Source organism: Hyaena hyaena, unplaced genomic scaffold (assembly GCF_003009895.1).
Source record: "Hyaena hyaena isolate Hyena2069 unplaced genomic scaffold, ASM300989v1 scaffold_1602, whole genome shotgun sequence".
Lineage (NCBI taxonomy): Eukaryota > Metazoa > Chordata > Mammalia > Carnivora > Hyaenidae > Hyaena > Hyaena hyaena.
Genome location: NW_024082234.1, coordinates 199,045 through 271,133, shown reverse-complemented (window position 1 = coordinate 271,133; position 72,089 = coordinate 199,045).

Here is a 72,089-nt window from a genome sequence, read left to right as displayed (position 1 = left end):
AGAGTGGGCCCTAATCCCACAGCTAACTGGTGTCCTTATAAGAAATGGAAATGATACAAAGGTATGTGAACAGAGAAAAGAACATGCCAGGGAATAGTGAAAAGGCGTCCATCTGCAAGCCAGTGAGAGAGGCCTCAGGAGAAATTAACCCCACTAAACCCCTTGACTTTAGACCTCCACCCTCCAGAATTATGGCAAAATAAATGTATATTGTTGAAGACATCCAGACTATGGTATCTTCTTATGGCAGCCTTAGCAAACAGATACACCTGGGAACTTGTTAGAAATGCAAATCCTGGGGTCCACACAAAGCCTATTGAATCATAAATTCTGGAGATGGGGCCCAGCAATTTTATTTTACCAAGATGTCCAGATGATGCTGATACATACTAAGGCTTGAGACCAGTGATTTATTCTATGTTGTTGAAAACTGAATTAATATGTTATGATCCCCAACTGAATTCATGGCAATAAAATTCATAAAGGTCTCATTTATTTATTCTCAATATCACCACTTATTTCTCTGTGCTTATACATCAATAAATGTTCATAGGGGATCAAGTACTTATTGACACCACGATGTTTATGGAGAATAAAAAAATATTAAAAACACCTCAACATCTGAGTGCATAGATTTACTAATACAAAAAAAGAAGAAAGAAGGAGAACATATCATAAACACTAATGCAACACCTACACTGTAGGGGGTTATTTTATATTAGTTTCCTTTGTATTTGGAGACTGACACAGGAGAGGGGAGGCTGGGGGTTGGAGGTGGTTTAATACTGTAGGTAATCTAAACTTTTTTTACATTACACAAAACTAAGGAGGATCAATAGTAAACTCATAGAAGGATTGAATAATGTACCTTTTGCAAGCAGGTGAAAACAGAAAAGAGAAAAGAAAGCCAACTCTAAGAGCTCCCAATGTTCAAAGTGGAGTTCAAATATGGACTATAATCCATATCAGTTCATTTTTTCACTCAAATCACTGAGAGTGAAATGGAGCCCTGCATTGAGCTCCGCACTGAAAGCACAGAGCCTGCTTCAGATTCTCTCCCTCTCTCTCTGCCTCTGCCCTATATACACACTCTCTCTCTCAAAATAAAACAAATTTACAAAAAGGGGAAGTCTCAAAAACTATAACTGCCAAAAGGAGTTCAAAGAGAAATGAATACCAAATGTCTCATACTTTCTTGGATTGGATTGTGGAACTGAAAAAAGACATTAGGTTAAAATCAAAGGAATTTATTTTAAAGCAGAGAAATTTGAGTAAACCATAGCTTTAGTGAATAATAACATACTGATATTGGTTCAATTATTTTAAAACCTGTACCATATTAGTAAAAGATATTAATAATAAAGAGAACTGGGTGTGGTACATATGGGAACTCTCTATGTTGTCTGCAAGTTTCTGTAAGTATAAAACTCTTAATATAAATATGTATTTAAAAGAGAAATGAGAATTTAGCATGAGAAAATTGTTTTGCAAACAGAAAGCATGATATGAAATATAAAGGATTCTTATTATCAAGTGCCATAAATATGAAAAACAAAATGCTATAATCATTGGGAAGACAGAGCTCTGGAGAGAGACGTCATGGTGAGGGGTGGGAAAACTAGAGAAATGTCCATTTGATGGTTCTATGACATTGTACAGGAAACTTAATTTCTCTGAGATGTAGCATCATGTGAGTATTGTTCATGATATCTTTCATGACTATTTTGGAAAGTTATATTTTTGAGAAAGCATTTGGGAATTGCATATAAAATTTGAAGTGGTGTTATTATTGTGATTTTTTAAAATATTTATTTACTTTTGAGAGAGAGTGAGTGAGAGCAGAGGAAGGGCAGAGAGAGAGAGAGAGACAAAAGATCCAAATTGGGCTCCATGTTGAAGGCAAAGAGCCCAATGTGGATCTCAAACTCAAAACTGTGAGATCAAGACCTAAGCCAAAGTCAGATGCTTAACCTACTGAGCCATGCAGGACCCCCACTATAACTGTGTTTCTTAAAATCTTGTGGTTAATATTACTAAAAACCCAATGGAACACAGAGTATTTGAGTAATCTTGGAGAAAAAGGTTTCAGTAGGGAAAATTGAACAAGTGTGAAGGAAGGATGGCTTAAAGGTCAATGATAAGTCCATTCTGACTATTTTGGGTGAATATTATACAGTCATGCTTAACTTTATTCACTAATTTAGTTGTTGAAATTTTACATTCCATATTTAATATTTCTGAAGTTAACTTATGCATATGTTGGAACACAGGTGTTCCTGGACCTCATCATAGCTGTTGTGTGAAGAAGGATTGGGGAGGGGCAAGATTGAAGGCAGAGGGACCAAGCTAAGAGTCACTACAGTCACCAATATAAGAGGAATAGAGCCTTGTATACATTTGTGGCAGAGGGATCAGAGAAACATTAATGGATTTGGAACATACTTTGGAGATTAATTGGTGAGATTTGGTAATGCATTGGACTGGAAAGTGGGGAAAAATCAAAAGTCAAGAGCAAATACTAGGTGGTATCATTTACTAAAATACGAAAGGAAAGAGGAGAAAAAATACACAGGGAAATACAGAAAAAATATACAGGATACACACTGTATTTATATATATATATACACATATATATATATGATATGTTGGTTTGAAATATTTATAGGACATTCTGATGTAACTGTCTCCTATGTACTTTTACCTATAGATACAAGTATTAACAGAATGGTACCAGCCAGAGATATACACGTGGAAAGATAACTTACAATTAACTTTGTGCAATAGAGGGCATCCTCAGAATAGATTTGTAGTGGGAGATGAAAGAAAACCAGAGTATGAGGGACAAAATCATTCCACACATAAGCCTTAGCTCCTGTTTAAAGCTTCATCTATTCAGCATCCCCAGTATTGTCCTATTCAGTGTTTTCAATCTCATCTCACTAATTCTCACATTAAGATACAACATAAGTCAGACTAATATGTCTCAAACAAAAATGCCGTGTTCTTAACCCCTGCCCCAGCATTCTGCTCTCTCCTCTTGGAATTTTAACACTCTTCCAGGCAGCAATTCCTTTATTTATTCACATTTTCATTAAGACAACTATTTAGTAAGTGAAACCTCATTGAAGCTATTCCATAGAGTTGTCACTGGGCTCTTCAAAACCCATTTTATACAGCCACTTCCAGCTGCCTTAAACTCAGTAATGCCTCTTTCAAGCTCATGGTCACTTGTGCCGTAGGGTTACCATTGACTCTCAACTCACCTATATTGCTATAAAACTCAGATAACATTTAACTCCATTCTGCTTTTTTAAAAAAGTTTTTATATATTTATTCTGAGAAAGAAAGAGAGAGAGAGAGAGAGAGAGAGAGAGAGCATGCACACGGGTGGGGGAGGGGCAGAGAGAGGGGAAGAGAGAATCCCAAGCAGAGCCTGGCCTCAGACTCACTACCCGTGAACCAAAACAAGTCCAAGGCTCAACTGACTAAGCCACTCAACTTCATTCTGCTTTTCAATGTTCCTTACTTTTATGAGTACATGTATGTCTTATCTTTAGGTAGATTATAAATAACTAGGCAGCTGGGATCACTCCCATTTTTCACATCACCTGGCAAACCGTCTTGCCATTAAGTATTTGTTGATTCACTGATTAATTTACTGACTACAACAAAGAGCAACAAAAAACAAGCTTTGCTTGGGGTGCCTGGGTGGCTCGGTTGGTTAAGCAACTGATTCAGCTCAGGTCATGATCTCATAGCCAGTGAGTCTGAGCCCTGCATAGGGCTCTGTGCTGTCAGCTCAGAGCCTGGAGCCTGCTTTGGATTCTGTGTCTCCTTCTGTCTCTTTCCCTCTCCCACTCACGCTCTATCTCTCTCTGTCTCTCAAAAAATGAATAAACGTAAAAAAAAAAAAAAGAAAAAGAAAACAATCTTTGCTTACTGAGGAAAAGGGAGAACCATGTGGAAACTTGAAAGGACTATTTGTAAGAAACAAGGTACTTATGTTTTATTATTTTCTATGCTGATTGAAATGGTGATTCTGCTGTGGGCATTTTCCTTTGTTTCCTTTGTTAATGAGTAATGGAAATAAAGTTCGTTTTTACATGACAAAATATATTTTCTATTTTTAGCTCATAGCAATTAAAATAGTTATAGAGTTAGATATTTTAAAACATTTTTAAAAATTTTTATTCCAAAAACCATATGTATAATACCTTTTGGTCTTATACTTTAAGAAGATTTTCTATGTCTGACTTAATTGCAAGATGTCCTTTCCTTGCCATCAACAAGTACAGAGATACATGGCCATCAACTACTAACTTCAATCAGTCACTGCATACTCAAGAAATTCAAACTCTCATATATGAGTCTGACCTCCAGAAACACCCTATAAACCCTGACTTGGTCCAAGAAATGGCTGGCCATAGAAACCCAACCCCTCCAACAAAAATTAACATTCTCTCTTTTAAATGTCTCCAAACTGCTCTCTTGCTGACAACCTATCACTACCTAAGATACCTGAATACTAGTATGAAATCTCTCCAGTGCCTCCTTTCCCTAGTCCTGTCTTAATGGAATAATTGCTACAATTAGACGTACTTTATCAATATTTCCCTTTTTTTTTTATATAAAACATACTCTCCTTGCTACTACATCTGAACTACTACAGCCAGATGGATTCCCTTGCCAAACTTATTTGTGAAAAAGCATCCATTGCTAGTTTTATGTCAAAATTATGTTGTCTTTGACACAAATGTAATAAGAAAAGTAAGTATGTTGTACTGCATTTTAATATATCATTTTAAATTATCAAACTTAACATTAATATAGATTGTTAAGAAATTACGATTCTCTCTAGGAAAGATTTTGATGACCCTTTAGGTAGAGAACATCTTGTTATACATTCGTTGAGGTCTATTCAATGTGTCTATTACATTTTGGATTAGGACCAAGTTCATAGTTCTCTAATCATTTGCAACACAGACAAAATACCATGGTGACATTTTCCTTATACTGTATCTTGATGTACCTGAGAATATCTCTGGAGCATTTTCAGCCTTTTGATGAGCCTTGTTACAGCCTCAGATAATGGTTTTCTTTTTGTCTAGAGATAGGTTTCCAGGCTAAACCTTTAATTTTATAGCAATTGGAAGGTGAACACCTTCTGTTAAGCAACAGGAGGACTGTATTGTGGTAATAAGAATCCATTGCACCTCCACTGGGTAATGTCTAAATAGAAGGAGCTTGACATGTCAGTTACCTGGTGTAGAAGTTAATATGAAAGAGTTTAACACACATTTATTCTTTTTGTTTTCTCTAGCTTTTCAATTGTATCCCAAACAGCAAACTTAACCTTTCAAGGCCTAATCTAGAATTCGTTTTCTGGCCAATAGCTGATTTACCTGACTGAAAGTTGTGCTGATTTGGAGAGCAAAGGATCAGGCATTTAATAGATACCTAACAAAAAGCTCAACTCCATGAATTTAAATCCATTTTATATTAGAAGAACTCATGATAAGTTTGTGGCAATAAAATGTCAAGATGTTAATAAGAGTCAGCATATTTCCATGTGATTAAGTGACAGAAGACAGCCAAAATGCCATCTTTTTGTTGGAAATGTAAGAAACACACTGAACAGATACATTCAGAAAGATAATCATTGTACAGACATCTGTCTACACTCTATAAATTATTCCTTATAAAGTCAATGGTAATTTCTTTACAATGAATCTTAGGCCACTTTGAAAATATGGCATCAGAAGAGATTAGAATCTTGAAACAGGCTTCCTCAGTTGCTGTAAATGATGCTCCCACCTGAGAAAATGGACAATCTTTTTCAGATACGAACATACTCTATTTGTTTTTAATTAAAACTTTTAAGAAGTAAACTGTAGATACCCCTTATGTATCTTTCAATGGGGACAGACTGATTTTAAAGGTATAGTCCCTGCTAATTTAAGTCAAAGAGATTATTATCTTGATTCTTCAGTGACTCCACAAATCTGCCCTCTGCCTTCATTGTTAGAAGTTTGTGTGTTCAGCATTTACTGCTTTTAGCTCCTTATTACTTCGTTAGAGTATAAGTTTTAGAAAGTCAGAAATCTTGATTTACCCTCTACTTTGTCTTATAGAATGCACCAGAGAAGTTAACACAGAGTTATTTTTTAAATTAGATTGAATAAGTAATTAGATAAACAAAATTGGAAAATATAAGTCTTTCTGCATTGTAATGGTGTACATGTGTTCTTGTTTATATGCTTATATATGAGGCTCCATATTATTCATTTATTCGGTTTTACATTTTAAGATGTTACTTTTTGAAGAGGATACTTCCATTCTGAACACATCTCTGTTTCCTTGATTTTCAGCCAATTAATATATTGAAAAAGAGTCAAAGTGCTTATTATGCTATGCATACAACATATGTAAATGTTTAATTTTTCCCACTACTTTTCAACTGACAAATGTAGATTTGTATGGACACAATCTGACTCACCCCATCAGGTTAACAGAGCCATCAAAAGAGGCCTACTTAGGACCCAGAATCCTCCTAGGTCATTGTCAGATGATTAGCACAAAACAGTGTGTTGCTGATATTGTCAAGAGTCCTCTCCACTCCCTCAACTCAATTTCTCGCTTCATTGCTTTGAACCCCTGTGGGGCAGCAGCAGTTTAAAGGATGTCAACAAGAATACTCTTGTTCTCCCAGGATTTCAGTACAAAAGGATAAACAGCTACACAGCTGGCCAAACTAATAGGTAGAGAAGTGTGTAACTTCGTGTTTAATAAATGCATGAGCATTTTACAAGACCTGGCGGACCTTGCTCTGTATTATTGAATTTGATTGATATACGTATAGTTTACTTGAGGTAATTTTTGCTTAAACACACAGTTGTAGATTTTTTTTTATTAGATGTTACGAACATCAGGTTGAGTTCATTAAGAGCCCAGATAGAAGGCCATATTTTGTCTGATATTTCTGTAAAGAGCAAAGAAAGAAAAAAATTTCTAAAAGAAATTTCAGAGAAATCCCTCAACTTCATTCTATTCTGTATATTTGTAACAGGCAGTGTGTATGAGTAGTTTAGAGTCCACAAAGACACAGAGAGCAGTACATGTATTTTCGGTACTCCTCTTAATATTTATTTGTGCAAATACTGAGTGCTATCTTAGGGGCTCCTCATCCTTTAAATAAGGATGGCAGAACAGCAAACAACCTATGACCTGAGGAGTGGAGATTTATGGAATGCAAATTTGCTATTTCCACACTACAGCATAACTAACTACAATTTATCTGGCTGGAGCACGCAGCTATTATAACCAGTCACTGAATGTATATTATTTTAATGTCACAGAAATTTTTATTTGAACCTATAAGAGGCTCCAGCAGTTTAAATGAAAATTAGCATGGTTGACTACTTCTTCTGCAACATACCTGCAAAGAGCTGATCACGGCTGTACGGTTAGGGTTGGGCTTGGAGCTGTGAATTGTGGCATGAGACCCACACCACGACTTTTAGATAAGAATTCATTATTCCAGTTTCAACCATCATTATTTCTTTCTTTTTACTTGTAACACTAGGAAAACTTAGCCTGAAACTTGCAGGATATATGACTAATTGAAAAACAAGTATTATGTGTCAAAATCTCCTTAGGAAGATCTGCCTGGAAGAACAACATTGAAACCAAAAGAAAAAAAAATGAGTGACAGCATTTTGCCACCACCACTTAAACTGCTAAAATCCTCTTTCAAAAATGTAATAAAACAGGAGTGTTGGTTCAAAAATGTGAAAAAAGCATCTATTTTATCAATTCAAAAATATTTTTCAAACTACAGCTGGTGAATATTATGTGAATATTATTTTATACTAATTAAACCCACAGGCAGAAACAGATTCCTTTTCTCTGGAATCATTGCTAAAGCCTATTTAAAGTATTGGAACATTTTATGAGGTCGGGAAGAATTACACTGTATATTTTTAGTTTCCTCACTCCACACACGCTATTACCATTACTGATAAAATCACATAGACTATGTCTAAAATACTTAGGGCAACTTACTTATGACTTTTGTTTACTAGTGTGTAGAAAAAAAAATCCTTTAAGCTTCTTACACTATGGTATCCTCCTTGTTTTTAAAACAGTCTTGAATTGGGTCAAGTCCTGAAATTAGGAAATCGCCAAGGACCAGCCTTAAGCAAAATTTTTGATAAACGGAAAGCTTTTCTCTTGCTCTCCTTTCTCTTTTTCTGATGCATCATTCAATAAGTAGTCATTTCTTTTTTACACAGCTTTTGGCTTTTCCAAACCCAGGCCTAATTTCTTGTGATATGCTCCATTTTCTGAAAATACGGCTCCTTCATTCTTTTAACTACTCGTGACCTTCATTAAAATGTTCATGTTTTGAAAAAATGTTTCAGTGAATCAGGAGAAAAGTAGTTGGATTGAAAAGTAAATAAATAATCTCTTGAAGTGTCTGCTTCTTTTTTTTAAAATCAGGTCAGTTTTGTTTTTTGTTTTGTTTTGGTTTTTGCACAAATGATCTCCTAACAGCATGGGTAAGAACTCTTTTGACACAGAGTTGAACTAAATTAGTTTTTAGTGTCTCTTCCTCCACAAGATACCAGTAAAAAAAAAGTGAACTATTGAAGAGTTTGTGAACATAGATTTGCATTGAAGATCAGATATATATTTTTTAATTTTTTTACGTTTACTTATTTGTTTTTGAAAGGCTGAGACATTGCAAGTGGGGGAAGATGGGCAGAGAGAGAGAGAGAATACCAAGCAGGCTCTGCACCATCAGCACAGAGCCCAGTGCAGGGCTGAACTCACAGACCATGAGATCATGTCCTGAACCGATATCAAGAGTTGGATTCATTTTTTTCCTCATTTTTTCTTCATTTTTTCTAAATATTTGAGTGGCAAGTTAGATTCTTTATTTAAATTTTTTTTTGTTGTTTATTTATTTTTGAGACAGAGACAGACCACAAGTGTTGGAGGGACAGAGAGAGAGAGGGAGACCCAGAATCTGAAACAGGCTTCAGGCTCTGAGCTGTCAGCATAGAACCCATTGCATAGCTCGAATTCATGAACCAGGAGGTCATGACCTGAGCTGAAGTTGGACGCTTAACCGACTAAGCCACCTAGGTACCCCCAGAGTTGGATTCTTAACTGACTGAGCCATCCATGCACCCCAAAGAATAGATACATCTTACCAGGCATCGATTATAATACTTAGACCAAAAAAAAAAAAAAATTGGACATGAAATAGGAAGTAGTCAGACTCTGAACTAGAAAATGAAAGTGAGTATTAAAACTTACTAAAACTTCATATGAACAGAAATGGTCCTCAGAGAAACACAAAGCATCCCAGCCTTGAATTATTAGGCTTTATTTTGTCTAGGTTCTGAATTTGCATTCCAAAGATATGATTTATGTTAAAAAATATTGAAATGCTTCCTAAAAATGTTAATATATCTATCCTATATTTTCTACAGTGTGTTCAAGGTGTAGAGAGTGATCCAGTTTAACTTGATATTAATAATAGCTTATTCTTATTAATGAAAGGTGTTCATAGTAAGGGAGCATAAATCCAGGGGTAAAAAATAAATATTGCTGTTTGTAAGCTTATTCTGTAACTTTGCAGCTGCTGTAACACTATCGATGAGGAATAGTGTTACAAGGGAATAGTAAAATTTTTTACTAGTAAATCTGCCAGGGATCCGTGATACAAACCATACATTATAGCTTTTTAGACATGTGAAAGAACAAACCTTTCACATTACTGATGAATTTTGTAACCAGAGCATCATATCTCATATAAAATCCACAGTTGAATTGCTTCATTTACATATTTTAGAATCTTCCTACCTCACCCCTGCCCATGCTGGCCAGCTAGGCACAACAAACACAGACATACTTGAATTTTCTGGGAGAAAAGGAAATTTGCAATTTGGAATCATGATTTGCTTTGAATTTTCTATCAAACATTGGAGTTCAAAACGGTTCCCTATAGGTATGGGTAAACATATGGTTTGTTACTTAGCTTCTGGTTTTTGGTTTTGGAGAAAACCAAGAAGTCTATAAATCAGATTTTTTGTGTCCTAAACAATAACTCTGTCAGGCATAAAAATAGTTAGTAATATATGAAAGTTATTATTTGACTCTATCTTGGTATTAGTTCAAAGTTGCTTTTACAAATACTGTTGATAACAACTTCCCAGAAGAATTTAACATTTTATTTGTTTGGGAATACTATCACACATTGCATTAGTTATTAAACCAATGACTTAATTGCTCGATCATATTTTCACATCTGTTTTATTGTCGTAAATGGTTTGCCCTGTGCAATGCATTGAGTCTTTGTCCATTATAAAATAGAAACTAAAACCCGTTAAAGCTGAAGAGTCCTAAAATCATATCACATGTGAAGGAACACAGCTCTTGAGTTAGACCACTTGGATTGAATTCTAGTTCTGAATCTTTTGACTATTTACATGTCTTCTTTTTCAACTGCTAAATGACAAAAGTGACACTTATCTTAGGTGTTTAGTGTTGTTGGAGATTTTAAAAATATAATATATGAAAAGTTTTTGGGAAGTGCTAACAGATATTAGCATCAATAGTGTCCCATTGGAAATATGGGACAAGTATAACAAGAAGTCACTATCAGTCAGCCCTCAATATCATTCTAGCACTTACAGTAGACAAGGCACAGTTTCCGTAGTCGGAAACACAGCAATGACCCAAGGACACAAAGCCTTCCATCAAGAAGCTTACACTTGGGGTGCCTGGGTGGCTCAGTTGGTTAAGCGTCTGACTTCAGCTCAGGTCATGATCTCACAGTTTGTAGGTTCAAGCCCCATGTTGGACTCTGTGCTGACTGCCAGCTCAGGGCCTGGAGCCTGTTTCAGATTCTGTATCTCCCTCTCTTTCTGACCCTCCCTGCTCATGCTGTCTCTCTGTCAGAAATAAATAAAACATTTTTAAAAAATTTAAAAAAAGAAGCTTACACTAAACTGAAAATGACAGACACTAAACATAAAGGTAAAATGTATTCTGTTGAATAATAAATGTTACATAATAATTAAATAGAGTAATGTGGCTGTTTATTAATGCATATAAATATATTACTGGTTTGGACAATGCCAGTCCAGATATATCACTTTGTGTTTTGGTTGCCTGAAATTAAATGCTGCTTATTTCATCTATTCCGTGCATACTCTGACATAAAGAAACAAGTGATTTGAAATTGCATATCTATGAGTGTCGTGTTGCCTTTTTTCTGTGTTTTATTATTGAAGACATATGACTTCTGACTCATTGTGTCTAATCCCCCAAGGTAACACATGATTACCACTTTGGTAAATTTCTAGCATGATTAAAATTTTGAGGGGGTTTGTTTATTTAATTTTGAGAGAGACAGAGACTGAGTGTGAGCAGGGGAGGGGCAGAGAGAGATGGAAACACAGAATCCAAAGCCAATCCCAGGCTGTGAGCTTTCAGCACAGAGCCAACCTGGGGCTCAAACCCACAAACCTCAAGATCATGACCTGAGCTGAAGTTGGATGCTTAACCGACTAAACCACCCAGGTGTTCCTAAAATATTTTCTTAAGTTTAATCTTCATTTATTTTTTTCCAGATAACAGTTTTTCTTCAGTATTTAAGGACTTAGCTCCTTACATGAGCCTTAAAACAAAATACATGTGGAGGTCTTAGGGGCAGCACCCTTGGGTGTAAATCAAGCTGGGGTGTTCAGACCTTCCATGCTCCACCAACCTGAGTGATGCCTGACCACCTTGTTGTGAATAGCACCACTCACACAGTAATGTAGTTTCGCATACAGCTTGGGGAGCAATTCAGCCTCAAAGACTCTCACTTTGGAAATATCTCTTGTGGCTGAGGGTCTCCACTATGTTCCAAATAAGGAACTTAATGATCTTGTCCTTGCAACAGACTCAGTTGGTGCAATGAATAGACTGCAGGTGGCTGGGGCTTATTTTGGCACAACCATTATTTCTCTTATCTTGGTCATCTTGGAAGTAAGGACCAGAGAGAGTGATAAAATTTTAAATAAAGATTGTAAGTGCACCTGGGTGGCTCAGTTGGTTAAACATCCAACTTCACCTCAGGTCATGATCTCACAGTTCATGGGTTCCAGCCCCATGTTGGGCTCTGTGCTGACATCTCAGAGCCTGGAGCCTGCTTCAGATTCTGTGTCTCCCTCTCTTTGCCCCTCCCCTACTCACACTCTGTCTCTGTCTTTCTCTCAAAAATAAACACTAAATTTTTTTAAAAGTCTCCCTAACTTGTAATGTTTATAATATTTTTAGAGTAACAGCTGAATAATTAGCATTAATCCTCTCTACATCTTTGTCCAGAGGATGTTGGAAGACTTTTCCCAGAGTCATTCATTCACACAGTTATATGTGTAAAAGGCCTCCTAACTAATAACACCCGAGCCAGAATGAAAAGTGAGGGCCAGATACAGACATTTGGTATGGTTTTTTTAGCACCTAAGAAACAGAGACTATAAGAATTCCAGTAAGAAAATTATGATTTAAGTTGGCCAGAAATGAGACCACCTGCTTTCTGAGAAGATTCATGGCCTGCTGCTATACCTAAAGTATATGCAGTGGGGATGTAATCAGTTATCCTGGATAATTCATGCAAAATAAATGAATAAAAAAAGGAAAATAAAACTTTATCCTGTGTCAATTGATAAGTTGTTCAACAGTCCATCTGGAAAAGTGGCATACATATAAATCAATTGGAATTAGTTACACCTTGTCTTTGAATATGACTTTATAATATATACAGAGTAAATTAAGTGATATTAAATATGATCCATTTGTAAAATATTTGTGTTAACTTGAAAAATAAATCTAATGTTATCTGGATTCTTTTACAATTTTTATTTGAATAATAACATTTGGTGTATAGACCAAAATATACAGCATTTTTCTTAAATTTTTCATTTTGTTATATTTATTCATTCTTGCCTCATACAACTTGTATTGGTCATTCAATTCTTATTTGTAAAGGGACCTTCCCTATTAGGATTTTAGAAGCTAATATAAAAAAAATCATCTGTCTAAAATTTGCCATTCCTCATATGTGTTCTCAAAAGCCATTTTTGCAGGTTCAGCCCTCCACTTGCCAAAAGAGTTGTACCCTAATAAATCTTATTTTGTGATTATAATATGACAGAAGTTCAATACAAAGAAATTTGAGCCTCATAAAAATCAAATCTGTAGTGAGGAGATGAAGATAGCCTTGTAAATAGCTATACACACCAAAAAAATGTAGAGTTGGCACACTTGGACAGCCTTCTGACTCTTACTTTTCAAAAGTAACATCTTTGCCAAACAGTTTCCTCAGCAAAAAAAGAAATGCATATTGTAGGATTGGGTCTCTTTTTTTCTCATTAATCTAAAATCAATGATTTAAATGATTTGCCCCACTTTGTCCTCCTCCTTACCCATTTTAAAGACAAAGATTTTCATTTTTCCTTGTTTAATAATAATGCAGTGAACACAGATTTTTAAAAAATCAATTCTTTCTGGCAAATGAAAACAAAAGATAAATAACAAATAACTCTAGTTGGAACCCAAAGCTTAGTAATGGGTGGTAAAATCAACTATGGTGGTTTAATTAGAAAACCCCATTTTTATTCTTCAACCCTTCAATATTTTTAAGTTTATTTATTTATTTTTGAAAGAGAGAGAAAGAGAGTGAGAGAAAATAAGTGGGTGAGGGGCAGAGAGAGAGGAGACAGAGAGTCCCAAGCAGTCTCCTCATGCCACGCTCTCTGCTAAGACTGACACAGAGTTCAATCTCATTAACTATGAGGTCATGACCTAAGCTGAAGTCAAGAATCAGATGTTTACAGACTGAACCACCCAGGCACCCCTCAACCTGTCAATTTTTCACTGTCTTTGCAATAAGAATATCCAATGGTCAACAAATGCATAATAGACTAGAGATCTAATTTTTCATATAATACATCTATCTCTCCAAAAGGTTTAAAGTGGATACCTTTAAATTTTGGAATATCCCCAAAGGAAAAATTGAGAATTTTGAGGACACAAAAAAATTAATGCCATTTGAATAAATTTGTATTTATGTTCATTGGGGAAAACCCATAATTATGCCGCAGTTAATCTATGGGGTGAAGTTGAATTTTCACATAAACCATTTATTTAATGCAATGCTGTATATGTACTCAGTGAAGATCCTGAAGTTGAAATGTCTATTTAACTGATGTGCCAGAGAGATGCTATAAGATACATTCCTCTTCCTTTAGGGAATATTCTGCATACTGATACGATTGAGATATCTCATTCAAAATTAATATTGTTTGCCATCAAATAATATACTTGGGACTTTAACTACCACCACAAGATATGATGATATGTCCCAAAAAGAACAGATCAGAGAATATTCTCTACTTCAAACACCCTTGAAGGGGGAAGAGGATGGTGACAAGGACCATGTGGGTGGCTCAATCAGTTGAGCATCTTATTTCATGGGTTTGTGAGTTCAAGCCCCACATCAGGCTTGCTATTGTCAGCGCAGAACTCACTTCTGATCCTCTGTCCCTCTCTCTCTGTCCCTCCCATGATGTGCTCTCTCAAAAATAAAGAAAACATCAAAAAAAGAAAGGCTATTGATAAGAAAATAAACTTGAGGCACCTGTTCTACACTCTGTGAGTTACTGCAAAATATCAGGGATAATATAAATAGTTTGAGTCAACTTATTTGCCTTTCATAAAATAATAGAAGCTTCATATAGTATAGTGCAGCTTTATAAATTATACTAATGGAGTGACATGCTTACAGAATGTTGATGTCAGAGGAAAAAAAAACAATTAAGAAACAGCATATTAAAGTGGAAGTTTTTAGCAATTATCTCATCCAACCTGTTCATCTGAAAGATGCAGAACCTGAAACCAACAAAGAAAAATGGAATCTCATCGTTGCCTCAAGAATAGTTACTATTTTGTTGACCATTTTTATGTATTAACCACTTGCTGAACACTAAACACAGTCCTGTAAAATAGGAATTTGCAGAGGAGAAAACCAAGGCTCATCAAAGTAAATGTAAGCTGCCCAAGGTCATATAACTCTATGGTTGCACTTAAGACTCAAATATGGCCCTGCTTGACTCCAAGTCTTATAGTCATTTAACTTCTGTAGCATTATAATCACATAATTTCATTGCCACATGCTCAATGACACATGTGGGTTAATGTGTGACAGAGCCTCCTGACTCATACTTGGGCTTGTGGACTAATATGAGTAATTCTCCTCAAAAGCGAAAGTCAGGTGGGGGATATTAAACAAAACAAAACAAAACAAAAACAAAAACAAGAAAAAGAAAAGAAGAAATTGAAGATAGACATTCAGGTAGTAAGTAGAAATTGTGTCACTTATTGCGAACATGTTTTAAACAAAATTGCCATTATGTACTAATTTTAGCATTATATCCATGTAGAAATCAAATACAGTGACATTTCCAACTCCTCTATATTTTGTCTTACTGATGGATGTTTAGGTAAAACTACTCTCTACTAAAACTAGGAGTTTTACCTTTCATTTGTTTGTTTTGTAATTTTTCTGTAGAAATTTTAACAGAAGTAAAATACATTTAGAAAAAAAAAACTCTATTTCATTCCCATAGGTAAAAATAGTTATTTTTTTTTATCAACTTTGAATGGGATCCAGCCAGATTAATTCCCATTTGCTGACAAGAAAAGTGACGTACTGAAATTCAAAGAATAGCTCTCAGAGGTTTTAAAGGTTATTTAATCAACCATGTTATTTTTCAGATGAAGAAAGAGGTTCAGAGTGATTAACAAATTATTCTCAATTATTTTTACTCATAGTTAGTGATAAAGTATGTGAGTGTCCAATTCTTAACACAGTCTCATCATGTTTTCACTGAGCCATAGTCCTCTCCATAACTATAATTTCTACAAAACACTCTTTTTTTAATATTTATTTATTTTTGAGAGACAGAGAGAGACAGAGGACGTGTGGAGGAGGGAGATACAGAACTTGAAGAGGGCTCCAGGCTCCCTGCTGTCAACACAGAGCCCAACACGGGGCTCAAATTCATGAACTTCAAGATGACCTGAACTGTAGTCAGATGCTCAACTGACTGAGCCACCCAGGTGGCCCTAAAACACTCTTAAATAATAGGAGCTTAAATCATGAAGTAAATAATATAGATGATCAGAATCCAAAGAATCAGGACATTCAGCCAACAAGCAATATCATTTTTGCAAAGTTTAGAATGTGGCTAATGAGTGGCTTTGTAGGCAGCACTCTCAGGGTGAAATGGAGAACTCTAGGTGGAAGTAAAATGAATGTTTGCAATACCATGCTCTGATTCTGACACTGATCACCCAAAGTTAGCACAGACTCCACATTAAGGACATGGTCCCCAATAAGACTGCCTTTATGTCAGCTGAAAGTTTGGGGATCTCCTGTCTACCTGCATTTCTGAGTAACTGGTTACAAATTTGAGACATGATTGACTGAATTTTTGACCACATGACTGAACTCAATCCCCAGTCCCTCTCTCCTTCTCAGCTATCAGAATATCAGGCTGATACATGAAGCTCAAAACCTCAAATCTCTAAACACATGGTTAGTTTTGTTGGTATGACCAGTCCCTATCCCTGAGTCAACATTGGCATAGATTCATGTATGGTCCAAAGGCCCATCACAATAACAAAGACATTCTCATATCTTGAGAGATTCCGAGGGTTTAGAAGCTTCCTCCCAGAAACCATGAACAGAGACTAGATAAATTCTTAGTCTACAACAAAGCTTATATATTGAATTGAGGGAATATGTTTTTCTTGCCCCCAAAACCCACTACGGTGATAAGACAAACTTATCTTCCCCATGGTCGCCTTAATAAAGTGTGAATACTGCTCTGTAGACCATGTGTAATTATACACATAATAAGTACTTTTTTATTATTGCTGGTCCAATATTGCAAAAACCTCAGTAAATTTCTTGAGTTTCAATCTATTTTTTAAAAAATGAGATATTAAGGAATGGATAAATAGTGTTTAGTAACAGTCAGACACATCACTGAAATAACCAAGCACTTAGTTCAAACACACAAAAAGCCCTTCAACCACAAACAATGCTAAAGCCTGAATCTGACAAAATCCATTAACTGAGAATATTGTAATAATCCTACTAATTAATGGACTGCAAAAGCCTTCCAGATGGCATAGACAAATACACTTAATTATAGTCCATCATTCTTGCTTGTACTTAGAACCTCCAGCATTGTAGGACAATTCTGAAATTTATATAGTTATGAATTATTGTTGTGCCCATATGGCAATGCAATTTTGATAGAACTGCTCATTTAAAAATCTACTTATTCAACAAACATATAACTTTTAAAATTTTTGTGCTTATAAAAATTTTAAGTCATAAACTTCTAAACCAGAATGTTAATGGACTTTTTAATATTCTTGCACAAATTACTTATTCAAGAATCATGTCATACTTAGTAAATAAAGAGCAAACAGCAGATTCATTTATCAAACTCTAGTGAGCTCACAAAACAAAAAGAAAGGAAAGAAAAAAAGAAAGAATAGTAAAAGCCAAAGGATTTCTTTGAATTTGATTAGAGTGATCAAGTAAATGTATTTTTTTCTTTAATAACCTGCTTCTCATATTATATTAATTATCACAGTTATTAACATAACAAAATGATTCTTCTCACAAAAGAGCTGTGGATTTCTTTTAGGGCCAATAATCTTTTAAGTATATTTTTAGGTCATTAGTAGTATCTGTGAAAACAAAATATGGTGAAAAGAAGTTTATGACTTTTTGATATTTTCTAGTTAATCTCTTATAAAACCAATCTGTAATACTTCATTGGAATAATACATGAGGAATGACAGAGTTCATTATAATTATTTAGAAACACCATTTATACTATTGTTATTGGACCATGTGATTAGAATAAAACAAATGACACTTAGTGGATCCTCCTGTCATATCTGATTCTACCTCCATTGGTAGACACTGACACAGGCAAAAGGCCTGTAGAGAAGTCATAAGTAGGAATAAGCCATCAAAAGAATCCTGAATCTACAGATACTCTCCCATCTGCATTTTGATATTGTTCATTATTGCTCAATCTCAATATTTTAAATGATGTTTGAGATAAATTCAACATCCATTTAATACAAGGCACTTTGTAAGTTATGCCAGGCATGCAGTACAATTTGAGATCATTAAAAACATGAGATGGCCATCAGGGAAATGCAAATTAAAACCATTTCACACCCTCTAGGATGAATATAATAAAAAAGGCAGACAAAAACAAGCATTGAAGAGTATGTAGAGAAATTGGAAGTCCCATACAATGCTATTAGAGATATAAAATGGTGCAAAGAAATACTTTGGAAAATAGTAGAGGAGTTCCACAAAACCTTACACAAAGAATTATCATATGACTCAGTGATTCTACTCCTAGATATGTATCCAAAACTGAAAACATATGTCCACATAAAAACTTGTGAACAAATGTTCATTATACTTAACAATTGCCAAAAAGTGACAAACTCAAGAGTTCATCAACTGAGTAAATAAAATGTGCTATACTAAACAATGGAATTTTAGTAATTAGAAAGTGAAGTATTGATATGGGTTATAATATGGACAAACCTTTAAAACACGTGGTAAAAGAAACAAAACACAAAAGGACACATATTATATGATTCCATTATGTGAAATGTTCAGAATAGGACAGTTTGTAGAGAGAGATGGAGATTGCCCAGAGCTGGAGGAAGGTTGGAGGAGTAAGATAATTACCAATGTGTATAGAGTATCTTTTGAGGTGATAAAAATGTTCTAACATTGGTTGTGGTGATGATGTTGTACAACACTGTGAATATGCTAAAAACCACTGGATTGACACATTGAATTAAATGATTTGTATGGTATGTGAATTGTATGGTATGTGAATTATGGTATGTGTTATTTTAAAAGCTTATAAATCTTATAAATATTTCAATAATTTTCTCTTGGAATTAATGTGCTTAGAATTAATTGGTAGTAAGTTCAATGTCATCTTCTCTCAGAATATTGTAAGAGGCAAAGCATATAATGAATCAAAAATAAGAGACCAGTGATGTTAAGGTGGCATTAAATAATTATATCCTAAAATAGTATAAATAATAATAATACTAATATTGGATAAAAAATCTTTTCAAATGAAAAAGTGTCATTGTGTAGAGGTTGATGGGAATAAAGGCTGAAGCTGCAAGAGTATGCAAACAGATTAAAACGAATCCATTTTTGGACTGGAGACAGAGTGTGGGGAGTTAGCATATACTCCAGAGCTCTTCCATTTATTTAGAAAAGTTAGTTTTTAAAACATTTTCTTGATATTGTTTCCTTTCATAAGTTAAAGCTTTAATCAAAATGTTATCTCTTTTCAAGTTTTCTCAACTACACACTTTCTTTTACTCACTAATATTACTGAGGTGACTACTAACAACCTTATGAGAAAATGAGTGTTTTGTATATAAGTATTTATGCATCATTGTGCATTGCTCAGGTTAAGTGAAGAGACTCTTTCAAGATCCAAACATAGAGAAAGGGACTAACAAAAGTAAGGCAGGGAGATTCAGGGAGGGATTATCTTGTGAGATAAAGGAAAGGAACAATTGATATAAGAAAATTAATAGGAAATGAAAATGAGAAAGGTTAAATGAACAAAAATAATAGGCTGGATCAACACCAGAAGAGAAAGAAGTATAGAGTTTTGATGCATGTTGGTCCCTTAAATCCACAATATGTGTTCCTGAGTTACTCATTTCCAGATGTGATTGGCAGCTAAGAAAATTGTGGAGTGGGGAGTAGACAAGAGGCTCTAGTTACCACATCAGGGAGCATGAAAAACTATGTCTCTTCGAGAAGTGTTTTGTTTTGTTTTGTTTTTAATGGCTTATTTATTTCTGAGAGGGAGAGACAGCGTGAGCAGGGGAGGGTCAGAGAAAGAGGGAGACACAGAATCTGAAGCAGACTCCAGGCTCCGAGCTATCAGCACAGAGCCCAACGTGGGGCTCCAACTCACAAACTGTGAGATCATGACCTGAGTGGAAGTTGGATGCTTAACTGACTGAGCCACCCAGGCGCCCCTTGGAGAATTTTTTAAATTGTACTAGGGGCCATTCATAATTTTAAAGATTTGGAAAACAAAGAACCAGAGTGAAAAATGGAGAGAATATCTGATACAAATTTGTGCTCATCTATTTTGTACAAGATTATGTATTTTTATCATAAAGCATAAAATGTTGTGTGTTTTATAAATGTTTAGCAACATTGAGTTGGAAATCCATTTAATGATTAATATCAGGGAGACACTAAATCTTTTCCTAGATCTTCAGTCTCCAAATCATGACTAGGCTAGACCCTTTGATTTTCTACACTTTTTTATATTTATTTTTGGCCTAGGAAAAGAGTTAGAGAGTAATGTTCTAATTATTTAACCCAAAATCAAAGAAATTAATTTGGTTTTAGTTATTATTCATAGAGCAGTGTGTAAAACATGATATATTAATTAATGGTGTTTTTATTATTGGATAAAAATGAGTTTTAAATAGCTTTGGGTAATTTTTTAAAATGGATAAAATTAAAAGCAATTCTTATAGTATTTCCAATAGATTTAACCCTTAAGTGTTTTTAGGATAAAACTTAATGCCTTAATTTTACCATTTTTATTTTAAAGACAGATAAAAGATTTAAACAGATATATGAAACATATATATGACACTTAACAGAAAATAGCACCCAACCTCATATTTTCTTATAATTTCTTATATATTATATTATATGATTAGCTTGCTCTAGTCTTTACCATTAGTGGTAAAAATAGCATAGTAATTTTATTTTGTAATCAATAATAGCGTATAATCACATATATTTGTGGTTAGGGCCTATGAACAGGTTTTGTTTGTTTTCTTCTAAGTTTACTTATTTATTTTGATGGGGGAGAGGGACAGAGAGAGAGAGGAAAAAAGAGAGAGAGAGAGAGAGAGAAAACAAGCAAGGCAAGGGCAGAGAGAGAGGGAGAGAGAGAATCCCAAGCAGGCCCTGCACTGTCAGTGCAGAGCCCAACATGGGGCTTAATCTCACAAACTGTGAGATCATGACCTGAGCTGAAACCAAGAGTCAGACTCTTAACTGGCTGAGCTACCCAGGTGCCCTTTGTTTTGTTTTTAAGAAACATAAAAAAGAGTGAATATTGAGAAATTGTCTTTAAGATCTCTGACTTTTTAAAGATATTATTTTTTTGTTTAAATATTTAAATATAACAAGCAGCACTTTAATATTTTCAAGCCCTTTTTGCATTTTATTTCATATAATAAATATATATTATACTCTGTCCAGGAACAAAACACTTTTATGAATGTTAAAAACCTGAAAATATACTAGTCAATAAATCTAATACAAAGCATATTTTCCAAAGTGTTTTTATTTTCTCAGCCACAAACTTAATTCCTTCAACTTTCAAATTATGAAATATTGAATACCCTCAGTATTTCCTGGGGGTTCTACTTTCAAAATATAGCCAGAAGCTAGACATTTCTTACCACCTAACACAAGCTGCCATTATACCTAGTTTGGATTACTGAATTCACCTTCTACAGTTTATATAATCTTTATCCACATAGTAATAGTTTCTTTATATTTAAATACAGGTCACATAATACCATTTTTCTTAAAATCTCCCAACTACTTCCCATCTTTCAATCTTCTCACTATTTTTGAAGGGAACATGGTCAAATTAAGGCATTGAATATTGCTCTAACAATTCTTAAAGGTCAAATCTGCTGGAAGTATCAGGAGAATTCCTCTTAATTTTGCACATGTTTTAAAAATCCCCCAATACTACTTAACTCATTGTTTTATTTGATCCTGAAAAGCACCACTCATTAATATTAGCTCTTTGCCATGATATACAATGTCCCAGATGACATGGGTTTGTAACACATCTGGGACCATCACTCCTTCAGCTCCAGCCACAATGGACATGCTGGTGTTCCTTCAACAGTTCAAGTGTGTGCCCTTATCAGCTTTCATGACCTCTCTCTCTCTCTCTCTCTCTCTCTCTCTCTGTGACCTACACAGCATTCCCTCTAGGTCAATTGAATTTTATTACCTTGGAGAGGTCTCCACAGACTGTCATTCTTTCATTCAAAAGTATTCATTGACTTCTTTCTGTGTGCCAACCACTATGATAGGTAAAAATATATCAATGTATTTACTTCTGGAAGCTTAGATTTTGTTAGTAATGATAAATCGTTATTTGATAATTCTATATAGTACTTCACAGTTATAGTTTTGCTCTTGGTAATTACCAAGCATTTAATAAATTCTCTATTTGCAATAGGATTTCAAAATGTTTAGACTAGATAGTGTAACCAAGAATTTGATTCCATTTTTGGTGTTTGGCCTCTAACATTTTTCATGAACACCCTCCCTTTTCTCCCTTCCTCCAACATGTGGGCATGGCAATCAGCCTCCTTTGACTGTATGTGGGAAGTTCAAACTATGCCAACACAGGCCTTCTTGGCTCTGCCTTCTAACCTCAACAAGCAATAGAGCCATCTGCCTGCAAATCCACTTCTCCTCCCTCCTTTGTTTTTACTCCAGGCAAAACTTGAGCCCTTCTCTTTAGAGAATTCTTTGGTTGTTTACCATGTTTCTTTTACTCTTTTTGTTCTTCCTGACCTCCATAAATTCTGGAGAGAGACTCCACCAAACATCCAGCAGAGGATATTCTAAGTGCCCTAATAAAATACTTGGTACAATGAGCATGATGCCATGGCAACGATCATTGGTGTGAGGTATCCTTCGTTTCTCCCTCTTAACTTACTAACTGGATGCATTACACACAGTACAGTGGGCTTAATTAGGGTCAGTCATTACTGAGCTTGTGTAATTGTACTCTGGGTTGTGCCTCAGTTTGGTTGGCTAGGTTTAACCCATTTTAAACTTGTTTACACTGAACCGACCCTATTAGTGGGAAAAAATGGTAAAGAGCCTAACCTTGAGTAGGATTGAAGAAGCAAAAGGAAATGGAGGCTGAGTTGCTTAACAAACTAGTGCCACAGTGATGCCTCTAACCAGGCACTGACTCCTTTATTTCAGGAATGATATGCATTAAAGGGCAGTGGATTCCCTACATGGTTACTAGTTATTACCTGGAATCCACATCACAATAGTATGGACCTACAAGGTCAAATATTGAGGTTGCTATTCTCCCTCATTTCATAACTCTTTGATCCACATTTGGATTCCTCAAAGCAGAAAAAAAAATGATAAAGTAAAAATTTTCTTAAAATACATGGACTTACAAAGGTATAGACAAAATCATTACAAATAAAGAAAAAAGTTGTGATAATGATCCAAATTTGGTACTGCCAAATAAGAATCCTTGGGTGAAATTTAAAGTGTAGGATGAGTTGTATAATAAAGGAAAAACAGAACAATTCGCTTTATATCTAAAATTCAAACCAGATATAATAAATTACATATAAGTTTAGGATGTTTTACATAATAAAGGGGGAACAATTGGCCTTACACCCAAAATCCAAACCAGGTATAATAAATTACCTATAATTAATTTTAACTCTAAGAGCATATCTTATTAAATGAGACTCTTCAAATTTGTCGTAGCAACCCTGCAATAACTAATAAAAGCTACCAAATTATAACCTAGGCTATAAAACCTTCTGAAGAATGGAATAATTAGTCCAATGGCTTTTCCCCTTTAATAGTCCAACTAGAACAAAATAAAAATGAATGTTACCGAACACTGAATTATCATGTGGATGCTTTCTATAAACCTCTAATTCCAAACACTATTAAAATAACAAATTCCATTCAACTGGTCATTGGAAAATGCTTTGTAGTCATATTTGGCTAACATGTTCTGTTCAATGTCTCTTTCAACAGTTTCCCTTTCAATTTGCATTCTCTTTCAAAGCAAGAGAACACCTTGACTTGGCATCCCATGATACCTGAACAGTCCACACATCATATTTTAAGCTAGGAAGACAGGACTTCCATCACATCTAGTTGTCCTCTGGAGTACAGATATGATATTTATCAGTGATACGCTTCCTGTACACACAGCATGGATATTTAGAAATATATATACCTGCATGTTTGTAAGACATTCGTAAAAGTAAAAGAATATAAATTATTTTTCTCTAGTGGTATTCTGGTCTAATCAAATAAGTAAAAACCAAATTTCTGACTTGGAATTTCTTTAATTTTGGATTGAAGCAGTTTTTAAATTAAGTTTCCTTGAGATGAGCTCAGTTTTTCCTTCAAAATAATGACTACCCTGCAATGAGTTTTACTGAGTTGACAGATGTCTACAATATGCATAACCGGGTACATACATAAACATTTAAGACTTCTATAGAAGTGCAATTGGAGCAAAGAGAGGAAAGAAAATAAAAAATAGATTATTTCTTATTAAACTCATCCAGAAAGGGCATGAATTATACAACTTTAGGGTGCATTTGCCACTAGATTAATGGAAATTTATTCACAAAACTCCCTAGGAACAGAGTTGAGCACATACTATTTACATTTCTCATTTTACGTATTATAAGTTTACACATGTCAATAAGTTATATACTTAAAAGACCAGCAGGCAAATTGTTAATAAGAAATGATCTTTTGATCTTATCTTGATGTTTAGTTACAAGTGGAGAAACACAGGAATTTAAAATGCTTACAACAAGCTCAAAAAATTACCTTGCAAGAAGCAACAGACACTACACTTATTAACGTTTTGATGCTGTACACTAATTTAGGCTAAAATTATTACTTTTCTTTCTATTTCAAATATTGCCTTTATTATTCTTGATATTGAAAGGGTATTCCATAACAGTTCTTCTGGATGTGAAACAATTCAGAAACTCATTTTAAAGACCATTTCTATAATTTTCTCCAAAGATTTTAAAAAACAACTTTGGCTTTTTGCCTATCTTGAGTATTGCCTATATATATATATCAAAAATTTATTTCTTACAAAAAAGTTATCAGCTGAATGGAAGTCTAGTGTAAATGAAGTGTTCAAATACCAATGATGTTACAATCGAAGAAGTACTTGATGTATAAAAAGCTTTGAAATGAGATTAACATATAATGAAATATGTTTATAAGAGTATTTCTAGTTTATCAAGAGATAGGTAATCCTCTAACTCTAAAATTGATCTACAACTTAACAAAAACAAAGCAAGAAGTTCGCTTCAAAATCACTGAGAGAATGTGTCGATGCTTACCTTTGATCCCATTTCAATTGGTTAAATTATTGTTCTAATGATCTCAAAACTATGAACTTGATCTTGAAAATTTATAATGTGAATCACAAATTCTTACCAGCCACCACGGGAACACAAGTAGAGGTGGCAGTTGCCATTTGAGAAAAAGACAGACAACTGTTACCAGCTCTGTAATCCACTAAGAGGCAACCATCTCAGAAATATCTCATTTCTGAGGGGGTTCAAGAAAGACCCTGAAATCACCTTTCCCCCAGACACAACAAATTTATAGCTATGTATAGAACCATTTTCCTCTTTAAAATACCTGAAAACTAGATCAATAGCACCCCCACAGCAAAAAGCAAAAGAGACACACCAAGAAGGGTAGGAGAAGGATGCCTGGGTGACTCAGTCAGTTAAACACCTGACTCTTGACTTTGGCTCAGGTCATGATCTCACAGTTTGTGAGTTTGAGCTCCATGTCTAGCTCTGTGCTGAGAGCACACAGCCTGCTTAGGATTCTCCTTCTCCCTCTCTCTCTCTCTCTCTCTCTCTCCTTGCCTCTATCCCTCTCTCTCTCTTTCTCTCTCAAAATAAATAAATGAACTTTATAAAAAAGAGTAGGAGAGACAGACACAGCCTCACCTGGGATTTTACTCCAGAGGTGGTGAATCCACAAGTGAGAGCAATTCCCAAAATATGGAAAATTCTCTCACAGGCTACAGGGATTGTGCTCCATACCAGGCCCTGGAGGTCAGTACTAGAACTACAAGTCTGCAAAACATCTAGTTTTGAAATTCAGTGAGGAGTAATCCCAAGAGAATTGCAGAACTGTAACAAAGATCCCACTCTTAACGGGTTCACACCCAAATCCACTTGCCCCGAGATCCGCAGAAAATCAACAGTATAAAAATCACCTAGACTATATATAGGGAAACCCACTTACTAATTTTAAAGCTGGAGAGGCAGGCACATACAGGGACTTCATTCAGGGATGGAAGTGCTGGTGGATGCCATTTTTGCAATCTCATCCTAACTTGCTAGTGACAGCAGGTGGGGGTCTTTTCTGGTGCTGTCTCTTGAGCCTGTCAACACCAGGGGGCATGCTCTGCCCACCTTGTACCACTAGTTGAGCACCCTCTACACAGAGACTAAGCTGCAACCAGAAAGTCTCCCCTTCCCATGTGTCAGATGAGCTGTAACCAGGCTGAGCAAATACCCTGTACCTCATCCTCCCCACACACCAGACAAGCTGCAACCAGAACATACATGTCTTTTCCAAGTACATGTGGAACATTTTCCAAGATAGATTACACGTTAGACCACAAAACAAGTCTCAATAAATTTAAGATTAAAATCATATTAAACATCTTTTCCAACCACAATGGTATAAACCTGAAAATCAATTACAAGCAAAAAGTGGAAAACCCACACCCACACGGAGACTAAACAACATACTATTAAACAAAAAGTCAAATAAAACACACTACTAAAAAACTAATGAGTCAACAAAGAAAGCAAAGAGGGAATCAAAATATACCTTGAGACAAATAAAAATGGAAACATAATGTTCTAAAATCTTTGAGATGAAGCCAAGTTTTGTAACAAATCACAAAAGTTATTCATAATTCTCAAATAAACAGTCTAATTTTAAATTTAAAGGAACTAGAAAAAAAAAACAATTTAAGGAACTAAAATCAAATTTAAAATTTGGAGTGCCTGGGTGGCTCAGTTGATTAAACGTCCTATTCTTGGTTTTGGCTCAGGTCATGATCTCATGTTTTGTGGGTTTGACCTCCACATCAGGCTCCATGCTAACAGTCCAGAATCTGCTTGAGATTCTCTCTCTGCCCCTCCCCCACTCACTCTGTCTCTCTCAAAATGAATAAATAACTGTTGGGAGCCATTTTCTGAACTCATAGGTTGAGTAAGAACTCGTTATGAGGTTAAGGTAAGTTGCAGGGACTCTTACCCTGATATCCACCCCCACCCAATTATTTTGGCTTGAGTACCAACCCCCAAGTCACCTTATTGATTGGTATTAGGAGTGACTCATTCTGGCTTTGATACCATGATTGCACTTTGTGAAGGAACTTACTGTAGGAACATCTTCTTTTATGGTTATGGGAGCAGCATTTTATTCCTGAAAGACCTGTTTTTCTTAATACCTTCCATTAAGCAATGAGTGGAACTTTTGTCTTTACTATGCTAATGCCACCTCTGGGCTGTTCCCCACCTTTTTGCATATCAACGTTCTGGAGAATCCTTAGTGATCAAGGATTTATCATCAGAATGCCACTCCTGTGCCTCAAACACTAAATCATAAAATAAAGTTGAGTCTCAGACAGTGCAGAGAGGCATGACTGATGACCAGAAAGAATCACGCACCTCTCTCATCCCTCCCTCTCCAGCACCGTCCATCCTTCAGGGACCCCTGGACCGGGCCAGAGAGGGACTCCAGCAATAAACTTAAGAACATTTAAATTAAATTAAATCTAGTCCCTTTAAATTCAAAAGAACTAGACAAAGAAAAACAAAACCCAAAGTTAGTAGAAGGAAGGAAATAAAAAAGATCAGAGTGGAAATAAATGAAATAAAGACAAAAAGTAGAACAGATCAGTGAAACTTAAAGCTGTTTCTTTAAAAGATAAACCAAATTGACAAAACTTTTAACTAGACACATCAAGAAAACAAGAGAAGAGGGGCGCCTGGGTGGCTTAGTAAGTTAAGCGTCTGACTTCTGCTCAGGTCATGATCTCATGGTTCATGAGTTCAAGTCTCACATCGGTTTCTGTGCTGACAGCTTGGAGCCTGGAGCCTGCTTCAGATTCCGTGTGTGTCTTTCTCTCTACCACTCCCCTGCTTGCTCTCTCTCTCTCTCAAAAATAAAACAAAACATTAAAAAAAATTTAAAGAAGGAAACAAAAGAGCAATAAAATCAGAAGTGAAAGAGGATAAATGGAAATAATACTGCAGAACTACAAAAGCTCAAGGGAATACTATGAGCAATTATATGTCAACAAATTAGACAATCTGGGAGGGGGGACAATAAATTCCTAGGTACACACAATCTTCTAAGACTGAGTCTTGCAGAAGTGTAAACTATGAATATACTGACTTCTAGTAATAAAATAAAAAAAAAAAAAAAACTCTCAACAAACAAAAACCCAGGACCATATGACTTCACAGGTAAATTCTACCAAATATTTAAAGGAAAGTTAACGCTTCTCAGATTATTTTTTTTAATTTAACAGGAAGAAACACTTCCACATTCATTTCACAAGGCCAGCATTACCCTAATATCAAAAGCAGACAAAGATGCTACAAAATATCAGTAAGTACAATTCAACAATATATTTAAAGGATCATACTGCATGACCAAAAAGGATTAACTCCAGGGATGCAAGGATGGTTTAACATCTGCAAATCAATCATATGATGAACTATATTAACAAAAGTAAAGATAAAAATCATTCAATCATCTCAATAGAGGCATAGAAAGCATTTGACAAAAATCAAAATCCATTTATGATAAAAACATTCAACCAAGTGGGTTTGGAGAGAACATACCTCATTATAATAAAAGTAATCTATGACAAACAGCTAACATCATACTTAATAATGAAAAGCTAAAGCTTTTCCTCTAAGATCAAAAACATTCTCACCACTTTTATTTAGCATAACACTGAAAACCCTAGCCACAGCAATTAGGCAAGAAAACAAATAAAAGGCATATAAATTGGGAAGGAAAAAGTGAAACTGCCATTATTTGCAGATGACATGATTTTTTACATAGAAAACTTTAAAGACTTCATCCAAAAACTATTCAAAAAAATGAATTCAGTAAAGTTTCAGAATACAAAGTAAATATCTAGAAACCTGTTGTGTTTCTATACACTGATAAAAAACTATCAAAAAGATGAAATAAAATACCTAGGAATAAATGTAACCAAAAAGATGAAAGAAATGTACACTGAAAACTATAAGAAGTGATGAGAGAAACTGAAGATGACACAAATAAATAGAAAGAGATAATGTGCTCATAAATTGGAAGCATCAATATTGTTAAAATGTCCAACCTATCCAAAGCAATCTACAGATATAATATAATTTCTATCAAAATACTCATGGCATTTTTCACAGAATTAGAACAAATAATCTTAAAATGTGTATGGAACCACAAAATATCACAAAGAGCCAAAGCAATCTTGAGAAAAACAACGTAGAAATATCATGCTTCCTGATTTCAAACTATAATACAAGCTATAGTTATCAAAACAGTATGGTGATGACACAAAAACAGATACATAGACCAATAAAACAGAGTGGGAAGCCCAAAAATAAACCTACACTTATGTGGTCAATAAATCTATGACAGAGGGACAAGAATATACAATAGGGAAAAGATAGTCTCTTCAATTGAAGTGCTGGGAAAACTGGACAGCTATATTCAAAAGAATGAAACCGGACCACTTTCTTACCCATGTACAAAAATAACTCAAAATAGATTAAAGACTTAAAGGTAAGCTTGAAATCACAAAACTTCTAGAAGAAAACATAAGAGTAAGCTCTTTAACATCAGTCTAAGCAACATACTTATTTTGGATGTGTTTCCTTAGGTAAGGGAAACAATAACAAAAATAAACATATTGAACTATGTCAAATGAAAAAGCTTTTGTACAGTGAAGGAAGCCATAAACAAAACAAAAAAGCAACATACTTAATGGGAGAAGATTTTTGCAAATGGTATATCTGATAAAGGATTGATATCTAAAATAACTTAAGAACTCATACAACTCAATAGCAAAAAACAATTCAGTTTAATGGACAGGGGACCTGAACAGGCATTTTTCCGAAGAAGACATACAGATGGCCAATAAGCACATGAAAAGATGCTCATCACTCATCATCAGGGAAATACAAATAAAAATTACAATGAGGTATCATCTCACACCTGTCAAAATGGCTAAAATTAACAACACATGAGAGAACAAGTATTAGTGAGGATGTGTAGAAAGGCGAACCCTCTTACAGTGTTGATGGGAATGCAAACTGGTGCAGCCAGCCTCTGAAAAATAGTAAGGAGGCTCCTCAAAAACTTCTAACTAGTGCTTACAGTCCAGCAATTATACTCCTAGATATTTACCCAAAGGATACAAAAATACTGATTTGAAGTGATATATGCACCCTGATATTTAGAGCAGAACTATCAACAACAGCCAAATTATGGAATGAGCCCAGTTATCCATCCAGTGATGAATCGATAAAGATGTGGCATGTATGTATGTAAAGCAGTAACGCACAATAATATGTAGTATGTCTTATGTAATATTAATAGCTATATATATATATATACACACACACATATATATTATTCAACCATCAAAAAGAATGAAATCTTGCCATTTGTAAAAACACAGATAGAGCTAGGGAATATTATGCTAAGTGAAATAAGTCAGTCAGAGGAGACAAATACCATGATTTCACTCATGTGTGGAATTTAAGGAACAAAACAGATGAACATAGGGGGGAAAGAAAAAAAGAGGAGCAAACCAGAAAACAGACTGTTAATTGAGGGTTGCTGGAGGGAGATAGGTGGGGGATGGGCTAAATAGATGCTGGGATCAAGGAGGGCACTTGTGATGAGCACTAGGTGTTGTATGTAAGTGATGAGTCACTAAATTCTACAAGCGAAACTAATATTACACTGTATATTAACTAACTGGAATTTAAATACACACTTGAAAAAGAAAAAAAAAAATCCTCCAATGAGATATCACCTCTTACCTGTCAGAATGGCTATTATCTAAAGAACAAGAATAAGTGTTCACAAGTTTGTGGAGGAAAGAGACATCTTGGGCACTGTTGGTGGGAAAGCAAACTGGTGCAGCCACTATGAACAACAGTCAGCAATTTCCTCAAAATATTAAAAGTAGAACTACTATATGATCCACCAACTCCACTTCTGGGTGTTTCTATGAATAATACAAAAACACTAATTTGAAAACATTTATGTACCCCTATGTACAATGAAGCATTATTTATAATAGCCATAATATAGAAGCAATCTAAGTGTCCATGAATAGATGAATGGATAAAGATGTAATATATATATATATGAATATAGAGACACACACATACACATGTATAAAATGGAATGTTACTCATACCAAAAAAAAAAAAAAAAAAAAAAGAATGCAATCTTTCCTTTTGCAATGACATGGATGCATCTAGAGGGTGCATTATACTAGAGGGTATTATACTTAATTAGAGAATGATAAATTCTATATAATTGCATGTATATGTGGAATCTGAAAACAAAACAAGCAAAACAGACTCAGAGATACAGAGAAAAAAACTAGTGGTTCCCAAAGGGGAGAGGAGTAGGAGGGCAACTGAAATAGATGAAGGAGATTAAGAGGCACAAACTTCCGGTTACAAAATAAATAAGTCATTGAGATGTAATGTACAGCATAGGGAATATAGTCAAGAACATTATATGGTGACAGGTGATAACTAGATTTATGGTGATCATTTTGATAGTTATAAAAATATCAAATACACTATCTTGTACACCTGAAACTAATATGATCTTGTATATCAATTATAATTCAATACAAAAGACACTTCTCAGCACTTGTGTTGACAGTGAGTCATCTTTGACTAAGGGCACAAATGAATTTTAAGTACCTGTAGATTATTTCTCAGTTAAGATTCTTATATTAAGAACCCACAGTTTTCTCAGTTGCCTTCCCAAACACCAGAATCCTATAACTCTTGTTCACTTTGTGCTAGTATATCTCAATTTAAACATTAAAAAATATATGGAGATTCCTAGGAAGAAATACTGTAAATGCACTGTTGTGATTTGTGATATTTTACCTAAGCAAACAGTTAAATAAGCTTTCCCTTAACTTTCATGTTTCGGCAAGAACTTCTAAGTAAATCTTACATGTTAAGATTGTAGTGGAAAATAAAGAAATGGTTTTTGTGAGTTTCTGCTTGAATCAGAAGATATTTTGACATTATTCATGTGGAAAATATTTATGTGCAAATAACAAACAAATAAAATTAAACCATGTTGTTTTGGTAACCACTTCAGTGTATTGTATGACAGTGTGTGGTAACTGATGTATTATGTGCCAGTTGTTTTTTCCAAACAGCTAAATATTTTCCATATATTGTTTCTTTTTCCAAATAAAAGATGCAGACAGCTCTCAAAAGTTTTGGAAATAAAAAAAACTGTTTTTGACCTCCAGATCACACAATTTTATTAATATTCAGTAACATGAACATCCAAAGAACAGCCATCAGCACATTTTCTGCATTCCCTTGATTTATTTTATGTGAATAAAAAATCAACCACATATTCAAAATGGATAATACCCTGTAAAATACTATATGTTTTTCTTAACTCACAAACGACTGAGGAAAAATACATTAATGAATAGTTCCCCACTCGTCATAAAACCAATACTACAATCTTCTTTAAACTGGTCTTTTGATTTAACCATTGCAATCTTAGTTATAAACATCTTAAGAAAATTTTTGCAAATATGCTCTCAAATTTAAAATGCAATGTAAAAATTCTCCTAGGCCTATATATGACTCAGCTATTTATTCTAGCTCTCTTTTAAGTACAGAAATTATCAACAGCCATTAGAAACCAATGTTTGTATTTGATCTACTTTCTAAAGTCACTTTTTTTTTTAACTACACACAAAGTGAAAAATGGATTTCGTACAAGAAAATCATGTTTTTCGTAGGCACCCTACTAGCAGACCCATAGATGTTAAACTAATTATCAAACATTTTTAATTCTATCTTATGGGAGATTTTTAGGGAAAATAAGTCAATGCATTTGACCAGTTTGGTCCAGCATTTTACCTCTACTTGGGGTGCCTGTGTGGAGGGAATGTTCTCTTTGACTCATTCATCTGCACATATTTGTTGAGAACCAAACATGTGTTATGCACTCTGTGCTGGTTATAATGGTGAACAAAACAGGCCTGATGCCCAAAGCTCTCCCACTTGAGGAAGGATTAATTCAAAATTTGAAGGTGCCTGAGTGTCTCAGTCGGTTAAGCATCTGAGTCTTGATTTTGGTTCAGGCCATGGTCTCACAGTACTGAGAGACCTCAGTACTCCCTCTCTCTCTGCCCCTCCTCCACGGCCCCTAGCGCTCTCTCTCTCAAAAGAAATAGAAATTAAAACAAAAGAAAATTCAAAATTTAAAAGCTACAGGGTGGATAAAATAGAAACTGGATGGGAAGCAAATGAAATGAAATGATCTTGGAATTGTATCACTTTCAAATACAGGAGTCAGAAAAAAAGTTGCTATGCCTAGAATTTTTTTACATTGTAAATAGCCTAAAATATTTTCAGCCCTCTGGATAAAAATGCATTTCACTCTCTTGTGAAAGAGACTTTAGATGATGAGAATTCATATTCTACTTATAATTTTGAGTCCTTTTATTTACCAAATTCATAGAGTAGCCATAAGATACTTCCTTATCTTATACCTGAAATATTTCCTTCCAATCTATAAGGTCATTGAAATGTCTGTTCCCATTGCATATGAATATGGTTTGAATGCATCAACAGATATTATAGGCTTTTCCCCCCATAGCTATAACAAATTAATTGATGTAGAACAAACAAAAAGTTATTTGCCGGGGTGCCTGAGTGGCTCATTTGGTTAAGTTTCTGACTTGGGCTCAGGTCATGAGTTGTGAGTTCAAGCCCCACATTGGGCTCTGTGCTGAGAGTTCAGAGCCAGAAGCCTGCTTCAGATTCTGAGTCTCCCTCTCTCACTAACCCTCCCCAGCCCTCCCTCTCTCGCTCTCAAAAATAAATTATCTTAGAATTAAAAGTTATTTGCCTCTCTGTGATCAGTTCATTTCACTGGACTTTACCAATAATTCAAATGAAATATCAAAATACTTTCCTTCCTTAAGAACTCTGTGCATTAATGTCTACTTTAACATGTGGGTAATGCAACATTTTTGCCCAAATTTTCAAGTAGGCATTTGTCCCATGTAATCATGAAGTAAGGTGTAGGTTTCAGGAGACCGCTAAACTTCATATTTGAAGTATGAACTTTGTTCTCATAAATACATTGTAATTAACTCATAAAGCTCAATTCCATCACAACTATCTCTCGGTTTGTTCACTAAGAATTTAATTTCATGATACAATGTATTCTTATGTAACTGACTTTTTAAAAAAACTCCAAAAACAGGGTTGGTGACATTTTGCACAAGCGTCACAGGCTGGAATGCACAGGCCTTTGAACCCAAGGGAACAAAGCTTTATCAAAAAACATGTTAACTATGTATTATAATGAGAAAAAAATGCATATGTTTTTTTAAAGCACTAATAAAAGGGCCTACAGCCTGTCAGATGCCTTGTAATATATCAGAATCAAGGAGTGTCAAATCAAATTTGTTCATTCGCCATCCTTCTAAATTTAAATTATTCAATTCTAATATTATTAGTTCCTATCCAGAATGAAATTCTTAGCGGAAAATGGGAACAGAGCTATCGTGTTCCTGAGGTGGAAGACTGCAGAGTCAACAAAGGCTTTCAGAAAGCAGGAAAATTGCAGGGAATGGGGAGAGAGGGGAAAAGCTCTATCTTATGGACCAAGTTAAGCCCCACTGGTATGTGTTCTTTGTAGTCACAGTGTTATTTTTCAGTGTTCATTTTCTTTGAGTTAAATTAAAATTTCTTTAGAAGAATCATGTGTTTTTGCTCTTGATTCCCTTGCTTTTGGGGATGTGTCAAGTAAGAAGTTGCTGCGGTGGAGGTCAAGGAGGTTGTTTCCTGCTTTCTCCTCTAGGGTGTTCATAGTTTCCTGTCTCACATTCAGGTCCTTTATCCATTTGGAGTTTATTTTTGTGCATAGTGTGAGAAAATGATCTAGTTTCATTCTTCTGCATGTTGCTGTCCAGTTCTCCCAACACCATCTGTTAAAAAGGCTGTCTTTTTTCCATTGGATATTCTTTCCTGCTTTGTCAAAGATTAGTTGGCTGTATACTTTTGGGTCCAGCTCTGAATTCTCAATTCTGTTCCATTGGTCTATGTGTCTGTTTTTGTGCCTATACCATGCTGTCTTGATGATGACAGCTTTGTAGTAGAAGCTAAAGTCTGGGATGGCCCAGCAATAGCACTGCTAGGAATTTACCCAAGGGATACAGAAATGCTGATGCATAGGAGCACATGTACCCCAATGTTCATAGCAACACTCTCAACAATAGCTAAAACATGGAAAGAGCCTAAGTGTCCATCAACGGATGAATGGATCAAGAAGATGTGGTTTGTCTATACCGTGGAATACTACATGGCAATGAGAAACAATGAAATCTGGCCATGTGTAGCAACATGGATGGACCTTGAGGGTGTTATGCTGAGCGAAATAAGTCAGGCAGAGAAGGACAAATATCATATGTTTGCACGTATAGGAGGATTAGGAGGAACTTGACGGAGGAACAAGGGGGAGAAGAAGGGGGTAAATGGTGGGGGAAAGGGAGAGAGGCAAACCATGAGAGACTCTTGAATGCTGACAAAAACTGAGGACTGATGGATGTGGGGGGAGGGGGGATGGACATGGAGGAGGGCACTTGTGGGGATGAGCACTGAGTGTTATGTGGAAACTAATTTGACAATAAACTATTTGTAAAAAAATAAATAAATAAAAAAAGAAGAATCATGTGTTAACCAATTTGACGCTGCCCCCACTATTTCCTACTATCTTACCTAGAACTAGTTTATACAGTTATGAACTTAAGCAGGCTTTCTGGCCCATGTTATAGGTAAACTCTCCTACCTCATATATGAACTTTTTCTATGAAATCTGAGAAGTATTTCTTAACTAGGAATTCAGATTAAGATTGTTTTGAAGCTCCTTTTAAAACGAGCCAGTTTTTACCATATCTGCCTCCCTCATTGCTATTTGCAATACCACAAATTTGTGATATTTGTACAATGTCATACCTTATATTTTACAGTGTGCTATAATTTAGTACACCGTGTGAGAAGTTTATATTCTGTTGGGACATTGCTTGGATTACAAATAATAATAAAAGTGGCCAATTAACCAAAATCTGAATATTTTAAGCATCACAATATCTCAGTTGAACATATAAAGTATGCATTTGTCATACTGGGACTTGAAACCTTTTGTTTGGATTTATGAAACTCAGTTGTCCATGAATATCCCTTGGCCACCCAAAACTGAAGTGTTTAACCAATTCGCTATTTAGAATTTAAAGACTTTACCAATAGCCCCTGCTGTGAGTGAAATTAACTTAGATTACAAAATCTACAGTCACAGCAAGGGTCAAGGGCAAATCACATCACTGCTTGAGAGTGTCTCCTGCTAGCTGTAAGGCAGTAAGACAAAAGCAGAGAAGGGCAGAAAACAACCACAGAAACTGCAAAAGCAATAACTACAAAAAATTATGTGTTTGCAGCCTTTAAATTCTGCCTCACTGGAGAGGCTGCTGACATTTAATTACAACCTGATCCTTTATTTGTGTAAGATTTTATTTGAGCAGTTTTGTAGAAATGGCTATACTTATAAATTTCAAGAATTTTCTAAGACACTAATCACTCAGCTTTCAGTATTTATTTACCTCTCATGGTAAATTAAGAATAGAGACACCCAGAGGAAATATGCAATGTGTTTAGTGCCCTCTTGTTGATAATACAACAAGGAAAAACAAACAATTTACTAATTTGTTTTCAAGAACCCCATAGGGCTATTGCTTATACACGCACATGTGTCCGCACACATGTGTATGCACATACACACACATAGAACTTATTGTGATAAATGATATTAGCCCTCTGGCCACTAGTTCCCATTGCTATATTAGTAGCAATAGACTTTGTATAGTTTTTAGTGACAACTTCCTGTTTTGAACATCATCATACTAAAAAGGCTAGAAATGCTTACAAAGACTAAAGAGGTGCTGTCCCTTCTTTAGATGAAAACTTTAAAATAGCTTCACCATCTAGTTGTTCCCAGAATTTAAGTGCTGTTCCCAAAAGCAAGGCTCAAAGATCACAGGCATCAGAATCTTCTAGAATGCTCAATATTAATGCATTTTCCCCAAACTTCCATATCACAGTCTCTTGGGTTAGGCTGTGAACACTCCATGAGATCCCTGTAATTTGATAATCATAGTTTTTACTATAAAACTGCAGAGGAAAAATGGCATAGCTATAATTCTACTGTTCATTGGTTGAAAAACTATGTAATGAAAGTAAGCAACAGTATATTTTCAAGTAAAATTTTAATGCTAATTTGTCACAAAATTTTCATTCTTTCATTTATCATTCTACTATGATGCTGCTACTGCTGCTTTCCTTGAGTACACAATACATCACCTAAGTATATGCAATGCATGGTTTTACCTGTAGCGATTGGCACAACTATGGATCCATAAATCTTTATGAAAACGCTTTATCTCCCTTTGAGTTCCTTGGGTTGCAGTTTAGGAAACTTCTGTTACAAATTATAAGTAGTTTCCTTGACCATTCTTGACCATTCTTCACTCAATAAGAACATTTGCCTTTTCCTAGTATCTATTACCAGTCATAGCTGCTCGATATTCATATAATCGCAAGAAAGAAAGATGTTCTGGGTTATGTTCACCTATGAGTTCTTTTAAATCTAGGAAGAATTATCAGGAAAACAAAGTCAGTGATTCCCCATTGCAAACACCAATTTTTACAATTCTATTTTGCTAAAGCCATCCAAAGTAAATAATTCTAGAGTCAAATGGTTCCATTTTGAAAAAAAGGTAGATTTGCATGATTAATGTTTTAAAGTAAAACTAATAATACACTTTCCTGAATACATGAGTACATGCTTGTTTATAAATTTTATAAGTAGAAAAAATGAAAAAAAAGGTGGCTTCTATCCTTTTACTCAATGATGACCAATGTTATTTAGGTAGATTGTCTGGAATTCATGTTTTTCTTTAAAAAAGTGTTAACATACTATAAGTATTTATTTGTTTTATTATGTACCTACATTTTTTATATTATAGATTCCTTATTTTAATGAAAATGAATATATAATATTTCATAAAAAATACTCTACCACAGTGTGCTTAAGAGTTATGGTATTTTCAAATGTTTGCATGATTTCAATATCTCGAAGTAATAATTGGCACTGAAACGAATTCAGCCTTAAAGCACTGTATAAATTTTGGATTGTTTCCTTTAGGCAAATTTATAGGAGTAGAAATATATAATCAAAGGGCATAAAATATTAAGACTTTTGATACCTATTTAGAAATTATTTCTCAGGGTTTTTACTAGCTTTGTGGATGGCAATATGGAAATACATGTCAAATCTTCAAAATGCCTTTTTTATTGAACTTAACTATTAGGCATTTGTAATAACAATAATAATGAATAGACTAAAATATTTGGAGTTATTTATTGATTCTAATAGGAAAAATTTAACAATAAAAGTCAGTTACCTAAAGATAAGGAAAGAAGCTATATAATATTTTGTAAGAAATAAAATATTATTGAAGCAAAAAATATATAAAAATTGCTTTTGATACTGTTAGGTAAAAAATTGGTAATCATATATATCATAAATATGGTTTTATGTAGATAGTTACATATGTATGATTGCATATATACGTCTGTATATATGGTTTAGGTATATATAAATAGATCCTATATATAGACATAGGCCTGATAGGAATGCACATATTTTTAAATGTTATTTTTAGTTCTTTGTACATATGTATTTATATGTCAAAAATAGATATTATAATCAGGAAAAACACATATGTAAAGCTGTGCTAACTTCATTTACACCAGCCTTGGGTAAGAATGTCGTTTCCTAAGCTTTGCAAGCCATCACTCTATTTTTAAACCTAAATGTACTTTTAAATAATTGTAGAAAAGAAAGCAGTATTGATATATAGATATACTTTCAGTTCGGAAATCTTGCTGCTAGAAAGTACATTTCACAAAAGAATTTGACAGCTTTACCTAAAAAGTAGAAATAGATCACTTTGCCTTGGCAAAAAATATTTCTAAGGATGATTACTACTGTAAGAATGGTTAAAGGCCTCTCCCTGCAGAGAAGATGGCATCAGATAATGTCGGAGGAAAGGATTTGCTTCATTGAGTCTGCAATATGCCTAATAATCTCATATTTTTCTAAAAAGTTTATTTATTTATTTTGAGAAAGAGCATGATCAGGAGAGGGGTGGGAGAGAAATCCCAAACAGGCTCCACACTAAAAGTGTGGAACCCAATACAGGGGTCGAACTCAGGAACTATGAGATCATGACCCGAGCCAAAAACCAGGAGTCGGACGCTTAACCAACTAAGTCACCCAAGTGTCCCTAGTAATCCCATATTTTATAGTAACCAAATTTTGATATTTGTAGAACAATTTTATAGGTAGAATAATGCTTTATTACTACTCAAAAGATCTGACAGTTGCTAACAACAATGGAATAAACATGCCATAAAAATAAGTAAGATACTAAGTAAGTACTACCAATTAGGAAAACAATTTTTACTTTGGAATACAATTTTGGAAAAATAGTTTGCAAAATATGCTATATTTTAGATACATGATAGTTATTCAAATAAAGATATTAGATGACATTAATTTCTATGCATAATCACTAACTTGTATTAGACCTTGCCAGCCTAAATTAAAATCTGCTGATATAAGATCTACATCAAATAGTTGTAAACCTAACCTCATCCCCATCAGTAAGATTTTATACTTTGAGCATAAAGTAGAACATGGCAAATCAGCAGTTTAATTTTTCATTTTGAAGTTATTAGTGATTACAAGTATTATTGCCATGTTCTTGAGAAACACTGCACAACTTTCAATAACCTTTCATTTGCAGTTTCACTTCGGGTATTCTCAGAAGCACTAGTAGAGCTTTCTACAGAAACTGTTGATTAGATTATCACAAAATTAGCATTTCATTTATTTCAAATATAGTTTTAAAAAATTATGCTTTTCTTTCAAGGTGTCATATAATGGTGTATAAATCATTTTTAAAAAATTATGCTTTTCTCTCAAGGTGTCATATAATGGTGTATAAATCAAATTATTAATTATGTTCAAGTAGACTAGTCATTTTACGAATTAAAAGTAGAGAAAGTAAATGAGTAATGAAGGAACTAATTCTCAAGAAAGTGTATAATAATCTATATGTCTACTTCTCTTTTACTAATACTAAAACAAAGAAATCATGTATTTATCTTATTTAATAATGAATTACTTTTTTTATAATGTGATATTGTCTCCATATTCCAGGAAATTTTAACATTTGTGTGAGTCATTTCTCATTAGATTAAGAACAGTTCTTCCTCTTAGCTACCGGTTACAGTAAAGACCTAGTGAGTTTTTCAGATACACCAGCCTTTGTTCATAAAAGAGTTTATTAGCAGAGGTCTGGAAAGTAAAACACACTCTTTTTACTGGACAAACATTTCAAAGGAGATATATTAACTTGTCAATATCATCCTTAAATATGATGAGCATTTTAAGTATTACACTCTACTTAACTTTTCATTTGGATATGTCTTATTTTAGAAAAAAGCATGGCATTCTCTATGTCATTTACATTGAAACCACTTACACCTTTCTGCTGCTTCCCCTTCACTAAAGAAAACAGACTGTATCCCAGAAAGAAGAGCTTGAATGTGCAGCTAATAGCCAGTATGTACTTCTGAATTGTATGCTTCTTAATCACTTCAAATATTATTTCTGATTTTTGAGAAAATTAATTTCTAAAGTGAGTGTTAAAACAACAAATGCTTAACAATGCTAACTACATTTTTATTTGAGATACGCACATAAATAATGAAACTAGTCTTTGTACAGGTGCTTTAAAAGAGCACCTGCCACATAGTAAGTGCTGTACAATTGTAAGTACTGAAATATGAGACCACTAGTTAGAACTGTAAAACCTCACATTATAATATTTTACCTTTAGTGCTGTTGGTACTTGGGTGATTATGGCTCTAGAACAACCATATCCAGCTTATTCTAATAGTGAAGTTTTATATTTTACAGAAAGCAAAAGAAGCCTTGAAAAATTTTGCAACTCATTAGGTAAAATAAAAGTATCATACAATGAGTTTCTGTTTATTCACAACTTTTTACTTATTAAATGACCTAAATCTGCAATTCCAATTCACTACTCTGGCCTTTTAAAAAGGACAAACTATTGAGTGTACCACTAGATGGCAGAAAAAGATCAGAAAATTTCCATTGTATACTCTTACATTGAAAAGTATGGGACACTTACATAATATACATTAAATCATGATTTAATTATACTATTAATCATCAGTAAAACATGCCTTAAAATTGGATAAAAGGATATGATATTCTTTCTGATAATCCTTAATCTTTATTTGACCAAGAAGAGTGAAATTTTTGTCTAAACAGAAAATTAGGAAAAGCATCAGACTGAGCTAGTAAAAACTGCATCCAGCTTTATCTCCACAACTGATATGCTCTATAATCCTTAGTAGGTCAACATCCAGATGTCAATAAATAGATGAAAAAAGTTTGGTGCCTAAAAGATCTCAAGCAAGAGAGGCGAATACTTCATTAATACATGAATGATTTTTTTAATTGCCCATTTTTAGAAAAGCTTAGATGAAATGGCATTGTGATTTAATTTTATGCTCTCATAACCTTGCTTACTTATTTAAGCCTGAATTTTTACAGAGTTCTCCTTACATTCCATCTTGCCTAATTGGTCTTTATTTTTCTTATTTCTCCCCCCAAATTATCATCTGTTACTTATTTTCCCTCATTCTCTCTTTCTTGTTTATATTGATGAGCTGGAATATGGAATGAGGCAAAAGAATCAGAAAGTTATGATTTTAGAATTAGTTGAGTAAAGGAGTCTTCTGTTTTTCTGAATTTCTTAGGAATTAGGAAAACTTGAGGTTATTGATTTGAAATGTCATATAAATAAATTATACTAGATATAAGGATGATTCTCACTGGGTTGGTGAGCAGAAATCTCAGAGTCATCTCTAAAACTTCCTGAAAACAGGTTATTATTTGATCAAATATCTAAAAATATCTATAATTCTAAGCAAAATATATGTATACCTATCTACATACTTACATACATACATGTGAACATAAATTTGACTCTTTAAGTCCTTGATTCTATGAATCACTTCAAGTAGATAATGTTTTGATTCAATGCTCACTTCAATTTGATTCAATGCCTTGATTCAATGCTCACTTCAAGTAGATAAATCCTTTTTATACCTGTTCTTACCGAACACTGAAACATGTCTTCAATCATAATGTGACCTACTAGAGGCAACACTCCGAAGTCTTCTAGTTCTTACTGTTTATGCTATGCCTTTGGCATTGCCAATGATGTGTTTAGAAAGAAATATTTTAGAAGTATTTTTCCCTATTGTGATTGTAGGCACTTTGAGTGCTGGGGCATTATCTGAGAAATTTTTAATTTCTAGACATTCTTATCACATAGACACTTAATAAATACTTATGGGTTGATTACTTTATTATATAACCTCAGAAAAAAATCCTTCTGATGAATCTTTTAGAAAGTATAATGACACATACCCATTTATATTTTCTAACTAAATGTTTCTTCTAACCTCAGAAATTACTGTGTTCTTAGGTTTTTGTTTTTTTTTTTAATCTTGTTACTACTATCTTTTGGCTCTTTAAGAATAGTTTTGACTAGGGGCACCTGGATGGCTCAGTCAGTTGAGCGTCCGACTTCGGCACAGGTCATGATCTCGTGGTTCCTGGGTTCGGGCCCCCGCGTCGGGGCCCTGCGTCTGGCCCTATGCTGACAGCTAGCTCAGAGCCTGGAGCCTGTTTGGATTCTGTGTCTCCCTCTCTCTCTGACCCTTCTCTGCTCATGCTCTCTCTCTCTCTCTCTCTCTCTCTCTCTCAGAAATAAATTTTTAAAAAAATTTTAAAGAATAGTTTTGAATAAATGACACTTGAGCAATATTAACAGTTCACTTTCTGACTTAAAGCTGTGTAGTGCCTCACTATAAGTAAGAGCAGTTATCACACTGAGACCACTAAAAGCATCTGACTTGAACCCTCAGTCCCTTCCATGATTTCCAGAGATTCTTGGGGTTCCTATTTGACTTCCAGCAACTTCTACTGTTTATTTTTAGGCCAGAAGAGACAATCAGATAAAATATGTCAGTAGCCTCTGATTTCCAGGCTTAGCTGGAATTCCCTTACCCAGTCCCACAAACCAAAGGTAGGATCCAGATTATTTATTTATACCTACCAAACTGATTATTTTTTTTAGACAGTTTACTCTTTAATCCTCCTTAGGGATTGTTTCCTGCCTGCTAGTATTCAATAGAAGCACAAATTTCCCAAATCTGTGTAACTACTATCTTAATATACATAAGCAGAGTCCTAAGGTCCAATAATTCCATTTCTTGGAATGCAGGAATGCTTAAAATCCAACAATTAGGAATAACAACAAAATGATGATGACAACTTCAGCAACAGGAACGGATCTCCTAGAATGTCACACATTGTCCTAGGAACTTATTGGGATATATAATACCTTTTGCTAGGGTTTGTTAAGATAATCGCAAAAGTTGAACAAGTTTTGGGTCACAATTTTACCTGCAGGCTGGAATTGTGTGTAGTCCTACTGAGCACATCTTTTTCACTTTGGTTTCAGGCTAAAGAAGCAGGCCTACCTCAGTGTCATTGAAAAGGGAAAAGCAGAAAAACTTCATATTTTAATGGAGGCCTATCTTCTTGATTCAATAGCTGACATATAATCTGTTTTTCCTAATATTTTGGATTTGCTCCCTTAATGTGTTTAGATTTCTCCTATAATCATCCTAGGAAAATTAATCCTTACTGCATATCAATTTACCAACAGCTGGGAAAAATCCCCATCATTCTTTCATCTCAAAGGAAGGACTTTTAGTGAGGAAAAACCATAGATATAATCTAGCAAATCTTTCCCTGAAAGATATATTGATGGTGTCACTTTGATAGGAATAACCAAATTTCTCTATGGACATTTTTACTTTTTTCCCCAGATAAAATGAATTTTGAGAGATTCAAAAAAGTAGAAAATTCACCACCTAAAGAAACTATATTACTGTCCTGCCAAACTTGAAATATACGCCTGTCTTTTTGTTGTTGTGCTTGAAGTTAGAAGAAATTTAGAAACTACAAACTTACCATTTTAAATATTTTTCTATTTGAGAAACTTCCTACTCTCCTTTGTTTTGATAGAGTTACCAAATTAGAAAAGTATATTCTTAGCATCAGTTAATCTTTTTTCTCTCCTAAATTTCATTCGATATTCTCTGAATTTTCCACATCTGCTTATAATAAGAAACTATAGGCAAGAATTTATTAAGACACTAATCAATGTTTAAGAGAAATATTTTCTTGTCTTTAACATTCTATCTTTCCTATTATGATATTTACTTCCTTAAAACACCATTGCTAAGAAATATACTGCTTATGGCCGAGGGTGTTCTCGTTGTCATTCTTAGTAAATTGTCTCACAGCTGGCCTCTCACTTTACTCTCACATAATACAGAGCAAATATGGCAAATATTGTCCCTGAAAACTTTGTCTTTTATTTCTCTATTATATTTTATAGGTCTACTGATATTTCCTATCTCTTGACTTCCAAGAAAATTTCAAATTCCATTGAGAACTAAGGTAGTTGTAATGCTAACCAAATGGTATGTTCTACTCATTCACACAATACAAATGCAGTTTCATAATGGATTAATTATCAACTCCATTTTGAGATTTTATCAATATATGAGTTACTTCCTAGGAATATATTAGCAAGCTTATTATCATTCCTCCAGATGCTGAAGAGAATGTAAGGAAATGATGGGATAGTGTCCTTATCCATAAGGCAATTAGAGTTCAAAAAGTATATGATATCCCAGAAGACAAGAGTTATTTTTTCCTCTTCTCTTATTTCCTTCCAAGCCTTCCTTAGCTGTGGAGAGTTTCTATGGCTTTTGTGCAAAGAGATTTTGCTACATAATCAATGCAAAGTATCTTCTGAAGAGGATTGAAATATATCCCTATGAGAACAGCTCCTGAACCCATTGGTCAACAGCTTCTTGATTGCCTTCCCTTCAGAGAAGAACACTAAAGGCAATTCATGGAAAGGGTTGCTAACCCCAAGCTGAAGTAAAAGTGTCTGATTGTTATCAAATTGATATTTGCTGTTATGTAATTGGATTGTCCATAAAAGACTATCCTTCTAGAAAACTTCTAGTTTTTGTGGTAATTCATCTGATCTTCAATAAATTAAAACAAGTCTGCACATTTTTGAGTATGAAAATTGGTTAAAATACCTATTCAGTCATTCACAATGGCATTACTGGATTTGGAGAAGGGCAATCCTTTGTTCTGAGAGGCTGTCCTACGCATTACAGAATATTTAGCATCTCTGTCCTCCATTCAAAAAATGTCAGTAGCTCCCTTCTTCCAGTGACTCTTAGCACTAAAGCATCAAAGCTATTTTACTGAATCCTCCTGGAGGTAGAAGAGGCATTACATGCCCTGAGAATCACTGCTGTATGATTATTTCCCATTAATATTAAAATGTGATACTGTATACATTATAAATTCCTACATTTTAAACATATATACGAAATTAAGCAGAGGATAGTTTCAAGAAAACATAAATTCCTAAATAGTGCTGTTACAGTGTGCACATGTGGTCACACTTGGATTCTGAACTTCTGAGTAGAGAAATTAAAACCCATGTTCACTTTAATAAAATGACTTAGATGTTTCTAACAAGTGAGAAGTGAAAGATAGTCATACCTCAAAACGCTTACTTAATCTCTCAAATTAGGACTATTTCAGTGTTTGTCTAGCACCACTAGATTATCCTAGGGAAAAACTGCATTTTAACAGAAAAAGATTTCGTCTTCCCTTCTAATTGGAAAAAAGTGAAGTCCATACAAAACTTTCATACATAAGTCTCATTCTCCATGATGAACGCAATCAAAACTTTGTCAGCTGCTGACACCGTCTCCTAACGGTGGTGTTCTGAACTGTTGTTAAGATTTCTTTATACATTTTATTTCTAATAGCCCCCTAATCTTAATCAAGGTTATCAGTTCCTTTAAACACATTTGAACATAAAATAATAGATTATCATGTGATTTAATCAAATTGTTTGTAAAATAACAATGAATTTGGACTAGAATTCATGAAATAAGACATGCATTCGACAAGTTTGTTTTTAGGTCTTACTTGTGATAGATGCCATCTTGGATGGAAACAGATCTTTCGTAAAATTCAAAGATGGTACAACCCTTACTTACTGTGAAACTTGCCATGTGTCACAGAAAAAATTAAATTAGTTTGGCTAATTTATTCTTCACAGAGCCTTACTGTTTATACTATCTTGGTGTTTACTCTTTTTTTTTTCCTTATAATATCAAGTTGATTATCGAATGGGTCAAGAAATCAAAGTTAAGCCGTCCAAGTTAGGATCATACATTCTTCTTTTTTATTATTTATGAAAGAGACAAGCTGCATATGCTGCTTTTCTATTTTCATGAATTTTGCCTTTTCTATTCAGGCCTGTAATGAACCAAAATCCTGACTCTAGGAACTAAATTTTACTGTTCCCACTTTACTCATATTCCCTTTCTACAAACTCCTGCCCTTCTCTACAAAACCATATTTGAAAATTAATCAGATGAAGTTTCTCTCAGAGTCTCTCAACTTGCGATACGACCCTGCCTTTTCTATTGCTCATGTGAGAGAGAAAAAAAAAAAAGAGAGATTGAAAGTCACCCCCATACATTCCAAGTTTCCTTATCCCCATACTTTCATTTTTCTGCTAGGATTAATTCATATTCACACTACCCTCATTCCATCCTCCATCCCAGTCTCTTGAGATCAATGTAGGCCTAGCAACAGATTGGCAGCTGGAAGAGCCAGTAGACAGATATCAGCTTGTCATTCTGTGCATAAATTTGAGTTAACTAAGGGTGGAAAATCTTTCCAAATATGTCTGAAAGTATGAAAAATGTGGTCCTTTCATGCTTGAATAACTAAAAGGAAGCCAAACTACTTCTATCAAACTTAGAAAGAATCAGACTGAGAATAGCATGATAAATGTTGACTCAAAAGTTAATTTATTCAAAAGGTAACAGAGCACTTGAAATCAAGGAATTTAAATACTGAATGCCTCTTGAACATCTGGAGTATCCTTGCAAGAAAAGTGAAACTGATAAGGAAATATATGAGAATGCAAAGAGATATCCAGCTAATTATGAATTCTGTTCAGATAGGTGGCTATATGGAAATAAATTTCTCCTATCTTGTTGCACCTGTATCAAACTCACATTCCTCCAAAACATCATATTGAAAAATGTCATCTGCATAAATGTCCTTTCCAATTCCCTCTTTGATATAATTTCCAGTGTATTTATTAGGTGACATGAATAAAAACAGGTTAAGTCCCTGTGGTGAGTTTTTAGAAATACTTATACTTTTTTTTCTTATTTTGATCTAATTTGATGAAGATTCTATATTTGTTGTCTCAGTACACATTTTCATGCTCAGCTACCGTTCTGGAAGAAGTTAAGAGTTTGTGGTTACTCTAATAATTCAAAACTTCAAAAGATTACAAAATCGGCATTATAAGATTTCAAAGGGAAATCACGTCTCTTTATTTGATGCCCTGTGCAAATACATGAACAAATTTCTATTTCCATTGATCGTGGAAAATATTTTTGGCTTTGCAACTTGTTATTATCTACTCCTTCATATGTTTCCATATGCTGAAACAATATGCATAATGAGCTGACTGGAAAGTAAAACAATCAACTTAACATTGAAAAATAGGTGCCAAATAAATGGCTCTTGCTCAAAAAAAATAAGTGAATTTCCAGACCTCAGATCCTGAGGTTAGATATTTATACAGGATAAGTGGGGTCTTGGGAAAAATCCAACTCCTAAGGTTGTATTCCTCCTTCACCTCTTATTTTCTTCTTATTACCAAATAGATGCGAATTCACAATGCCAGACACATACTTGAAGTTCTAGTTTTATATCATGATAAACGCTCCAAAATCTGTAATGAATGCTTTTTAACATAAAGAATGAATAGAAACATAGACACAAAGAGTAAACTTGTTTATGCCTCAGGCTTAGTTTGATGTCTGAAACATGTGTGAAGACTCAAGAGTCTTGTAAATGCTGTTACCTCCACCTCATAAACTCCATCTCCTTGTCCTCCAAGAAAAATGTAGTATAAGGATCCTCACTGTAAACCAGTTAAATTTTGATGGTTAAAACATTAAATAAAATATTAGTGCTAAAAGTAGAACTCTATAATAGAGATATTTCCTTTTTTAATTCTATTTAAGATATATTAGAATTTTCTTTAAACAAAAAAAAAATTTAACATGTCCTGCTTTCATCTATGTGTGTTACTTCACTTTTAATAACTGAGTACTATTGCTCAGTAGAAAATCTCACATTTCAGAATAGTAATGTGTCTAGTACAGACCTCAAGGTTTAAGATCTACAATAACTTCTGGATAAAGTATAGTCAAATATTAACGAATGTTATCTTCCTAATTAAAATTAAAATTTATTAGCAGAACAATATATTTAAAATATTCAGGTATTAAATTTAGATTGCTTTTATTTCAATTTAGCATTCTCATTTTTATTTATTTCATAGGGGCACTGACATTTAGCTTTTCTTTCTTTCTTTCCTTCTTTCTTTCTTACTTTGCTTCTTTTTCTTTTTTCTTTTTTTTTGCTAATGAGAATATCACCTGTGATTCCTGAATGTTCCATAAATGTTATGACCATGTTGTCCAAATTTCTATACTCTTTCTATATTCTTTGGAGTTATCACTACTGTTGAATAACCACATATCTATTGCTAATTTAGTTTTTAATAGACAATATTATCAATAATGCAGAACATACAGGAATATAATTTCCTGCATGATTTGTGACTATATCTTAAAGATAAATTCCAGAAGAAAAATTATTAAGTTAAACCATGTTATCAATGACCCAAAAGTTGTACCAGTTCCCCTGCCATCAGCAGGCTTCTCTACTCCTTATCACAAGACATTATCACTTTTTAAAGATATTAAGTTTTAAATGGATTGGGGAAATGGTAATTAATTTTATTTACAATATGGTTCAGGGAAATCTAAACCGTTTGTCATTTAAAAACAAAAATGACAACAAAACTCAAATACTTCTAACTACTTTAATTTCTTTAACTTAAATAAAATCTTTAAGTAAATGATCTCTTGAATTTGTTAAGTTAAATAAATTTTTAATTTCCACTGTAATATCTGCTCCAAAGAGGAGTTTTCCAATGTAGTCATTCAGTAAACCTGTGTCACAGGTTAATAAAAGTTAATGATCACACTAATCATTAGTGTATGAAAGAGTAAACTTATTTATGCCTCAGGCTTAGTTTGATGTATGAAATTATAAATTTGGGGGAGCTATGAAATTATAAATTTTCTTTTTTTATGTTTATTTATTTATCTTGAGAGGGAGTATGAGCAGGAAAGGGGCAAAGAGAGAGGGAGAGAGAGAGAATCCCAAGCAGACTCCACACTCCGCATAGAGCCCAACTCAGGGATCAATCCCACAACTGTGAGATCGCAACCTGAGCGAAAATCAAGCGTCGGACACTTAACCAACTAGCACACCCAGGGCCCCCTGAAATTACACATTTAAAAAATATATATTTTTATAAATATAAATATAAATATAAAAATGTTCATGAATTTATATAAATCAGCACAGTGCTGCTTGGGATTCTCTCTCTTTGCTCTCTGCCCCTCTCCTGCTCTCTCTGTCAAAAAATAAACATTAAAAAATATTTTTCCTTTTGTGGCTTGACTATTTATGCCTTCAGTTATAATGCACTTCTATGCTCCTAAAGGTAAGACCCTGTGTGTAATGGCTTCTACAGTTTACATTAGAAGAATCTACATGTCCTCAAGAGTAAAATTAAAAGCATGATAAACTCCCTTAAGTGGAACCATCTTTGCCTTTGCTTATATATCCAAGTTATAAAATTGGCAAAATGTTAGATCTTAAAGGAACTGATGGATTGCTGCTATCACTCTCGTAATTTATTTTTACACAGAAGGAAAATGGAGCCTAAGGTAATAAAACAGCACATGCACCACTATACTGCACACTACGAAAAGCTGGGGCAAGCTCCATGACATCTTGACTTCTGATCTGATGTTCTTTCTGTTACTGGGCTAATAGCACAGCAGCAGAGTCTGCTTTCTCTGTGGGCAAATTAGAATATTTTGGTATAATGACATGTCATCTTATGTGACATAGAAAGAGATGCCTGCACAATCTGCCATTAGACCAGGATTTTGCGGACATTCTTACACTGTGCTTGTTTCGCCAATAGATGGCACACTTACTGCTTATAGTTTTATGACAGTCTGGTTACCTACAGAAAGGCTCCATTTATTAGGACTTTAAGAATATGCTATCCTTTTTAAACAAGCCATACTTTGTAAAAGGACTATGTAAATCTCTTCACTAGTTTTTTTAAAAAGTCAATCGCCTATCAATGATTATAGTAATATAAGTTAAAGAAAATTTTGTGCCAATTAGGAAGTGAAATTTCCTTCTGAATATGCTCTCTCTCTATATATATGCTTTATTCATATGTTTTATACTCCTATAGAAAGATAATGCTAATATAACAGCATATACAATACAGTTATGAATGTTTGATCCTTTATAATAAAACTTTTTATGTTACTTCTAGCTTTATCTCTGGGCCTACTTTTATAGTACTCAGCTATGCATTTCTAACCAAAGAATAACCTGTTTTTGATAAAGTGATTAGAATTCACTCCTTAATGTAACATGCACTCCAATCTACTTTCTCAAATTTTCTGATATAACTGAATCAACTGTACTACACAGCTATTTCTCACTGTATACTTTTTTAAAACATCCATTTAGGAGAATTTTGTATTCTAGATTGAAATTATTTTAATGTTCAAAACTCCACTGCTTGATCTTTTGTTATGAATAAGAAAACAAAATTTTCAAATAACAGGCAAATACTAGATTTCTTTGGAGAAATTCTAATTTTTTTCAAATAGACCAAAGCAATTGGAACGATCCATAAATGTACATATGTGCCAATAATTCTCAGGTTTTATCAGAAGCATTCTTTTGGACATTCTGATACCACATACAAAGTCACTTCACAGTAATAGCTCATGTGCACTGTTTAGTTTTATGACACACAGAATTCATTCACCCCTAAAAGCTAAATCATTAGCCTACAGTTTCTGAAAAGGCAGAAAAAGACAGTGCTTTTGAGATATAACCCATCTCTCACCCTTTAACATTTTGAATGAAAATGTACAACAATTCTCCCGGCTTATGATCATTTTTAGCACTTGGTTCCCTGGTTTCTCTTTTGCCGCTCCGATTACCATTCTTGGGAATTCAGTGTGGATCCAAAATCTTTGATCTTTTCTTCTTCTAAGGTTATTCCCTCCTGGATCTTGTCTTCATCTCCATCAATCCTACCTCAAACATCTGCATTTTAATGATCCCATTTCACTACCACATTCTAACTTTCTTGTTTACTTACTGAAGTAATTATACTCCAGCCAAGTTTCAACCTTTCACACAGCTCTAATAGCTGTCTCTACTTTTCCACTGTCCACATTTATCTTTTTCTTTACCTTCCTCCACACCCCTGTCCTTACTGCCTTCTTTGCTCAACTGGGATTCCTGAGATTCCTTGGACGACTGTGCAGCACTGTGACCCGTGTCTTCCTAACCCCCTTGCGCTCCTCTCCCTCTGACCTACTTGCTGGCAAACCCCCAATGGTGGTTCAATTTGGCTATTCACTGACCCTTCAATTCAGCTGCATTTGGCAGGAGAAAAAAATTCTCTCCACTGTAGGGACTAATCTCACTTTAATTTTGTGTTTACAAATCTCAAATTGTTATGTCAATTTGACATTTCTATTACACTTCCCCAAGCTCTCAAGGTACTGTTGCATACATTTTCTTCTGCATCCCAACACTTACACCATTGTCTCTCACTCTGCACTGAAGATATTATGTCAAATGTCACTGAAAATAATTTGTTACCATAAGAGTGGATCTTATCTTCCTCAACCAGATTCACTCATTTACCTGTGCCTGTACTCAGTCTTCAAAGAAGCAGTGTCTGTTGTGCTCTAAGCCCCATTTCTTCTTTGTGGGTAGTCTGAACAACTCCTTCAGTCTCACCCATTTATTGGCCTTGCTTTTTATAATTACATGTAAAATTAGCCCCCTTTTCTCTCTATAATCAAGTTTTTCTCATTCTTACATTACTTCTAACAGCAAAACAATAAAAAAAACTTACTATCACTCCATCTTTAAAAAAAAACAACTCCTATTTCCCACTATCCACCAGTTTCTGTTCATTTTCTCTCTTTGCTTTCTAGTTTAAACCCCTATGATTTGTCTGTACCTATTGAACCTGCTCTCTCATCTTCAGTCTGCTCCTCAACTCACTCCAAATGGGTTTCAATCTCTCGTTCAATTTACTGAAATTGTTTATTAAAATGCCTCTGGAAATCTCCATGTAGCAACATCTGACCTTAATAAACCCTGCATACACAGCTGCCTTTTCCATCCTTGACAGACCTTTAGTCTAACTTCCTGGATCACCATACTCTTTTGATGGTCTTTTTAACTTGTTGACCACTTCTCAGGTCCCTTTGCTGCCTGCCTGTGTGTGTGTGTGTGTGTGTGTGTGTGTGTGTGTGTGTGTATGCGCGTGCACATGTGTGTGCTTAAAATTTTTTACTTTTGAGAGAGAGAGAGAAACAGAGAAAAGGAGGGAGTACAAGCAGAAGAGGGTCAGAGAGAGAGAAAGACAGAATTACAAGCAGGCTCCATACTATCAGTATAGAGTCCAACGTGGTGCTCGAACTCACCAATCATGAGATCATGATCAGAGCCCAAATCAAGAGTCTGATGTCTCACCAACTGAACCCTCCAGGTGCCCATCTTTGCTGGTCTTAAATGCTAGATAGCTCTAGGCTTCTCTTAATATATATATATTTTTTCTTTTCAGCCTATAATTTCTCATTATAGAATACTCAGCCCTATGTATTGAAATATACTTGCATATCATCTCTGTCTCCACCAACTCTTTTGACCTTCTTACTTGTATGTCCTACTGCCCACTTTCACCCTTGTTCCCTCTATTTTCCCCACACTCTCCATCCAACACAACATTTCCATTGGCATTACCTTCAACATATATCTTGGATCTTCCTACTCTTTATAGCTAAACCTCTAATTCAAGCCATCACTGCTCACCTGATTTAAAGGGTGAGCAAAACAAACTTGTAAAAGTTTAGAACATGTCATTTCACTCCATAGCTCAAAACTCCTCCAATTCTCCTGATGAAAGTAGTATAACTTTCCAGACCTGCATCCTGCTTGCTTCTCTGACTTCAATTCCTAATAATTCTCCTCTTTTGTATTATGCTTTAGCCCAATGGCCTTTCTCACATCACTTGTATATGCCTTAGAAACTCTAGATTCCTTCTGGATGATTTTTCTTTAAGATTTTAAATGTCTCCTTGCCATACAGATTTAGCTTAAATGTCTTTGGAGTTGTTCACAAGTATGACAGCTGGACTATCTCCCATGAAGTCTCTGTTTCTACCTTAAACATGTCTGTTATATATTTCTTCATATGCCTATTGACTGTCTCTCCAGTATAGTGTGAAATACATGGGGGACAGGTACTTAGTCTCTCTGCTCACCAATACATCCAGAATGCCTGGCACAGTACTGTTGATATGATAGGCACTCACAAAATATAGGTAAAAATTAAAAGGTAAGTTTTGAACATGAATGCTAGCTCCATCATGCAATCCCATTAGTTTCATTAATATTCTTTTTTCTTTCTTTGTTTGAACAGAGGAGGGGTGGGGAGAGAGAATCCCAAGCAGGCTCTGCACCATAAGTGGAGAGCCCAACAAGGCACTCAAACCCATGAACTGTGAGATCATGACCTGAGCTGAAACCAAGAGCCGGTCACTTAACCAACTGAGTCGCCCAGGCCCCCCTTTCTTTATTATTTTTTAGGCAAATTCCATGCCCAGCATGAGGCTTGAACTCATGACCCTGAGATTAAGAGTCACATACTCTACTGATTGAGCCAGCCAGATACCCTGGTTTTATTTACTCTTTTTTTTTTTAATGTTTTATTTATTTCTAGGAGAGAGAGAGAGAGAGAGAGCGTGAGCAGGGGAGGGTCAGAGAGAGAGGCAGTCACAGACTGAAACAGGCTCCAGGCTCCGAGCTGGCAGACTTAACCAACTGAGTCGCCCAGGCCCCCCTTTCTTTATTATTTTTTAGGCAAATTCCATGCCCAGCATGAGGCTTGAACTCATGACCCTGAGATTAAGAGTCACATACTCTACTGATTGAGCCAGCCAGATACCCTGGTTTTATTTACTCTTTTTTTTTTTAATGTTTTATTTATTTCTAGGAGAGAGAGAGAGAGAGAGAGCGTGAGCAGGGGAGGGTCAGAGAGAGAGGCAGTCACAGACTGAAACAGGCTCCAGGCTCCGAGCTGGCAGTCAGCACAGAGCCCGACGCGGGGCTCAAACCCACGAACCGCGAGATCATGACCTAAGTGAAAGTCGGACGCTTAACCGACTAAAGCCACCCAGGTGCCCCTGGTTTTATTTATTCTTAATGGCAGAGATTCAGTCTTAGGAAAGTCACATTTCTCTTAAACTTTTTAGATACTGCATTAGTATGTAAGGGCTGGCATAATAAAGTACCTCAGATTGGGTAGCTTAAACAACAGGAATTTATCTTCTTAGAGTTCTGGAGGCTAGGAGTCCATTACCAAGTGCTGACAGGTTTGTTTTCTTTTTGGCTTGCAGGTGACTACTGTATCCCTGTGCTTCATACAGTCTTCCCTCTCTCATGTTCATGTCTACATTTTCTCTTATAGGAACACGAGATATATTGCATTAGGGCCCTCCCTGATGACCTCATTCTAACTTACTTACCTCTTCACCAAATGCAGTCACATTCTGGGGTACAAATGAATAAGACTTTAACGTGTAAATTTTGATGGGGCACAATTCAGCCCATAATAGGTACTTTATTGAGGAAACAGATCTGTGTTCTACTCTAGTTTTGCCAACTTTTGATGCCTTGTAGAAGTTACTTGGCCATAATAATTCTGTTTCTTTATCACTAAGGTGGTAACTTATAAAAACCACCTCAAATGACTATTGTTAGCATTATAAGGAAAAAAATTAAGAGATTATAATATGTGCTTCCACACAAGAAGAAACATTAATCACAATGCGCCTGTCACACAGGTGATCATTTTATATTGTAAATCAGCACTGTTCCCATTTCCTTGTCTTTTTTTTTCTCTTATTTTATGGGGGAGTATTTTTTATTCTTGTTTTTTAGTTTCTGTAAGTTTATTTATATGAGAGATACAGAGACAGTACAAGTGGGGGGAGGGGCAGAGAGAGAGGGAGAGAGAGAACCCCAAGTAAGCTGCCAGTCCAGAGCCCGACATGGGGCTCAAACTCACGAAACCATAAGATCATGACCCGAGCCAAAACCAAGAGTCAGAGGTTTCACCGACTAAGCCACCCAGGTGCCCCTTATGTTTCTCTATTGTGTGTGATTACACATTTCCCTATTATCTTCTAATATATGTTTAAACCCTATCTATATGAAGAGTGAAGGTAGAGTAAATAATGCAATTAATTACATAGAACATTTGCTCAATGTGCAACCGCTCTGTACTAAACACCAAAAGTCCTGCTTACTTGCTACACAATCCTTCTAGGCCACAATGCTCTCTGTTAACAAGTACAGTTCATGCCTGTTTTAAATTGGCAGTCATGTTGGAGTGAGCAAGAGTGAACTGTCATTGAGAATCTCTTGTGTTTCCTTTAATCTGAGGGATGTTAGCAATGTACAAAATATGGTCTCTGACCCTATAGAGTAAATAATCCAGTTCAGGGGTGGGAAGGCTTTTTTTTCTGTAAAGGCCAGATAGTAAATATTTGAGACTTTGTGGCCCATACAGTCTTGGTGTCTAACTATTCAACTCTGAAGTTGTAATGTGAAAGCAGTCATGAACAATACATACATAAATGCGAGTGGCTGTGTTCCAATGAATATTTATTTATCAAAACTGAAATTTGAATTTCATGCAGTTTTCATGTGTCATGATATATATATATATACACATATATATATATTTTTTAAATAGTTTATTGTCAAGCTGGTTTCCATATAACACCCAGTTCCATGATATATTTATAATTCTTCTTTTGGTTGTTTTAAATGACTTTAAAATCATTTTGTGGCCTGTGGGCCTACAAAAGACAGGTAATAGGCCTCATTTGGCCTGCTGGCCATAGTTTGTCAACCCTTGACCTAGTTTAAACAATGAGAAAATACTTAGGGAATATTGTGTGACTTACACATGAAATTCTGTGCTATGTTTTGTGGGCATAAACTTTGTGTGATTTCAGTGTCCTAGTGCTGTTAATATGAATATTCTTTTATAAGAGTGTCAAATGGGGTGTAATGGATTCTTCCATCCCTAACCCTTAGAAGAGAAATATGTAATTAGTTAGGACTATCATCTAGATCTTTATTCCTATGTTCATACCAGGCAAGTCTCTCACTCCCAGCTTGAATAATTGGGTTTACTGCACGCTATGGGAACCTGGAAAATGGCAATTCTCAGAGTCAATTCCTTTCTGGCAATCATTCAAGAATCCCAAGTGTAAGCCATTTCTTGTCCCAGGGGGAAGAAACCACGTATTCAAACCTAGAGAGCAGAGGAGTGGGTGAAGTAGTGAAGTTCTCACTGTTGAGGAAATAAATTTTTGAAACCATAGCCCATCGGATAGATGAGTTGTCAATAAACATCTATGGGTAACTGCAATTGTAAAAGACATCTATAACATTCTGAGATACCTTCCTACTTTCATTCATTTGGCTTGTCAAGAATTCACAATGCTGGGATTGAGGCATATGGCATCATAAGTAGTATGAATGTTTAGGCAAGTGACATCCCCGTGAGGTCATGAAAGGAAACAATTAAATCAGATAGGGATCATTTCTAGTAGAAAGGGCACCTGGGTAAAAAAGGAATGTCCAAAGAGGTAGACTTATAAAATAATTTAGAAACTCCACAAACCTGTTCTAGTTTGGAGCCTAAAAATTCTTTAAACTGCTAGAGCAAGAGGCATTTGCCTTTTATTAATGAAAGTGACATTCATTCACATGTATAAATTAAAAGTTGCTTGTTACAGCAGAAAAAGCCCTATATTTGAGAATATTATCAATTTTAAAGTTATAGAAGCAACAGGGCATGAATTCATTTTCTAGACTGGGAAGTCTTTCTCAGTTTTCTATCTCCTATGAAATGAATGCCTGCTAAATTCACTGCTCTCATTTATAGTGCTATGTAAAGTTTACATCCCATCTATAATCTTTAACAGTAGACTGCAATGCTAGAGTTTAAAAATCAGTTCAGTAAATAAAAGAGTGTTTGAAGTGTACTTATGTTATAGGACTATTTACTGAAACTCTTTAGTTCATGTTTATCCTCACATGCCAAATAATAAACAATGTCATTTAGTATTTAGTCTCTTTAACAAGTTTTCTATTCTATAATTTAAAAAAAAAAAGGTTTTATACTGGTGTGCCAGGCTGGCTTGGCCAGTGGGGCATGCAACTCTTAATCTCGGGGGTCATGAGTTCAAACCCCTCACTGGGTGTAGAGATTACTTAAAAAATAAAATATTAAAAAAAATAAACACAGTGCTCTACTTAATTTTGTAAACTAACTCAAATCCTCTTTGGAAGTAAACAAAAATATAGTAACAAATAATACCATAAATTTAATTTTGTACTTCTATGCCATTGATCTATGATGCCAGATATGAGTATATAAGGAGAAACACATATCCAACAATGGTAATGTAACCAATCCCAGAACCAAAGTTAAAATGCACATGAATTTCCTGTTTAACAAAGTCGAGGGCAAAACCTTTCTTCTACCCAAATGTCTTATATTTGAATACATTTTATTTTCTTTTCATTCCTTTAATGTAATTGCCTTTACATACAGCAGAATGGCTAATGCCATCACTTGTTTTACATTTGTTTTGCTTCCTGCTGTTGAATGATCAGTGTTTACAGATTAGCAGCAGTTGTAGTCTTCTGACTTTTACGCCTTTCAAACTGGCAAATGAGAAGCATTTTATATTTGTTGCTCTGGCATTTTTGGAGTAGCTAGGACATTCACAGTGCAAACCACTGTTATTCATACTGTTATAATTCCTTTGCAGTTAAGTCATTACGGGCAATCATAGCAGGCTTATAGTACAATACCTTATATGGGAATGTCATGTGAGATGCCCAGAGCAACACAAAAAATAAAGGCCAACTTGTCTGGCTGAGGAGGGATTTATTGCAAGCCCCCTGGCAGAGAGATCTTCTGGAAAGTATTATGTGCTTCTGTAGGGTGGATCATATGAACCTGAAATGCAGCAGGTGTCCTGAGCCTCAGAGGAAAGGTGAAGTAAGAATCCAACCACACAGTATTTCTTTTAGAATTGATCACATTTCCCATTGCATTTCCTCTATACACAAAACTGTAACAGAAATTACTTTGATAATAAAATATTAACCAAAATTAGCACAGATCAGCAAAACCACGAAGACAGTGTGGACATTTAGTTAGCCGCACTTCCCTACCTACTTCCCTGCTTAGAGGCAAACTGGAAAGACAAGTTCATTTCCTTGTCTAGGAACCTATCTCTTTGAGTGCCTGTAATTTGCTGTGAGATGCTGTGAAAGAATTATTCCAAAGTAAAAATGGGATGAAGGCCTTAATTTATCAATCTCAAAATTCTCAGGAATATAATTTCTACTACCCAGGTCAATTTAGCATCTGGTCCTGCCTCAGACATAAATGTCATGTCAATAGGGAATTTGGAATTTTTAAAGAAGTAACCCAAAAAGGAAAACACCATAGGGAAACACTCAAAAATAAGTAAAAAAAAAAAAAAAATTAAAAAAAAAGGGTAATGACTGGAGTGGTGCAAATGCAGAAGTTCTATAACTATTCCTTGAATCACCTAATCAAGTCACTTATCTTTTTCTACGTGTGTAAGTGTGTGTTACTGTTTTAATTAAAATGAAAATAATAATAACCTATCCAAGTGTGTGCTTACTATAAAATACTAATAACTAACAATTGTAGGGGTGCCCGGGTGGCTCAGTTGGTCAAGTGGCCAATTTGGGCTCAGGATATGATCTCACAGTTTATGAGTTGGAGCCCCACATGGAACTTGCTGCTGTCAGCCCGGAGCTCACTTCTGATCTGTCTTCCTCTCTGCCCCCACCCCCTTGCTCACTATTTTCTCTCAAAAATAAATAAATGTTTAAAAAATTATTTAAAAAATGATAACTAACATTTGAATAACATTGCTAACGAATCTAACATCATTACATTTGACCATCATCTACATGATGAGATATGGTGTGAATGGATAAAAATGAGAAAACAATGTATGACAGATTGAGTAAATTTATTAAGTTCACATAGTATATAAAAACATCACAACTAGATGTTCTTACAAAAGTTTCTTTTTAAGATTTTCTTTTAAGTAATGTCTACACCCAATGTGGTGTTTGAACTCACAACCTTGAGATCAAGAATCATTATACTCCATTGACTGAACCAGCCAACCACCCCAGTCATTACCCTTTTTTTTAAATTTTTTTTTTTTTTTTTTACTTATTTTTGAGAGAGAGATAGAGACAGCATGAGCAGGGGAGGGTCAGAGACAGAGGGAGACACAGAATCTGAAGACAGGCTCCAGGCTCCAAGCTAGCTCTCAGCACAGAGCCCGATGTGGGGCTCGAACCCATGAACTGTGAGATCATGACCTGAGCTGAAGTCAGATGCTTAACCAACTGAGCCACCCAGGCACCCCATTTACTTTTTTTTTTTTTTTTTTTTTAATTTTTATTTATTTCTAGGAGAGAGAGAGATAGACAGCGTGAACAAGGGTGGGTCAGAGAGAGAGGGAGACACAGACTCTGAAACAGGCTCCAGGCTCTGAGCTGGCAGTCAGCACAGAGCCCGACGCGGGGCTCAAACCCACGAACCGCGAGATCATGACCTAAGCGAAAGTCGGACGCTTAACCGACTAAGCCACCCAGGCGCCCCTCCATTTACTCTTTTTAATATACAATATATAAAATATTTAAAGTATTTCAAAAGGAAAATGGCTTGTCTCAGTGCAAAGTGAAAGGTTTAAGTGCAAAATAATGTTTTCTGAATCCTCTTAATTGCAAAATTGGCAAGGATTCCAGAGAGCATCCTCCAAGCTGCTGGTTCTACAAAACACACCAGCAAATTCTGTAGACTTTTCACAGAACTGAAAGGAAACAGGTAATTTCTACACCCTGTGGTGGATGCCAGATTTCTGACTCAGATCATATTGAAATTCTGAATTAACTGATTAACATGAAAGTAAACACCCAATAATGCTGACAACAATTGAAGCGAAGATACCAACCACAATCAATTGTAAGCACAGTCTGTTTTAACCTTGTATTGCATTTCTGTCCTGTGGTATACATAATAATGATTTCTCAAACATGTCTCTGTCCCAGTCCCCAGATCCTGTGAATGCTACCTTATGTAACAAGAGGGACTCTACATATACTATTAAGATTAAAGGTCATGAGATGGGAACATAATCTTGGATCCTATGGGATGGCCCAAGCTAGTCTTGGGTACATAAAAGCTTTCCAAGCTGGGTCAAAGATAGAAAAGTGACAATAAAAGAAGGAACACAGAGATGAAAACCTTGGCTTTTAAGATGAAGAAAGGTGGGTATATAATCCAGAAAAGAGAAAACAATGGATTCCCTCCAAGAACCTCTTGAAAGGTCACAGCCTGCTCATATCTTGATTTTAGCACAGTGAAACCTTTGCAGAATGTCTGAGCTACAAAAAACTAAAAGGTAACAAATGTCTTGTTCCAGGCCAGTACATTTGTTATAAATGGTTACAGCAGCAATAGAAAACATTAATATATGCTTCATACTCTAAACCTGACTTTATTTATTTGTGACTATGTGATGTTACAAGTTCCATTTTGTTACTTTGAGCAGCATTCAACCATTTGCATCAGAAAAATAATATGGGAAACATATGGTAGACATGTAGAAAAATATCACAATGGGGATATAAACATTGGTTTAAACTGACTTTATCTTTTTCATTGCTTTTCTGGCTGATGTTTTTTATACCATCTTATGCTGAAGTTGTGCTTTCATGGGTGACTTTTATATCATGTCTTCTCTAAACACTGAAAAAATTAATTAAATGAGTGTTTTCTTCATTTGATGACTAACATTGAGTGAACAATTATTTTTTTCATTGAAATGGATGAATATATTTTTGAATAAACAATGATTTTGACATATAAATACACACACACAGACACACAATTTCTACAGAAGTACCAAGATTGATCGTCTCTCATAATAACATGATATAAAGATGTACAGAATAGTATGGCTGGCTATTTGGTCATTTTATTTGAGTTAAATCTGCTTTCTCTAATATAATGGACTGCTGTTTTTAAATTCTAGAAAAGCAGTGCCTCTCATGTAGGGATTTGGAGAAAGAAGATTTACCTATCATCTGCCTTTCTGTCTGAATTTTTGATGGATTATACTTGTATAACATTTGAGAAGCATATTGAAGATCATCAATGAAATGGGAGACCATGGTTACATTTAGAGTTAATGTTGTGTGTCCCATTTATGGAGGATTTTCTATCTTCACATGTGGTTGACTTGGCTGGCTCAGTGGTTATATATAGTTCTTGAACCATTTCAATCCTGCTCCAAGAGTGTAATGAAGTGAACTTAAATATTTTATATGCCACAACTTCAACAATATATACAAACACATTAAAGGGTTTGTTCCAGGACATTGAAATGCCACTCAGATTCCTTTTACTTACTCCTTATACTGATGAAATTCAAAAGCATGTGGAACAACCAACCACTTCTAGCAAATTTATATGGATTTTAAAAACTATCATTTAATAAGAATTTCTTTTTTCAAACTAGAAATTCTATGGTATCACCATAATCTCAACGTAAAGGTAGCTCAGTTATTCCTTTTGCATTTTAAAAACTCAAAAATAATTTTTTTGCAATTCACCTAAGTGCTCCTACTTTGAGGAATTTATTTCACGTCAAGTAAATTAAGGGGACATTCATTTATAAATTAGGATGTCAATGAATTAATGAATGCTGAGAAACATGCTACCTTCTAATCTGCAATGATGAAATTGACTAGAGGTATCTCATCTCTAAAAGATGAAGAACTTGGAAGGGAAATCTAATGAATATGAGAAGGATATTTTAGTGAACACAGTTGAGTGTTTTTCACTGACAAGACCCCTTGAGGTTTCTCTGGCCTAATCTCATAGAGGAAATCATAGTCCAAGGATATTGAACCTAGAGAATTCAGAAGTCCTGGGTAAACAATGCTGGCATTAAATATTTGTGGTGGCTGACTTTTTACAAATAACCACTGAATAATCCATTCAGCGTTAATCAAGAGTTGAAGGAGAATGAACTATTGTAAGAGCTTGACCTTGAAACTGATTTAAATGACTTCTAAAGGGTAATTCACTGAGCAAAGCATGGATTTAGTATACTTTTTAAAGATGTTTTCCCAGAGGAAAGTTTATTAAAATCTATATTGATGATCATGGTAATGATATAAGTAGTTAAAAACATTTCCATTTGTATATTTAATTGTCTAGGGTCATACATCAGTTAAATCTAAATCTATGTCTGTGACTCCCTCAACTACAATAAAACAAAATTATAATATTTTATCTTACTGTTTGGTATCAGTACACTTGATATCTTTGAATCTATCTCTACCATGAGAATATCCCAGAGGAAGATGGAAACATTTTCTTGAACTATATTGTGTAAATTTAACTCTGGTCATTTTTCCATGTTCTAGATTCCAATAATATGTATTTATGGTACTATACTAACTTTTAAATGGAATGTGTTACAATTAATTAGTTTGTAACTTACCTCATATTAGTTTTATTTTACTCTTGCTGATAGAGATTTCAAAGAAAGCTTAACCAGTTTTCTCAATCTATTGTCTATTATGCACCCTTGTGATTATAAAATTATCATGCTCCTATTCCCTTCAAAAACACTGATAGAGCAAATTCCATCTCCACTCTCCTGCCTTTTTTGTCCAAATTTTTAAAGTTTATTTATTTATTTGGAGAGAGACAGAGACAGAGTGAGTGGGGGAGGGGAGGAGAGAAAAAATCCCCAGTGTGTTCCGGCTCAGGTTCGGCCAGCGCAGAGCCCCATGCAGGCCTTAAACCCACAGAACTGTCAGCTTATGGCATGACCCAAAACTGAGAATCAGACACTTACCCAACTGAGCCCCCTGGTTGGCTGAGCCCCATCCACTCCCTCACTTTATTTTTTTTTAAGTAAGCTTTATATTATACATGGGGCTCAAACTCACAACCCTCAAATCAAGAGTTGCATGCTCTACTGACTGAGCCAGCTGGGCACCATACCACTCTCCTACTTTTATTCATCCAAAATATCCTCCCAAAAGCCGCAGAGCTATTTTCAAGCTTTAATTTTTCTTTGGTTGAATTTCCAAAATAAATATCTTATAAATATATAATTACAATATTAAACTACACGTATATATGCTGTTTGTAATCCCTTGTAATTTGTAAAGCAGTCTCCTCTTATTAGTATTAACAATTGCCATTACTAGTGGTAGCTAACTCACATCTATCATGCTCTTACCATGTGTCAAATTTTGTATAAACTTCTCATGCGTTTGTTTATTTGTCTTATAGATGAAAACTAAAATGTTTACAGTGTTGAGTATTGTGCCCATGAGTCAATTTGGAACTCAGGGGGCTGTATTCCAGCTTGGGGCTCTAATGTTTATTACCACCCTCAGATGGCCCTGCAAAGGATATAAAGGAGCACATTATAAATCAATTCAGATAAATTAAAACAATGGCCTTTGCTCCAAATCTTCCAGTGTCCCCCCATGTCCCTCAGAGACAGCCTGTCCATGTACAATGATTTTCAGAATCCTCTGCAATCTGGCCCTTTTACGCATCCTGGCCTCACATCCTACTACACCCCAGCCATGCTGCCCTTCAAGCCGTGCCTCGAATACAACAGGTGTTATTCTGCCTTTTCACTGGCTGTCCTTTCTACTTGGAATACTCTTTCCACAGATACTAACATGGTGAATAGCCTTAGCCTTTCCTCTGAATCTTTGATCAAATACAACCTTCTTTGTGATGCTAAAAATTCTTTTTAAAATTGCAACCTGCCCTGCCACCTCCAACTCTACCACCTCCTATTATTTTTCATTCATATCACTTATCACTATATACTTTTAAAAATTTACCTTCTAAAGTCCATATTGCTAGGGTTAGTATCCAAAATAAAAAAAGAACCTGTGCAACTCAATACACACACAAAAAACAAATAACCCAACTTAAAAATGGGCAGAAGATACAAACAGACATTTCTCCAAAGAAGACATATACGTATAACCAACAGACAAAAGAAAAGATGATCAACATCACTCATCATCAGGGAAATGCAAATCAAAACTACAATGAGATATCACCTCACACCTGTCAAAATGGCTAAATTAAAAAAACTCAAGAAACAACAAGTATTGCCAAGGATGTGAGAGAAAGGAACCCTTGCGCACTATTGGTAGGAATGCAAACAGGTGCACCCACTGTGGAAAACAGTAAGGAGTTTCTTCAAAAAATTAAAAATCAAACTACCCTACAATCCAGTAATCACACTACCGTATATTTACTGAAATAGAAAAACATTAATTTGAAGGTGTATACTCACCCCTATGTTTACAGCATTACTTATAAGAAGAGCCAAACTATGGAAGCAGCCCAAGAATCTATTGATAGATGAATGGATAAATATATAGATATTTAGGATATGGGATATTAGTCAGCCATAAAAAAAAGAGTGAAATCTTACCATTAGCAATCATAATGAATCTGGACAGCACAATGCTAAGGGAAATAAGTCAGAGAAAGACAATTGCCACATGATTTCACTCATACATGGAATTTAAGAAACAAAACAAATGAACAAATTGAAAGAAAAGAGAGAGAGAGAGAGAGAAACCAAAACAACAATAACAAAAAAACCAGACTGTAACTATAGAGAACAAAGAGATGCTTACCAGAGGGTAGGTGGGTAGGGTGATGGGTGAAATAGGTAAAGGGGATTAGGAATGTACTTGTCTTAACAAGCACCGAGTAATGTATGAACAACTGGATCACTCTTGTACACCTGAAACTAACATAGCATTGTCTGTTAACTACACTGGAATTTAAATAAATTTAAGTAATAAAATAAACCCCCAAAAACAAAACCCTCACTGCTCTACTAGACTGTGAAGTCCATAAGGGCAGTTTTTTCTGTTTTGTTTTTTGGAGGTTTTATTTGTTTACCTACTGACACCAAAAAATATGTCATACTTCTCTGAAACCTATTTTAATACTCACTGTTAGTAAATCATTTGCGATCATACTTCAAAGTACTATTAATTCATATCAATGTTATTTTTTCTCAGTTGAGTTCATTAATATATTTTTTCAAGATTGTTTTCATCACATAGTATTGCATTTCTTATTTTATAATGACAATAGACATCTATTAGGTTTTTTTTTTGGTCACCCAGATTCTGACTCATTTTTAGGAGTGAAATATTGACTTCCCACACTAGAATTTGAAGATGTTAAAAAAAAAAAAAAGGTTGGGGGGCATTCTCAGGTTCTTTTGATGTGAAGGAACAGGCACACTATCTAGATTTTACCAATCAGATATATCCATCCCAGAATGTGAACTTGAAACAATAACAATCCAGGGATCACATGGAATCCTGCTTGGAGAAGAGAAGCAGAAGTGGCAGAAAGAGCAGCCACTCTCAGATTCTGGAGGCAGTAATGGGAACAGAGCACCAGCATGAGTCTGTAAGATGGGCAATGTTTGAGTAGCTGCATCCAGAGCCCAATGGCAGTGACCGGCATCATCAACAGTCTCTGCATGATGGATGGATAACCTCCACCCTTGTTCTCTGGCCTTCTTTGAGTTTTTTGGAGCTACTCCATGTTCTCTCAATAGCTTGTTTTTGTTTGTTTGTTTCTTCATTTAAATCAAGTAGAATCAGTTTCTTTTTCTTGATTCTAAAAATCTTATCTGCTAGCCATCTCTTTTAATTTTGCTATTTACTTAGTATTTAGGCAATACCTAATAAAATTAACTTAATAAAGCAATGTACATGATTAGCAGCCTTAATGTAGTCACCAGTATTACTGTGAGGCATGCACAGTCTTCATACAGTTTTAGAAACACACAAATGTATTGGGAATTCAGAATTTAAGTTCTCAAAGTGTGGTCACTCTTAGTGGTGTTAATAAGTAGCTTTTTTTAAAATGTTTATTTTTAAGATAGAGAGAAAGAGAGAGCACAAGCAGGGAAGGAGTAGAGAGAGAGACAAACAGAATGTGAAGCAGTCTCCAGGCTCAGCACTGTCAGCACAGAGCCCAATGCAGGGCTCAAACTCATGAATGGCGAGATCATGACCGGAGCTGAAGTCAGACGCTTAACCGACTGAGCCACTCAGACACTATGATAGCTAGCTTTTATTGTCTTCAAATGCCAAGTCTTCAAAATAATAGAGAGTGAACTCAACTGGGACTCAGAAAATAATTATTTTCAATATTATCACTGATATTATTACCATAAACCAGTGCCCTCCTTTGAGGAAAAGATTTAGAATTATTAATCTATAAAATTCCCATGAAATGTCCATCAACAAATTGGTCTTGATTTACAGCATTGAATGAGTTTCTCACTAAAGGAAAATTATATGAAGCAAATATTGTAAAATTACAATATTTGTCAATCTACCTTGTTGAGTCTGTTACATGAGGGTCTGCTATACTAATCTATAAATTTTATTTGTAATGCTTAATATTAAAATGTTTTTAAATATTTTAAAATAAATTGAATAAAAAAACTCATACAACTTAACACCAAAGAAACAAATAATCCAATCAAAAACTGGGCAGAGGGGCACCTGAGGGGCTTAACTTGTTGAGAGACTGATTCTTGATTTCAACTACAGCCATAATCTCACACTTTGTGGGATCGAGCCCCACATCGGTCTCCATGCTGACAGTACAGAGCCTGCTTGGCATTCCCTCTCTCTCCCTCTCTCTCTCTCTATTCCTCCCCTACTCATGATCTCTCTCTTACACTCTCAAAATAAATAAATAAACTTTAAAAAATGAGCAGAGGACCTAAATAGATATTTTTCCAAAGAAAAATGCTGATGCCCAATAGGCACATTTTGAAATGCTCAACTTCACTCATCATCAGGGAAATGGAAATCAAAACTGCAATGGGATATCACTTCACACCTCTCAGAACAGTTAGTATAAAAAAAAGGAAATAACAAGTGGAGAAAAGGAACCCTCATGCACTATTGAAATATAAACTGCTACAGCCACTATGGAAAATGGTATGGAGGTTTCTCAAAAAATTAAAAATAGATATACCTTACCACCCCATAATTCAACTTCTGGATATTTACCCAGAGGGGATAAAATACTAATTTGAAAAGATATCCCCTTATGTTGAATGCAACATTATTTACAGTACCAAGATATGGAAACAACTTAAAGTCCCTCAATAGATGAATGAGTAAAGTACATATGTGCACTAATCTATAAATTTTATTTGTAATGCTTAATATTAAATTTTTTAATATTTTAAAATAAATTGAATAAAAGAACTCATACAACTTAACACCAAAGAAACAAATAATCCAACTAAAAACTGGGCAGTGTGGCATCTGAGGGGCTTAACTGGTTGAGAGACTGACTCTTGATTTCAACTCCAGCCATAATCTCACACTTTGTGGGATTAAGAATGTGGTGCATGTGTGTGTGTATACACACATAATATTGTATATATGAATTATATATATAATGGAATTTTTTACTCAGCCTTAAAAAAGAATAAAATTTTGCCTTTGACAACAATGTAGATGGACCTGGGGCCATTATGCTAAGTGAGAGAAGGCAGACAGAGAAAGAGGTATACCATATGACTTCATTTCTATGTAGAATCTAAAAAAGAAATGAACAAAAATAGAAATAGACTAATAAACAAATACAGAGAAAAGCAGGTGTTTGCTGGGGGAGGCAATAGGTAAACAGGTAAAACTTCCAGTTAGAAAATAAATCATGAGGATGGAAAGTATAGCATAGGAAATATAATCAATGATATTGTAAGAACTTTGTATGGTGAGATAACTATACTTATGGTGGGTGAGCATTTTGTAATGTATATAATTGTTGAATCACTATGTTATACACCTGGAAACAAAAATATGTCAATTACACTTCGGTAAAAAAAAAAAAAAGACTTTGTTTCTTATAGGAAAAAATTCTTTGTAATATTTCATATTAAAAAATAAAATATTTTAAAATTGACATTCAAGAGAATGTCATTTTTTTCCATGATAATATTTATTGTGCAATAAGAGTTACTACAGAGGACCAAGGCTCGATTAGACTAATTTCTTTTGAATTTCTTACATTTTGTAATTCAATCCATTCTGTGGAAGCATTATATCAGAAGCTATATAATAAACATGAGTTACAGGTAAGGATACAGATGTGGATATCTTAGATACAGGTATAGATATGTTATTTATGTATACACATTTAAGTTACTTTCACTAAGGCTATGAAGGTTATCATTGCTATTAATGCTTATGAAAAATGTGTTGGAAGTAGTATATAATCACTGAGATCCAGGTTTTCCTGGGGGTTGTTCAGGATAAAATTTGTGATTTACTTTAGTTCTCTAAAGAGATTCTTCAAATTGCTATTTCTTATCTTCCCTCTTTTTTTTTCTTTTTTTGGAAGTGCCAGAAGACTTTCCCTCCAGCTTTATTGAAATATAATGCAAAGGAAGACAAAAACCACATGATTTCACACATATGTGGAATATAAGAAATAAAACAGATGAACATCTGGGAAGAGGAGAAAAAGAGAGAGAGAGAAACCATCAGAGACTCCTTAAAATTTTTTTTTGTTTTAATGTTTATTTATTTTTGAGGGAGAGAGAGACAGAATGTGAGCAAGGGAAGGCAGAGAGAGGGAGACATAGAATCCGAAGCAGGCTCCAGGCTCTAAGCTGTCAGCACAGAGCACGACACGGGGCTTGAACTCACAAACTGTAAGACCATGACCTGAGATGAGGTCAGATGCTTAACCAACTGACCCACCCAGATGCCCCAACCATCAGAGATTCTTAATGATAGAGAACAAATTGAGGGTTGCTGGACGGAGGTGGGGGTGGGGGTGGGGGGATGAGCTAGATGGGTGATAGGTATCAAGGAAGGCACTTATTTTGATGAGCACTGGGTATTATATGTAAGTGATGAATCACTAAATTCTACTCCTGAAACCAATATGACACTATATATTAACCAACTAGAATATAAAGAAAAATTGGGGAAAAAATAAAATAAAAAGGCTAAGGAAAGCAATTATAAGTCAAAAGGGAAAGATGAGCGGATATAAAGTAATCGTTTGTAGACTAAATGGAAGGAAATAAGAATCACAAAAGGTTAATAAAAAGGTAAATTATTTTAAGAAGACAAAAAAAGGCACCCTTGTAGTTTGGTCTGGTGGATGTCTAACTCTTGATTTCAGCTCAGGTCACACCGAGCATGGAGTCCGCTTAAGATTATCTCTTTCTCTCTGCCCCTCTGTCTGTCTCCTCTGCTCACTCTCTCTCTCCAGAGAGAAAGAGAGAAAGAGAACAGAAAGAAAGAAAGAAAGAAAGAAAGAAAGAAAGAAAGAAAGAAAGAAAGAAAGAAAGGGAGAGAAAGAGAGAGAGAGAGAGAGAGAGAGAGAGAGATAGAAAGAAAGAAAGAAAGAAAGAAAGAAAGAAAGAAAGAAAGAAAGAAAAAGAAAGAATAAAAGAAAAATATACAATGTGATACTTGATATAAATATACATTGTTAAATGATTACCACAGTTGTGGTAAGACATTTCAGGTCTACTCTCCTGGCAACTTCTAGGTATAAAATACAGTATTGTTAACTATAGTCACCATGCTGATCCTTGTGATTAGATCCTTGTAATTTACCTTAAAACTCTAAGTTTGTATATTTTGACCAACTTCATCAATTTCCCCCACTCCTCTGCCCCTGAAAATCACCAATCTACTTTCTGTTTCTTTCATCTATCTTTATTTTAAATCTTTAAATGTTAAAATCTTGCCAACACTTTTTTTCACCTTGTAGTAAAGTAAAAGACTGATATCAAAAGATGGATATAGATGAACTATACTTTTGACTTTTTTTGTACATTACTCTCCCCCTTAATATTAATCTGTTTTCCCAAAGCAGAAATTGATAATTTCTGGACATTGTGCCATGACTCTGTGTTACAGAGATAGCCTAATCAGATAGAAAATGGAATCAAATATTATTTCACTGTTGGCGCCTGAACAAAGAAGAAGCTATAAATTAAACTGTTGAATCACATAGAATTGCCCACACAAAGTATACTTTAAGGGTAGGAGAAACACATTTTTCTCACATAAATGAAGACTTATGAATTACGGTTTTATTCAATGAGTTAGATGTTAAAAGTGACTGAAATGTTACTGTGTATATTCCAAGTTTGTTCAAGAACGATAATAATACTTTTTCTTAAGAAGTTACATTTTTAGTTCTCAGTAAGTTGCAGGTTTTACATTTATATTTATATTTGAGAAAGAGAGAAAGAGACAGAGCACAAGAGGCAGAGGGGCAGAGAGAGACACACACACAATCCGAAGCAGGCTCCTGTCTCTGAGCCGTCAGCACAGAGTCAGACGCTTGGCTCAAATCCATGAACTAGGACATGACCTGAACCAAAGTCCAACACTTAACCAACTGAACCACCCCGGTGCCCCCAATAATACTTTTCTAGTAGGTATTGAAGCATTTCTCTTATTTAGTAATATTCTAATTAATTAGCATAGTTCCTTATAAAGTTTGTGATCATGCAAGGGCCTCTTCCTGTCTTTCATGCAAAGTAGTCCATCTGATTCTCTTTGGTTACATTGTGTGGTTAGGATGAAAACCTTAGTGCTTACTTAGAAATACCTCATAGGAAACTGCGGAGATGGTAACTGTGCCTATCAGAAACATATATATGACATGTTACATATCACATATGATTACCATATGTGAGGATATGTGACATATTAAAAATGTACTCCTCTAGAGAAAATTGAACCCTCTAATAGGTAGCATAAATCACATATTGACTCTCATCAAAGACGTTTAACTTCAAATATCAATTCAGGAACTCTAAAATAATTTTTTTAATTATTTTCACAGACACTGAAGTCATACTCTTAATTTTTAAAGAAGTAACACTTTAATAAGATACTAATCTCACATCCCAGGAAAGATCTATGGTTT